The sequence below is a fragment of the Microcaecilia unicolor genome, chromosome 14 (assembly GCF_901765095.1).
Source record: "Microcaecilia unicolor chromosome 14, aMicUni1.1, whole genome shotgun sequence".
In the NCBI taxonomy this organism is placed as follows: Eukaryota; Metazoa; Chordata; class Amphibia; order Gymnophiona; family Siphonopidae; genus Microcaecilia; species Microcaecilia unicolor.
In genome coordinates this window covers 21,988,883-22,049,830 of record NC_044044.1, presented here as the reverse complement: position 1 = coordinate 22,049,830, position 60,948 = coordinate 21,988,883, and the positions used below count along the sequence as shown (strand labels likewise).

The 60,948-nt window shown below is 46.1% G+C and overlaps 1 protein-coding gene across 2 annotated transcripts; it reads left to right on the top strand.

Annotated features, from left to right (window-relative positions):
- The first annotated feature begins 17,221 nt into the window (after positions 1-17,221).
- On the top strand, positions 17,222-34,630 carry LOC115458258 (mucin-3B-like). 2 transcript variants are annotated; one of them, XM_030188122.1, is made up of 5 exons: positions 17,222-17,364; positions 17,954-18,121; positions 26,823-26,929; positions 27,700-27,770; positions 33,797-34,630. In XM_030188122.1, exons 1-5 carry the CDS (start codon positions 17,270-17,272, stop codon positions 33,842-33,844), a joined length of 489 nt encoding a protein of 162 aa, XP_030043982.1. In that variant the 5' UTR covers positions 17,222-17,269; the 3' UTR covers positions 33,845-34,630. The 2 variants fall into 2 exon arrangements, with proteins under 2 accessions (XP_030043982.1, XP_030043981.1); XM_030188121.1 differs by having other exon boundaries at positions 27,694-27,770.
- The last annotated feature ends 26,318 nt before the right edge of the window (positions 34,631-60,948 follow it).

The following is a 60,948-nucleotide window of genomic DNA, read 5'->3' as shown; positions in this document are numbered from 1 at the left end:
TTACAACCCCAACTACAACTGCCATTACAACCCCAACCACAACTCCCACTGCCATTACAACCCCAACCCCAACTACAACTGCCATTACAACCCCAACCACCACTACCACTGCCATTACAACCCCAACCACAACTCCCACTGCCATTACAACCCCAACTACAAGTACCACTGCCATTACAACCCCAACTACAACTGCCACTGCCATTACAACCCCAACCACAACTACCACTGTCATTACAACCCCAACCACAACTGCCATTACAACCCCAACCACAACTACCACTGCCATTACAACCCCAACTACAACTGCCATTACAACCCCAACCACAACTCCCACTGCCATTGCAACCCCAACTACAACTACAACTCCCACTGCCATTACAACCCCAACCCCAACTACAACTGCCATTACAACCCCAACCACCACTACCACTGCCATTACAACCCCAACCACAACTCCCACTGCCATTACAACCCCAACCACAACTACCACTGCCATTTCAACCCCAACTACAAGTACCACTGCCATTACAACCCCAACTACAACTGCCACTGCCATTACAACCCCAACCACAACTACCACTGCCATTACAACCCCAACTACAACTGCCATTACAACCCCAACTACAACTCCCACTGTCATTACAACCCCAACACCAACTACCACTGCCATTACAACCCCAACCACAACTACCACTGCCATTTCAACCCCAACTACAAGTACCACTGCCATTACAACCCCAACTACAACTCCCACTGCCATTACAACCCCAATCACAACTACCACTGCCATTTCAACCCCAACTACAAGTACCACTGCCATTACAACCCCAACTACAACTCCCACTGCCATTACAACCCCAACCGCAACTACCACTGCCATTTCAACCCCAACTACAACTACCACTGCCATTACAACCACAACCACCACTACCACTGCCATTTCAACCCCAACTGCCATTACAACCCCAACTACAACTCCCACTGCCATTACAACCCCAACCACAACTACCACTGCCATTACAACCCCAACTACAACTCCCACTGCCATTACAACCCCAACCACAACTCCCACTGCCATTACAACCCCAACCACAACTACCACTGCCATTTCAACCCCAACTACAACTCCCACTGCCATTACAACCCCAACCACAACCACCACTGCCATTACAACCCCAACCACAACCACCACTGCCATTACAACCCCAACCACAACTACCACTGCCATTACAACCCCAACCACAACTACCACTGCCATTATAACCCCAACTACAAGTACCACTGCCATTACAACCCCAACCAGAACTACCACTGCCCTTTCAACCTCAACTACAACTACGAGTGCCTTTACAACCCCAACTTCCACTGCCATTACAACCCCAACTACAAGTACCACTGCCATTACAACCCCAACCACAACTACCACTGTCATTACAACCCCAACCACAACTACCACTGCCATTACAACCCCAACTACAACTACCACTGCCATTACAACCTCAACCACAACTACCACTGCCATTACAACCCCAACCACAACTACCACTGCCATTACAACCTCAACCACAACTACCACTGCCATTACAACCCCAACCACAACTACCACTGCCATTACAACCCCAACCACAACTACAACTACCACTACAACCCCAACCACAACTACCACTACTGCTATTGTCACCACCAGCTCTCCAGAAGGTATGTCTGAAAATGTTGTGATTTTCTTCTCTTAGCCATCTTTCTGACTTGCTTGAATTAGCCTTGGCCAGTTCTGTTTAGAAAGCAATGTACCTTGATTATAATCATGTTTCTGTTCTATTTTATCCCTTTTCTCTCAAACCAAACTGTTCACTGTTAGAACCATTTCCTTCTTTCATGTACAAATGGTATTGATATCTTTCAATCTGCTTTAAGACCATTTACTCTTGTTGTTAATCATAATAAAATGCTGGCCATCGTGGTTTCATAGAAATTGGATATGTTTTAAGCCTTGTTATCCATATTCCAGGCACTGCTGAAAATCTGGTGAAGTGGCAATATTCAGATCATTAACCGATAGCTAACCAGATAAATGGCCCCTTTTTACTAATCAGTGTTATTCCCAGTACGGCTCTTTCCCATGTGCTAAGGCCACTTTTAGCACTGCTGTTAAATAGCCAATTTTGACTCTTCAGCAATAATGGCTATGCGCTAATTTTCTAATGAACTCATAGTCATTAACATCTGAGAACTTAGTGACACATAGTTTTTGTAGGTGGAAAGGCTTATCTGCTAATGTTGGGTTAATAAGTTAGCATGTGGTAATGCCTATGCACTAACAGATTAGCATAGGCACGCCCACTCTCCTCCCACAAAAGCCCCCAGCACTAAAAATGAATTTTTATGTTTTATTACATGTTTAGCGCACACACATGCAAAGACTACCATGGGATGCTTGAGTAGTGCACTTAAAGCTGTGGTAAGCTCGCATTAGTGATTTCTAGTTTAGTAAAAGGACTCCAAAGTTAGTGGACATCCTGTTTGTTGTAATATTGTTTTCTGGATAGAAAACCAGATATCCTATCTGGTTAGTGCCACTGAATATCCCTCTCACTGGCAGTTGTCCATTTCACACTTCTTAACTGGATAAGAGCCTTTCAATATCTACCCCATAACATTCAATCACCAGAGACTATTTGGGACCACTTGGAACTTTGAATGTGTAAGTGATGACATTTCTACATGTAGGTCCGACTTTACTACTTATATGTATAAGTGCCAATATTTACATACGTATATATCAGATGTCAGAAAACCAGATGTCCTGGAACAGCCAAGAAAAAAACCCCCAAAAACTTATCTTTTTGAAATTTTGAGGGGGGGGAGGGGTGGTTTTAACAACACAGAGGTAATCACAATTGCTCCTTAGTCACGGGTTCTATGGTTTACAAAACCAAAAATGTGTTTTCTGTTTCCTGGCCAAGGGAGGTTGGCACACCAAGATGAAGAGAGATCACACACAGAGATGATGACAAGCATGAGCACGTGAATAGAGGGGAAAACAGATACACATACACAGAGAGGGGGCAGAGAGTCACACACAGAGGGAAAGAAGCATGCAAACAAATACAAAAAGAGGCAGACACATTCTCAAAGACGAAGGGAGCTGTTACATGCCATTGAACTGATATCAACTCAAGGTGACTCTACCTTATTCTACTACTACTACTACTTAACTGAGCTGCATCTGGCCTTCAGTCAGGCAGCTAATTGTTGATAGAGGGCATCAATATATATAAAAGGCGAGTGTCGTACTCACTCGCAAAAGCGCAGTAGAGACCTTCTCTGCCCCGCCCCCGCGTCAATACGTCATGACGGGCAGCGGAACAGAGAGGGTCTGTACTGCGCATTTCTGAGGGAGGGACACCGCCGTCTAACGCTCCCCCCACCCAAGTCGCCGCCACCACCCACCTTCTACCCGGTCGGGCCTTCGCTCCACTATTGAAACAGCGAGGGTCCGGAAACGCAGCGCTCAGCTCTGCTGAGCTGCCAACATCGCCCTTCTTTCTTCTCTGCCTCTGTCCCCGCCCTCGACGACGTTACGTCACACGAGGGCGGGACAGGCAGAGAAGAAGAAGGAAGGCCGACGTCGGCAGCTCAGCAGAGCTCAGCGCTGCGTTCCCGGACCCTCGCTGTTTCAATAGCGGAGCGAGGGCCCGGCCGGGTGGAAGGTGGGTGGTGACGGCTCGGAGGGGGAGGGGCAGCGGTGAACTCAGCGGCGGGCCTTTCAACCCCCCCCCCCCCCTCTTATAATAGCCTGTTTTTACGGGCTCAAAGGCTAGTCAACCTATAAACTACTGCGGGTACACAGAGAACTATTGATTAGCCTAGTGGTTAGTGCAGCAGATTTTGATCCTGGGGAACTGGGTTTGATAACCACTGCAACTCCTTGTGACTCTGGGCAAATTACTTAACCCTCCATTGCCCCAGGTACCAATAAGTACCTGTGTATACTATGTAAACCACCTTGAATGTAGTTGCAAAAACCACAGAAAGGCGGTATACCAAGTCCAATTCCATTTCCATATATTTGGGAAAAAAATCTGTAACTTGTTTCTAGGCCCTGCTCAACTCTTCCTCCTTCATTGATGTGCCTTGAAAAGTGATTCTTTGCATGGCCACTTAATACCCACCCCTCAGTGCTGATTGGTTCTCAGGAACTGACTGAGCCAATCAGTGCCCAGAACCAGGAGGTACCCTGAACTGTGCTCCGGGGGGGGGGGGGGGGGGGGGTTGCTTGGCTTTTCTGCTTTTCAGCATTCCTTCTCAGGATCGGTGCACCAGCACTGATGCCTGAGAGAAGGACTCAGTGTGAGAGCCTTCAACTACATGTGCCATTGTAATAACTAAGGGGCCCTTTTACCAGGGGCGTAGCCAGACACCTACATTTGGGTGGGCCTGGGCCCAAGATGGGTGGACAGAAGAACCCCGCTCTGTCCCACAAGTGATTTGGTCTCTCACTCACTCGCCTGCATGCCACATAGTCTCTCAAACATCCCCCCTACCCCGCATACCTTTTACATAGCAGATTTTCACCGGCAGCGAGCAGCAACTAATACACACTGCTCATGTTGGCCCCATAGTCTTCCCTCTGATGCAACTTCCTGTTTCTGCATAGGCGGGAATACATCACAGGGAAGGCTGGTATGCAGGAGGGACAGTTGTTGGGAGTTTTCGGCTGGTGGGGCTTGGGGATCCCTGCCAGACCTTTTCTCTTTCGAACACGTGCAGCGGCCTCACTTATCTCCTATTTTGCTGACGTTAAATTCCCACATATTTTTTTGTTACATTTGTACCCCACGCTTTCCCACTCATGGCAGGCTCAATGCGGCTTACATATTGTATACAGGTACTTATTTGTACCTGGGGCAATGGAGGGTTAAGTGACTTGCCCAGAGTCACAAGGAGCTGCCTGTGCCTGAAGTGGAATCGAACTCAGTTCCTCAGTTCCCCAGGACCAAAGTCCACCACCCTAACCACTAGGCCACTCCTCCACTCCATAGCATCCTACAGATCAATCCAGAGTCTTGTGGGTTGTGTCCCTCCACCAGCAGGTGGAGACAGACAGAACCTCTGAGGACCTGTGCAGCCAAGCAACTTAACGCATGATTAGTGCATGCTAGGTTTTAGTAAAAGTTAGGCAAGAGTGGATACATACTGCTGCTCCTGGAAACTCATGGCCCCGTCTCCCAGTGGCGTTCCTGGGGAGGCTGGCATCCGGGGCGGATCGCCGATGCGCCCCGCCCCCCCGGGTGCAGCGCCCCCCCCCCCGATGCAGCGCGGACCCCCCCCCGGCGAAAGGACACCCCCGCGAAGGAACCCCCCCCCGCCGGGTGCATGCCGCTGGGGGGGTGCCGCGTGCGCCTGTCCTCCGTTGTTCCATGCTTCTTCTCTGCCCCGGAACAGGAAGTAACCTGTTCCGGGGCAGAGAAGAAGCATGGAAGAACGTAGGACAGGCGCGCGTGGCACCCCCCCAGCGGCGTGCACCTGGGGCGGACCGCACCCACCGCCCCCCCCCCCAGGAACGCCACTGCCATCTCCCCTCATTTTATAACAGGAATCCTAAATATTTAGTGTCCAATGTTCCCGTAATAAGCCATATGGGAACAGATTGATGGGAACATTGGACGCTAAAGGCTTATTAAGCACCATTTGCACATGTAAATGTACAGAACACTGCCACCCTCTCATGTAAGTGCACAAATGGCAGTAGTGTGCCAGCACAATTCTATAATTGCGTGCTAAAATGGTTTAGCGCATAATTGTTAGGGGGCGTTCACAGGGGAGTGGCAGGACGGGGTTGATATTTATGCGTACAACTATCAGAATACAGTAAGTTACGAGCATACCTGCTGCATTTGGGCACATCCATTTATTTCATGGTGTAAATGACCATGCCTACAGTTATGGAGCCTAGTGGTTAGTGCAGCGGCCTGAGAACCAGGGGAACCGGGTTCCATTCCCAGTGCAGCTCCTTATCACTCTAGGCAAGTCACTTAACCCTCTATTGCTCCAGGTACAAAATAAGCACCTGTAGATAATATCTAAACTGCATTGATGGTAACCACGGAAAGGCCCATCCCCTTCCCCTTTCTCTTTGTGTGTCATTACCAGTTTGTGCTAGTATTGGATAGGGACAGTTAAGAGTTCTTACAGAATAGACTCACAGCTTGCAGAAAGTAGATGCCTAAATGTTGACCCCATGTCGTAGAATCGCCTTCCATATGGTTAACACCCATTAGAACGAGAAGAAGCTGCAGGGATTGAAAAATAAAAGAGAACTACATCACTCCTCATGTTAGAACTATTAAAAATAGACCAGATATGTAGACTAGTGCTTGGGAAATGCTAAACTATTCCGTCAGTAATGAAATTGCAATGGAGGAACCTTTTTCTCTTCTAGTGAAATGCCAGAATGGAGGGACCTATGATGGCGTTAAATGCAAGTGTGAGAAAGAATTTTACGGCCCCGCCTGTGAATTTGCAATTGACGTCATCCCTGTAGGTGAGAACGTTTATCCATTCTTTCCTCGTCGTGTGAGTGTATGAGGTACATAAGTACACCCATGCTTTACTTTGAAGAGAGGTGGAGAAATGGTTTGATGCAGCCTATATTAAACCAAAGAATATAGCCGGTTAGGCACTGAATATCCACGCCTAACCGGCTATGGGGCTCACTTTCAAAGCACTTAGACTTACAAAGTTACGTAGGTTACCATGGAACTTTGGAAATCTAAGTGCTTTGAAAATATACCTCAACATCACACAATATATAGCCTGTTAGCGGCTAGCTGCTAACCATGGGTATTTATAAAGTGTTATCTTCCACTGAATATCTGTGGTTAGGTGCAGGTATGCTATTTAATCTGTCAGTGGTTGGTTAAATAGCTTTGAATACTTGGGGGGGGGGGAAGGTCTGACGAAGAAGGGCGACCTTCGAAAGCTAATCAAGAAATGTATTAAGTTATGTCCAATAAAAAAGGTATCATCTTATTTTCTTTTCCATGTTTTATTTTGTTTGATTTCTATTGATTACCTTTAAAAGTGGGCTACCACACCTCTCTACCTATTATGTAATCCATGTAAACATGTCTACTAAATAAAGCCTTTTCTCCCATTCGACAAACTCTTATTTTTTCATATATATTTTATTGATTTCTTTAAATTGGAGTATTTTGACTTTCAAAGTCTTATGCTTCTGAATTTTCTTTTGAATACCTTAATTATAAAGGAATTGATGCAGTGGTCAGCTCATGAAATACGTTTCCCCTGTTAATTTTTCAAAGCGTGTCCCAGGGATCTGTGCAGGGACCAGTGTTTGACTCATTAATGATCTGGAAAATGGAGCAAAAGAGTGAGGTGGTCAAATCTGAGGATGATATTAACTCCACAAAGTGCATTTTCTTTGAACCTACACAATTGACCTCTTTCTTAGCTGCTGATCAGCCGCTAGACTCTGTGGCTCCGGCTCTGGTGGCCGTGAATCTAGTGGTTCCTGTGTCAGCCTGATTTATTATTTTAGTTTTGCTTTATAGAGTTGGATAATTTTCTTCTTTTTACTTGCTAATCATTTGTTTTAACGTCTTCCTAATAATTGTGGACTAGAGCGCCTTGATATTATTATGGTTTTATTATTTCCAAATGTTTATGCACTTACGACCAAGCTACATGCTCGATCATATTGTTGTTACAATTTTCAATTAAAAAAATGCAGATGACACAAAAATTATGACATGTGGCCTCCATTAAAAACATGCAGACGTGTACAGCACTGAGTATATAAATCCGTGTATTTATGCAAAAGCAGGTGTAAAGTCCACTGTAGAGCTATGAAAATGAAACTTCAGCAACTGATTTCATCCCCTCACCAGGGTTTAATCAAACATATAAACGGCGAGTGACCGTACTCACTGCAAATGCGCAGTAGAGACTTCCCTCTCTGTCCCGCCCCCGCGTCAATACGTGATGACGGGGGGGGGGGGGGGCTGGACAGAGAGGGAAACTGCGCGCCGACGTTGCTACCGCTCCCCCCCCCCCCCACTCGGAGTCGCCGCCGCCACCCCTCCACCCGGCCCGGGCCCTCTCTTCCCTTCTGAACTTACAGATTCATTCGCCGAACGCAGCAACGCACATCAGCTGAGCTGCAGTGAGCCCTTCCTTCTTTGCCTGTGGCCCCGCCCTCCTGTGACGTAACGTCAGCGAGGGCGGGACACACACAGGCAGAGAAGGAAGGGGCAGCTCAGCTGATGTGCATTGCTGCGTTCGGCGAATGGATCTGTAAGTTCAGAAGTGAAGAGAGGGCCCGGACCAGGTGGAGGGGTGGCGGCGGCGACGGCGACGACTTCGAGGGGGGGGGGAGCGGTGGCGACTTCGCGGGGGGGAGGGGAGCGGTGGTGACCGCGGGGGGAGGAAAACCTCTATACCAGCCCGTTTTTACGGGCTCAACGGCTAGTTTCTAGATAAAACAGGAAGTGGAAGTCAGGGGCAGAAGCAATGGAGGAAGGGTTGGATAGGGAGCAGAGTAAATGGTCTCTGCTCTTCTCTAGGCTCACCCTTCCCCTCCACTTCCCTACAGTTTGCTTGGGAGGGAGCAGGGGCTTAGCCAGCCTTCGCCGGGAGGGGGGGGGGGCGAGAGACCAAGGTGCGGGGGCACAGTTTTGCCCCCCCCCCCGGCGGCGGGGGGGGGGGGTTGGTGGCGGCGGGCGGGGGCCAGGGCCAAATCTACGGGGGCCCATGCTCCCGTGGCCCCATGCTAGCTATGCCACTGGGAGGGAAGGAGGAACTGGAGCAGAAGGTCTGCTGCACTGTAATCTGACAAGACCAGTGGAACAGCATTCCAGGCTGTTTCCCCAGACATTAAGCATTGTCTCTGATCCAGCACCATCTAGTGGTTCGTAAAAGCAAAAGGATGCGTGCTGTTTTATTTGCATATGGGAATACTGTGGATGGGGGTGTGAGTGGAGAGGAAGAGATTTTTAAAAACACATTTCTACATGGATAAACATGAGAAATAGGATTTTTCAATATGCATTTCTGCACTGGAAAACAAGTATTTGTTCACAAAAGCTTTATGTTTTTGCTTCCTAAAAGAATTGTGCAAGGTGTCTGGAAAAGAAACGGGACCCCTTACATACTTTCAAAATACTTTGCAATTGTTTAAACATTTAGGATGACCTTTGAAAATACATTAGTCCAGCCTTTATTAGGAAACGTCCTTAGCAAACGCTTTGCACTGTATCTTAATGGTCACTTCCTGAATGACATCATTTTGAAAACAGGGATCATTGGGTTTTTACAGCGTCTTGCAGTAACACCTGTCAATAATAGTAATAATGTTTTAATAGTAGCAAATTTGTTTTTGCTTTATTTGGAAAAACATTGAGGGTCCCATTTTTTTCCTGACACCGTGTAGAATTATTTGAGTCACTTGTAAATTAGTTCATTCAATTCATAAAAATTGCATCAATTTCTAAGTAATATTTAAAAGATCTGGTCTGGCATTCATTCAAAAATATCACTTCTAGTATTGTCATGAAAAGGATGGCATGCAGTGAAATGGTAGAGACTATTATAAAGAACATTTTGGGCAGACTGGATGGACCCTTCAGGTCTTTATCTGCCATCATTTACTATGTTACTATCCACCTTATTTTTGAAAGTGATGGGCAACCATATTTCGACCCAAATCGGGAGATGGACGCCCATCTCGCAAAGGCGCCCAAATCGGTATAATCGAAAGCCGATTTTGGGCGACTTCAACTGCACTCCGTTGCAGAAACGGCCAAAGTTGACGGGGGGTGTTGGAGGCATGGTGAAGGCGGGACTGGGGCGTGGTTATCGACCAAGGAGAGATGGGCGCCTTCGGCCGATAATCGGAAAACAATGGGCATTTTTAGTGGGAATTTAGGTCACTTTTTTTGGACCTTTTTTTTCACGAACAAGTCCCAAAAAAGTGCCCTAAGTGACCAGATGACCACCGGAGGGAATCGGGGATGACCACCCCTGACTCCCCCAGTGGTCACTAACCCACTCCCAACACAAAAAAAAGACCTTTAAAAACTTTTTTCCTGACTGTATGCCAGCCTCAAATGTCATACCCAGCTCCATCCTTTTTTTTTTGTTACAAGTGCCCCTGCTAGGGTGCCCGGTTGATGTCCTGGCATGTGAGGGGGACCAGTGCACTACGAATCCTGGCCTCTCCCACGACCAAATGCCTTGGGTTTGTTCGTTTTTGAGCTAGACACCTTTGGTTTCCATTATCGCTGAAAACCGATATCGCCCATCTCAAATCCACCCAAATCCTAGGCATTTAGCCGGTTCCAACCGTATTTCCGAAAGAAAAGACGGACACCCATTTTTTTCAAAAATACAGTTCGGACCACCCCTTCTCGTAGACGTTCCCGGAGATGGGCGTGCTTAGAGATGGGTGGCCCGTTTCGATTATGCCCCTCTATATGTTACTATGGTGATGCACTCTTGTAAAGGAATTTAAATAGCATTTAGAGTGGGGTCAGGTTATGTAAAAGAAGGTCCTAGGATACCCACATTGCTTTGGACTTAGTGGTATTTGGCTTCAATCAGTATTGGGCAGCCCTGTTAGCAATTTCTTCTAGGCCTAGGGAGCCAAGTAATCTGTAAAGTATACTATCTGAATATGATCTGAGAAAACGTATCCATATAAGGGCTGCCAAAGGGGGCAGATAAAAGGTTAAACAGGGCATCAGTAGAGGGATGGACTGGGATCAGGTTTTAGGGTTGAGACTGTACTTGTCTGGGAAATGGATACAATTTTTCTGTTGTTTAACATATTTTGTGGAGGCTCTACGTCCAGTTTCTTGTAGTATTTATTTTTTGAGCGTCGTCTATACCCCTTTTCCCCCCCATATTTTCTGGTAGTCCAATAAATAGATATCACTCTACACAATTGTTTTGGTAATTGGCCTTTAATTCTGCACTTGCAAGGGGACTAATGGCAGCTACTTTGGTTTATCCATTTTAATTTTGAAACACTCTTGAATGCAAGGCACTATAACGTCAGGTATTGGTCCTGCTGATGACATAACCTTGTGAATTGATAAAAATGGAGAAAGGAAGAGCAGACGATGTTATGTTCAGCTGTGACATGCTTTGCTCCATTCCAGGAAGACTGTGTGAGGCTTTTCACCATTGCACATTGCTGCGTCCTACTGGGGGGGGGGGGGGGGGGGGGAGCATGAAAAACACAGATTCCATCTCATGGGAAAATTCTGTCTTCCCCAGATAATGCCGTAGAAACCAAAATGGAAGTCCAAGTGAGGATCACGAACCAAAATTATACTGCGGAACTGAACAACACTGAAACTCCGGAATATCAAACGTTTGCCAACAACTTCAAAGACCAGGTGAGATTTAGATCAGAATCAGAAATAAGTGCCTAATTGTTTGTGAAATGACCTGATCAAGCAGTTTCTAAACTTCATGGTAGTTTCTTTGTGATTAACATTTCTGATTTTCAGTTATAACCAATGATGGATAAAAATCCCCCAAGGAAAAATAATGGTTTTCGGTTATAACCAATACCTCCCCAAATAGGCCCATCTCTCTGGTTGCCTTTGCCGGCTGCTTTCTTTTGAGCCAAGCACTGCTACAAGCAGCCAAATTTCAGAGGCATCACCTAACCACATCGCAGGAGGAGCAGGGCCTACAGCAAGCCCTAGTGAAGTGAGCAGCTCAGCTTCCGAGATGGTGCCACGGAGCAGCAGCATGACTTCTAAGAACGCAATTCACCCTATCCCCCCCCCCCCCCTCTGCTGGCAGCAATGCAGTTGGAGGACCTCCTGCTCAGCTTAGAGGGAACAGTATCAGAGGTAACGCTGGGTTCACATCTACCTTCTATTTTGTTTCTTAGATGAGGCCGGTGTACGAGAGTATCTCTGGATTCAAAGATATAAACATCACTTCAATCACGTATGTAAAAGTTCAAGTAAAATTTCTTTTCCATATGTGAAAAGTCTATCCAACAATATTTATAAAGAAAGCATGATTGTCATAGCGGCTCAGGATGGTAACAATAACTGTGCTACAGCAGGTGTGAGACAACTGTTAAAATCTCACGAGACCCTGATGCTGAGACTGGAGCATTAGCTAGAAAGTAATTCTGAAAAGGTTGTCGAAATTTAGGTGCTAGGATACTGTGCACTAACTACTAAATTGTATATATGGCGCTCAAAATTGCACGTGCAAATTCGGGGGTGCACCCAATTTAATTGGATAACGAGCAATTAGCACCAATAATTGGGCGCTAACAATCAATGATTCGCATTAACTGGCACACGTTTGAATTTACAAGCTCATCTTCCTAGTTAGGATTCTATAAAATATGCGTATACATTTTTCTGTGTGGATCTGAAAAGGGGCGTGGCCATGGGAGAGGCAAGAGCAAGTCAGAGGTGTTGCTAGAATTTGTGCGCGGTGTTATAGAACATGGTAGATCCACACCTACTTTAGGCGAGAGGATTTGCATCAGGTTTCAGTTGGTGTAATCCTCGTGCCTGATCCCGGCACTAAGGGCATTATTCTATAAAGGTTATAGGCTTTATTCTAAAAAGGTTAAGGGTCATATTCTATAAAGGTTATGGGCCTTATTCCATAGGAGCCAACTTTTCAAAATGATTGGGGGTGCTGAAATTGTTTTTTTACAGGTCGTGCATTCCCCACCCCCTGCCCCCTCTCCCCCCTGCCTCCCCCCCCCTCCCAGTTCCAGGCTCCCTCCTCCTTCCCCTCTCCCTCCCTCCCTTCGAGTTCCAGGCCACCCTCCCTCCCTTCGAGTTCCAAGGCCCCCCCCTCTCAGCTCTGGTCCCACCCTCATTTCCTGTTTCCGTAAGGGTGGGACCAGAGCCGAGAGACAGAAGGGAAGGCTGAAGCGCCGAGCCTGCAGTGCACGCTTTTCACTGACGAGGTAAGAGGGCTTTTAAAATTCGGACTGACGGAGGGAGGGGAGCCTTGGAACTCGGAGGGAGGGAGGGACAGACGGTCCTTGAACTCGGAGGGAGGGAGGGACTTTTAAAATTCTGGCTGGGCAGGAACTTCCGGTGCGTAAAATATTGGGGGTGCTCGAGCACCCACAGCACCCACGGAGTCAGCGCCTATGTCTTATTCTATAAAGGTTATGCTTCCAAATTTACGGTATTGTGGAAAGAGACTTCTTGAAAATTGCTGCTTGGTATTTTGGACATACTATTTTTGATTAGGGGAATCGCTGTTTCTAACCCTGGTTAGTGTTTTGTTAACCTCTGATGCAGCCGTTGTGGTGAAACGTGGCCACGTCGCATCTCTTTCAATAAAGGATTGTTGTGGACTTCTGGTCTGCCCTATTTATTACTTTCCTGATCTCTGCCTAGAGGAAATCTGACACACTGAATCTGGATCTGGTCTTCTTTTCAGTCAGGGAAGCATTGTGGTTGATCACAGTGTTGTGGTGGAAATTCCTTACATACCTGATGTTGACATCAGTGAGACAATCACAACTATCGTGAATGACATGAAGGAGAAACTCGATGAGACTGCCAAAAACTGCAACCAAGGGAATAACTGTAAGTAAAGTCTAACAGCCTAACTTCAGAGGTGCACAGGAGACACTAGGTAGATTTGGGGGAGTGATGATTTACCAATTTGAATACATAAATAATAAATTAGGTACACATACAGAGTTGACTCCAGGAGTGTTCTGCAGGCGGTGAGTATAAGTGCTATATACAGGAACCTGAAAGCACGATGCAAGATGAGAGGGTTTTAGATAAAATTACACGCCATATGCTCTTCTGCGGCTGTGGGCTTCCTGTCACCTTCTTAAAAGTCTGCTGAGTTGACTTTCTTTTTTATTTATTTGGTGGAAATTTATAACCTGCCAATCTGGAGGAAAACCATAGGCGTAGACTGGGGGGGGGGGGCGAGGGGGGGCAATGCCCCCCCAAACGACGCGAGGCGCCGCCGCGCCATTAGTTAAAAAAAACAAAAAAAAAACACATGCAGGCACGCGCTCCTCTCCATCCGCTTGGCTTCCCTGCCCTCTCTGTCTGCGTCCCGCCTTCCTCTGACGTCAGAGGAAGGCGGGACGCAGACAGAGAGGGCAGGGAAGCCAAGCGGACGGAGAGGAGCTGTTGTCCGTCTACCCCTCTCTCTTCCTCCCTCCCTCCGCGGCGCAGGCAGCAGTCTTTTCCAGCGTTCCTGGCAGCGGTAGCGTTGTACACGCTGCCTTTGGCTCTGCCCCGAAGCCTTCTCTTCAAGTTCCTGTTCCCGCATAGGTGGGAACAGGAACTTGAAGAGAAGGCTTCCGGGGCAGACCGAAGGCAGCGTGTACAATGCTACCGCTGCCAGGAACGCTGGAAAAGCTGAAGACTGTTGCCTGCACCAGAGGGAGGGAGGGAGGAAGAGAGGGGGTAAACGGAGTCACCATCTTGGACCTCGCGGGGGGGGGGGGGAGCAGAGGGAAGATGGATGGGACTGGGAGGGGTGGGGAGTAGAGGGAAGGAGCAAGAGATGGATGGGACTGGGAGGGGTGGGAAGCAGAGGGAAGGAGCAGGAGATGGATGGGACTGGGTGGGGTGGGAAGCAGAGGGAAGGAGCAAGAGATGGATGGGACTGGGAGGGGTGGGAAGCAGAGGGAAGGAGCAGGAGATGGATGGGACTGGGTGGGGTGGGAAGCAGAGGGAAGGAGCAAGAGATGGATGGGACTGGGAGGGGTGGGAAGCAGAGGGAAGGAGCAAGAGATGGATGGGACTGGGAGGGTGGGGAGCAGAGGGAAGCCTACTGGAAAGAAGACACTGCATAAAACAGAAGACACTGGGGCCAAAGCGAATAGAAAAACTAAATGATCAGACAACAAAGGTAAATAAAAGTATTTTATTCATAATTTATTTATTGAAATGTGTCAGCTTTTTGAAATGTGCATCTGTGATATTTTGCCTGTAAATTTCATTTCCTTCCTCCATATTAGCATATTCATTTGCATATGTATATATGCAAATGATATGCTAATATGCTCCGCCCATTCTTTGCCCCCCCCAAATGAAACAGTCAAACTACGCCTATGAGGAAAATCCCTACCCTCAGTAGAGTACCGTATAAAATATAGTATCATGTACATGGAACAAATTAGATTACACACAGAATTAAAATGATACCCTGGTATATTTTCACATCCAGTGAGAACCTGACTACACAGTTTCCTCAGTCCTGATCCTCTCACGATCAGGTTCAGTAGATGAAGACTTTAGATTTAATGCTGAATGTTCAAGGAATACAGGGGTCGATTTTCAGGGACATCTATCCAGGTCAGATTGGTTCCATCCTACCTAGAAAACTGCTGCGCACCAGGGACACCCATAGATGTTCAGATACATTATCTCCCGAATTCTACATATGGCGCTCAAAATTGCATTTATAAATTTGGGCGTGTGCCCAATTTGTACTTACAATTTAATTATATAACAAGCCAATCAGTGCCAATAATTACGTGCTAACAATCAATTATTGGCCTTAATTGTCAATAGTTTGGATTTACGCACACATCTTGCTAAGCGCTATTCTATAAAGATGCACATGTAAATCTGTCAGTGTGCAACTGGAAAGAGGTGTGGCCAAGGGAGGAGCATGGGTGGGTCAGGGGTGTTCACTAAAGATGTGTGCAATATTGTAGAATTCAGGGGTTCTGCGTCTACTTTAGGTGCAAGGATTTACACCAGGTTAAACAACGCCTGCCTCAGGGGTCAGGGTTTGGACGTAAATTGTATGAAATGTGTATATATCCAATGCCTCCGAGATTGGACGTAGAAAATCTCTAAAACCAAGCTAGCCTGTCGTAAAGGACAGCCGGGATGTAGGAAAAAACTCCTGTGTTAACCTTTTCTTTTGCAAGAGCAAATGTGGATATTTATTTATTTATTTGCTGCATTTGTACCCCACATTTTCCCACCTATTTGCAGGCTCAATGTGGCTTACACTATGTTGCAAAAGGTATAATCTTAAACAGAGTAAGAGGTTTGGTCTAATTAACATATTACATCACGGCTGGGGGGGTCGTCGTCAGTGCCGGGGGGGGGGGCTAAAATGTGCCCCCTCACCTCGGCTCTGGACCCCCCTAACGGCGAAGTCCAGATATGCCCCTGTTACACACATTGTTAAAATACGCTTGGATTTCAGCGCCGATCTCTAGGCATGCTATATAGAATTCCCAGATACCGCTTTGTAGGATTATCCTCCATAGGGGTAACTCTCTATAGGTTGATGCACCAGAATAATGCACACTATATGGCGCCCGGAAAATCATGCAGTATAACTAACTGACTATCTGTTTCTCAGCACATTGCTAGCTAAGGTTGGCAGCCAAATTAGGCCACTGAAATAGCAGGGTCTATCTTTGGCCGGTTTAAACTTAACCGGCCAGCGCTGAGTATCGGCTTGGCTGGTCACGTTTAAACTTGCCAAAAGTAAACCGGATATTCAATACCAGTCACCGGAAATGGCCCGGCATTGAATATCCAGGCTCATTGCCAATGTTGGGAGGCAATCCAGCTAACTCCCATGGTCTGAATATCGGCCCCTTATTGATCCAAATTTGAGTTCTAAGTTTCTATCATTGATCCTCAAAAACCTTCAATTAAACCCAAATTTGGACTAAAAAGTGTTTAAAATTGTCCATGTGGTTTCCTTTTGAGTTAACAATTAGATTGTTCTAGCAGTCTCTGTATATCGCACCAAACATTGTTGGTAGCCCTTCATGTGGGAGTCATCTAGTGTTGTGTGTTTTTGTGTAATGTCTTCTGTCCATAGATGTAGGACCAGTGTGTACCTGCTTTTGCGAAACTGGATGCCAACCAGTAAACCATCCATGTTCCTTTGCTTTCAGCTTCATTCTGCTTGGACACCTCGCAAACTATAGTTAACCCAGGAACCACCCCACCCTCCATACAAGGCAAGTGGCTTTCTGTCCAAACCTTATTTATCTTCTGGTCTTGTAATTCAAAAGTACCTCCAGAGTATCATCCCGAATACAAGTCTCCCACGCCCTAGTTCTGCAGACAACCAATAGACCTGGCTGACCAAACAGCACCTTCTTAATACTTTCAGCAAAACTGGAAAGGCAGATATAGATTTAGATCACATCTATCTTCCATTTCCAGAAATATGTAGAGAAAAAACACCGGAAGGTTTCAAAGAGCACTACTTCCCAGCTCTTGTTTCAAACAACATGACCTGTGCGACCAAGTGTGTCCCTGGATTAAAACAATCGATTGACTGCAACCCTGGAAAATGTGAACTGTTAAAATCAGGGCCAAAGTGCAGGTAGGTGACAAAGCTTTCTTTTCACAGGCAATGAAAGTAACTCAGTGACTGCTATCATTAGTGAACTGTGAGATCTGAAACAGAGAGAGAAGAGAAGTAGAGAGAAAGAGGAAGTGAGTGAGTTTCTGAGGAACAGAGCAGGTATCGTCATTTGGGCTACTTCATAGTACATTCATTTGAAACGACATAGGAAATGTCAAAGACATATTCCATATTGTTTCATGCTATTGGCAAAAGAAAATGAGCAGAACCCCACCCCCTCCATTAAATTTTGTTTTCTTGTGTGCACTATTCAAGAAGTGAACACACTCTCTCGAGTGTGCACTCTTTTGGAAGAATGCACACTCTCTCAGAAGGAGTCTGCACTCTTAACAACATTGCTGCCATGTCAACAGAATGAAAAAAAAAGGAACCCCCTCAAATATTTCTAGAAATGACGTGAAACAAATATTTTATGCCTGCATACCCCTACTGCTTCATGGTCTGATCCATATCCCAAGTGTTCTCTGATGATGTTTGTCTGTCTGCCATTGGAGGATGAATCAGAGATTGCAGGTTGTGCTTTAAAGACTCAATCTTTTCTCCATAGTTGCCCTAACCAAGACACCTACTGGTACATTGGAGATCGATGTAAGTCCAAGCTCGACAAGATGGGTATAATTGCTGGCTTTTCAACAACTGTCGCGGTCCTGCTGATTGTTCTCCTTATTGTGGCTTTCCTTTGGCGAAGATCTCAGATGAAAAATGTAGATCTGAGGTAAATCAATCGATGACTCCTTCAAACATTAGGAATGATGCATTGCATGTTGTTGAGGTCCTGGAGGAATGTATTCTAAGTGAGTACAGCACATTCCCTGTAAATGCTCTGCTATTTTATGCATATTTAGAGAGATAATGAAACTCCAAGTGAACTGGGATCCATGAAGATTAGGGGTTGCTTACTCCTTTCTGAAGGATAAAAGGAAACAAATTCCTAAACCTTTGGGTTGGAGACGTCCTTCACCCAATGCTGACCAATAGTACATCACATTCGCTTGACCAAGGACGCATAGAAGGTCTACTACCAGAGAAGATTTCTCCCCATTCAATTTTCAAAGATATTTCTACACACGAACATTGCTTACTCCATTTGTTGCTGTATTTATGCATGTAGGTCCCTTGGGGCGTGATGGAGGTGGGATCACCCTTATACAAATACTTTTGCATTTCCAAAAGTCTGCTCTTAAGTTTAGGAGATAAAAGCACCTGAATAAATAGCAGGGGTAGATTTGTGATTCAGTTATCAAATTTCCTTTGAAAATCGATGCAAAATCTGCCGCTAAAAGTCCCTGTTGACGTTACAGATATGTGCAGTGGTCGAAAGCTTCTCTCTTGGAGGGTAATTCTGTAACATAGGGGCTAACATTTACATGCCAATTACCAGTGCATTTTTTCTAGCAACGAAGGTGCTGGTACTCAAATGTTAGGCCAGCCCACAATATCCAGGACCCTGCAACCAGTAACAGAATCTATGACAAGGCAGAATTGTTGTGTAGAGCCTGAGCTCTTTCATTAAAACTTTGGGTCCATGGTTCAATTTTAGCAGACAATGGAAAAGGTGCCGGGTACTCAGTACCCCCAAGGACCCCCTCAAAAAAAGCCCTGCCAATTACACAGTAAGGAGCTTATAGTGCGCCTAGAGATGCGTGCCAAAATTCAGGCGCATTCTATAACTATGTACGTAACTTAATTGGCTTAACAAGACAATCAGCAGTTTTAACAGCACTTGACAAGCAATAACGAGCACTAATTGGCAATAATTGCAAGTTATGCGGACAACTCACTAAGCGCATTCTGTAATGAACTGTGCCTAAATTGTGAAGCACGCAGTTCAAAATAAATGTGCACAGTTGAAAAGGGGCATGTTTATGGATGTGTTTATGGGCATTTCATGGGCAATCCAAAATTTACGCGTATAGTTATAGAATATGGCCCAGTGCACCTAAATCTATGTGCCAGGATTTTGTTGGTGTAAATGGGCACATGTAGATTTAGGCACTATGATATCAACTAAGGGAAAGGGAAATGGGACTTGATATACCGCCTTTCTAAGGTTTTTGCAACTACATTCAAAGCGGTTTACTTATATTCAGGTACTTATTTTGTACCAGGGGCAATGGAGGGTTAAGTGACTTGCCCAGAGTCACAAGGAGCTGTAGTGAGAATTGAACCCAGTTCTCCAGGAGCAAAGTCCACTGCACTAACCACTAGGCTACTCCTCCACTCATTCCACCAATAAGAGCCAACCTCATCAGTGATGTCACAATGGCTTGATTGCCTGATACTCGGCTCACTTCTGATACTGTGATGTCATAAGGGAAAGGGGGAAGGGAAATGGGACTTGCTATACCGCCTTTCTGAGGTTTTTGCAACTACATTCAAAGCGGTTTACTTATATACAGGTACTTATTTGTATCTGGGGGGGCAATGGAGGGTTAAGTGACTTGCCCAGAGTCACAAGGAGCTGCAATGGGAATTGAACCCAGTTCCCTAGGATCAAGGTCTGCTGCACTAAGCACTAGGCTACTCTTCCACTAGCAACATTCCATGTAGAATCTCAAATAGGGAAAGGGAATTGGGACTTGATATACTGCCTGAGTTTTTTTGCAACTACATTCAAAGCGGTTTACATATATTCAGGTACTTATTTTGTACCTGGGGCAATGGAGGGTTAAGTGACTTGTCCAGAGTCACAAGGAGCTGCAGTGGGAATTGAATCCAGTACCCCAGGATCAAAGTCCACTGCACTAACCACTAGGCTACTCCTGCACTAAGCATATTCTATATACCGTGTCCAAATGTTATAGAATATGCTTAGTCGAAAATGTGTCCTGCGTGGATTCTTTAGGCGCCATATATAGAATCTAGCCCATAACCTTTACAGAATATGGCCCCTACCCCCAAATTCTATATATGGTGCCCATCCTAGATGGGCTTGCAACTAAATTGGCTAACGAGCCAATTCAGGCCAATAATTGGATGCAGATTGGCACTAATTTAGATTTGTATCCACATCTTATTGCATGTTATTCTGTAACAATTCGAACCCAAATCCCACAGTGTGCAATCTAAAAGGGGGTGTGGCCATGGGAGGTGCATAGGCGGGTCAGGGGCAATCCTAGAACTTGTGCGTAGTGTTATACAATACTGGGGATGAGCGCGCATGAAATCAGTACTCAATGCTATTCTGTAATGAACGCTCATCTTTTTTCAGCGCCATATACTGAATCTAGCTCTTACCGTATTTTTCGGACTATAAGACGCACCGGACCATAAGACGCACCTAGGTTTTAGAGGAGGGAAATAGGAAAAAAAAATTTTTTTCCTTTTTCCCTCCTCTAAAACCTAGGTGCTCCGGTGCGTCTTGTCCGAGTTCGGGATCGCCCTCCCCTACTCACGTCACGCGATGTTCTCTGGTGGTCTAGTGACGTCGGGGCAGGAAAGAGCCCCCTCTTTCCTGCCCAGTGCGCTGCTCTCCGTCCTCCTGTATGCTGCCTGACGGTCTCGGCGAGATTCAAAATGGCCACCGAGACTTCAATTCTCAGCGGCCATTTTGAATCTCGCCGAGACTGTCAGGCAGCATACAGGAGGACGGAGAGCAGCGCGCTGGGCAGGAAAGAGGGGGCTCTTTCCTGCCCCGACGTCACTAGACCACCAGGGAACATCGCGTGACGTGAGTAGGGGAGGGCGATCCTGAACTCGGGGGGAGGGCGATCCCGAACTCGGGGGGAGGGCGATCCCGAAATCGGACCTCGCTACCTTCGGACTATAAGACGCACCCCCCATTTTCCTCCCAAATTTTGGGGGAAAAAAGTGCGTCTTATAGTCCGAAAAATACGGTAATTAAATTTTGAGTAAAAGTGTGTACATTCAGCTCTAGTAAATTTTCACAGGGCAATTTATGAGCGTAACTTTCAAAGTTAAGAGCATAAATCCTTTAAATATCAGGCTCGTAACTTATAGAATTCTATAAGTTACATGCGTATGTGCCAGTGTACGTGCAGGACGTCAGCATGCAAGGAAGAAGACTTTTCTCTGCCAGACAGTGCCGCTGCCGCTACGTTCTACGGGAGAGGACGTCAGCTGGCGGGGGAGGGTTCGCGGGTGGGAGGGGGTCGGCAGAGACGGGGGGGGGCGACAATGGCGGCGGGAGGGGGGCGGCGGCATGGAGGGGGCTAAAATGTGCGCCCTCCCCTCGAGCTGTGGACCCCCCTCCCACGCAAGTCTGGCTACGCCCCTGGTATGTGCTACAAAAAACAGAAGAAACCAGTCTTCGCAAAAAAAAAAACACCAAAAAAGTAAAACAGCGAAGATGACTAACAAAAACAAAAATAATCCAAAATTTAAAAAAAGATCAAATTTGTATACAAATACATAAAAGAATTAAAACACTTCTCTCTATATAAAAGGCAACACACACTCCCACATGCACACAGAAGAAAACATTGCTAGCCCCAGAGGGGGGAGGGGAGAGAGGGCAGGGACACACACACTCCCACATGCACACAGAAGAAAACATTGCTAGCCCCAGAGGGGGGAGGGGAGAGAGGCCAGAAGGCAGGGACACACACACTCCCACATGCACACAGAAGAAAACATTGCTAGCCCCAGAGGGGGGAGGGGAGAGAGGCCAGAAGGCAGGGACACACACACTCCCACATGCACACAGAAGAAAACATTGCTAGCCCCAGAGGGGGGAGGGGAGAGAGGGCAGGGACACACACACTCCCACATGCACACAGAAGAAAACATTGCTAGCCCCAGAGGGGGGAGGGGAGAGAGGGCAGGGACACACACACTCCCACATGCACACAGAAGAAAACATTGCTAGCCCCAGAGGGGGGAGGGGAGAGAGGGCAGGGACACACACACTCCCACATGCACACAGAAGAAAACATTGCTAGCCCCAGAGGGGGGAGGGGAGAGAGGGCAGGGACACACACACTCCCACATGCACACAGAAGAAAACATTGCTAGCCCCAGAGGGGGGAGGGGAGAGAGGGCAGGGACACACACACTCCCACATGCACACAGAAGAAAACATTGCTAGCCCCCCGTTTCATTTGCATCAGAAACGGGGCTTTTTTACTAGTTATTAATTAAAGGATATCAGGGAGAAAGGCCTGCGTACAGGCCTGCGTACGGCCGAAACACAGCTGTGTCGAGTCCCTTTCTCCCTGCTATCCTTTAATTAATAACTAGTAAAAAAGCCCCGTTTCTGATGCAAATGAAACGGGGGGCTAGCAATGTTTTCTTCTGTGTGCATGTGGGAGTGTGTGTGTCCCTGCCCTCTCTCCCCTCCCCCCTCTGGGGCTAGCAATGTTTTCTTCTGTGTGCATGTGGGAGTGTGTGTGTCCCTGCCTTCTGGCCTCTCTCCCCTCCCCCCTCTGGGGCTAGCAATGTTTTCTTCTGTGTGCATGTGGGAGTGTGTGTGTCCCTGCCCTCTCTCCCCTCCCCCCTCTGGGGCTAGCAATGTTTTCTTCTGTGTGCATGTGGGAGTGTGTGTGTCCCTGCCTTCTGGCCTCTCTCCCCTCCCCCCTCTGAGTCCTTCACTGTTACAGAGCCAGCAATTTGATTTCCTGCTCTGCTGTTTTCCTTCAGTGACTGTGTTACAGAGAGGGCGGGGCTGACACTCATAGGGAAACCGGATATCTCGCCTCCTTCACACTTCCGGCTAGTAAAAAAGGCCCGTTTCTGATGCAAATGAAACGGGGGGCTAGCAATGTTTTCTTCTGTGTGCACGTGGGAGTGTGTGTGTCCCTGCCCTCTGGCCTCTCTCCCCTCCCCCCTCTGAGTCCTTCACTGTTACAGAGCGAGCGATTTGATTTCGTGCTCTAAAAAGCCCCGTTTCTGATGCAAATGAAACGGGGGGCTAGCAATGTTTTCTTCTGTGTGCATGTGGGAGTGTGTGTGTCCCTGCCTTCTGGCCTCTCTCCCCTCCCCCCTCTGAGTCCTTCACTGTTACAGAGCCAGCGATTTGATTTCCTGCTCTGCTGTTTTCCTTCACTGACTGTGTTACAGAGAGGGCGGGGCAGACACTCATAGGGAAACCGGATATCTCGCCTCCTTTACACTTCCGGCTAGTAAAAAAGGCCCGTTTCTGATGCAAATGAAACGGGGGCTAGCAATGTTTTCTTCTGTGTGCATGTGGGAGTGTGTGTGTCCCTGCCTTCTGGCCTCTCTCCCCTCCCCCCTCTGAGTCCTTCACTGTTACAGAGCGAGCGATTTGATTTCGTGCTCTAAAAAGCCCCGTTTCTGATGCAAATGAAACGGGGGGCTAGCAATGTTTTCTTCTGTGTGCATGTGGGAGTGTGTGTGTCCCTGCCTTCTGGCCTCTCTCCCCTCCCCCCTCTGAGTCCTTCACTGTTACAGAGCCAGCGATTTGATTTCCTGCTCTGCTGTTTTCCTTCACTGACTGTGTTACAGAGAGGGCGGGGCAGACACTCATAGGGAAACCGGATATCTCGCCTCCTTTACACTTCCGGCTAGTAAAAAAGGCCCGTTTCTGATGCAAATGAAACGGGGGCTAGCAATGTTTTCTTCTGTGTGCATGTGGGAGTGTGTGTGTCCCTGCCCTCTGGCCTCTCTCCCCTCCCCCCTCTGAGTCCTTCACTGTTACAGAGCGAGCGATTTGATTTCGTGCTCTAAAAAGCCCCGTTTCTGATGCAAATGAAACGGGGGGCTAGCAATGTTTTCTTCTGTGTGCATGTGGGAGTGTGTGTGTCCCTGCCTTCTGGCCTCTCTCCCCTCCCCCCCTCTGAGTCCTTCACTGTTACAGAGCCAGCGATTTGATTTCCTGCTCTGCTGTTTTCCTTCACTGACTGTGTTACAGAGAGGGCGGGGCAGACACTCATAGGGAAACCGGATATCTCGCCTCCTTTACACTTCCGGCTAGTAAAAAAGGCCCGTTTCTGATGCAAATGAAACGGGGGCTAGCAATGTTTTCTTCTGTGTGCATGTGGGAGTGTGTGTGTCCCTGCCCTCTGGCCTCTCTCCCCTCCCCCCTCTGAGTCCTTCACTGTTACAGAGCGAGCGATTTGATTTCGTGCTCTAAAAAGCCCCGTTTCTGATGCAAATGAAACGGGGGGCTAGCAATGTTTTCTTCTGTGTGCATGTGGGAGTGTGTGTGTCCCTGCCTTCTGGCCTCTCTCCCCTCCCCCCTCTGAGTCCTTCACTGTTACAGAGCCAGCGATTTGATTTCCTGCTCTGCTGTTTTCCTTCACTGACTGTGTTACAGAGAGGGCGGGGCAGACACTCATAGGGAAACCGGATATCTCGCCTCCTTTACACTTCCGGCTAGTAAAAAAGGCCCGTTTCTGATGCAAATGAAACGGGGGCTAGCAATGTTTTCTTCTGTGTGCATGTGGGAGTGTGTGTGTCCCTGCCTTCTGGCCTCTCTCCCCTCCCCCCTCTGAGTCCTTCACTGTTACAGAGCGAGCGATTTGATTTCATGCTCTAAAAAGCCCCGTTTCTGATGCAAATGAAACGGGGGGCTAGCAATGTTTTCTTCTGTGTGCATGTGGGAGTGTGTGTGTCCCTGCCTTCTGGCCTCTCTCCCCTCCCCCCTCTGAGTCCTTCACTGTTACAGAGCCAGCGATTTGATTTCCTGCTCTGCTGTTTTCCTTCACTGACTGTGTTACAGAGAGGGCGGGGCAGACACTCATAGGGAAACCGGATATCTCGCCTCCTTTACACTTCCGGCTAATAAAAAAGGCCCGTTTCTGATGCAAATGAAACGGGGGCTAGCAATGTTTTCTTCTGTGTGCACGTGGGAGTGTGTGTGTCCCTGCCCTCTGGCCTCTCTCCCCTCCCCCCTCTGAGTCCTTCACTGTTACAGAGCGAGCGATTTGATTTCGTGCTCTAAAAAGCCCCGTTTCTGATGCAAATGAAACGGGGGGCTAGCAATGTTTTCTTCTGTGTGCATGTGGGAGTGTGTGTGTCCCTGCCTTCTGGCCTCTCTCCCCTCCCCCCTCTGAGTCCTTCACTGTTACAGAGCCAGCGATTTGATTTCCTGCTCTGCTGTTTTCCTTCACTGACTGTGTTACAGAGAGGGCGGGGCAGACACTCATAGGGAAACCGGATATCTCGCCTCCTTTACACTTCCGGCTAGTAAAAAAGGCCCGTTTCTGATGCAAATGAAACGGGGGCTAGCAATGTTTTCTTCTGTGTGCACGTGGGAGTGTGTGTGTCCCTGCCCTCTGGCCTCTCTCCCCTCCCCCCTCTGAGTCCTTCACTGTTACAGAGCGAGCGATTTGATTTCGTGCTCTAAAAAGCCCCGTTTCTGATGCAAATGAAACGGGGGGCTAGCAATGTTTTCTTCTGTGTGCATGTGGGAGTGTGTGTGTCCCTGCCCTCTGGCCTCTCTCCCCTCCCCCCTCTGAGTCCTTCACTGTTACAAAGCCAGCGATTTGATTCCGTGCTCTGCTGTTTTCCTTCACTGACTGTGTTACAGAGAGGGCGGGGCAGACACTCATAGGGAAACCGGATATCTCGCCCCCTTCACACTTCCGGCTGGAGGCTTCATAGAACGTTGGTGTTGCCTTTTATATAGAGAGAAGTGTTTTAATTCTTTTATGTATTTGTATACAAATTTGATCTTTTTTTAAATTTTGGATTATTTTTGTTTTTGTTAGTCATCTTCGCTGTTTTGCTTTTTTACATGCGTATGTGCAGCATTTTAGCTCTGTAGCTGGTGTAAGTGCTTGCATCTGACGTAGGTATATATTTAGGTGGTTATGCTGGCATTCTATAAGGAATGGGAGTGCCTATGCTCCTTTATATAATAGACTCCTCCCAAGTGTTCTCAAATTCTAGACAATGTGATAGAAATGCCCTCACGTGCTCTCCCCTTCTACATCAGACACAGAGCTGAATACGTTGGTAGAAAAACAAGTCTCCAATATTCATGTTAATTCGTTCACACAAGTACAGAGATCTACACCTCCTCTGAAATTCAGAGATGAAGGGGTTAAAGGGTGCTCCTTGAACCTGAGTGACCTTTGTTGGCACACAGGGCCACCAAGAGGGTTGGGGGGCGGAAGGCAAAATTCCCTGAGCCTGGCCTCCAAAGGGGAGCCCATTGCCAGCAATCTTCTTCCTGGTCTATCTCTCTCCTGCTCATGCGTGCCAGCCGGAACCCGGATGATTGCATTAACATGATAGCCCGGCATTAATGCAATCATCCAAGTCCTGGACACAGGAGCAGGCAGCCCAAGTGTGGGTGTGTGTGTATGTGGATGGGGGGGCGGTGCAAGTGTGTCTGTGTGTGTAATGGGGGCAGCACTGTGGCAGCCCAGGTGGGGGGGGGGGGGGGGGAGGCGGTCTTTCCCCGGGCCTGGCTGTGCCTCTCTGTGGCCCTGTAGGCACATCAAGCTTTTCTCTCTACAAGTTGCATGTACTGTTGGTTTTAACCTATGCAGGATGAAAAGCGACTCTGAAGAGTATGGAAAATGGTATGAGGATGCTTGGGAATCGGACAGTGCAGAGGGCTTCGTAGTCAGAAACCCAGAAGTTCTGCAGTGGGAAGGTAAGGAATAGACCTTCTGCTTTTACCCTCAGGACTGACCAAAGGGCATCTGATGCCCTAAGCAAGCTTCTTTTTTTTTTTTTTCATATTTGGGGCAAAGGAGGGTTAATTGACTTGCCCAGGGTCACAAAGAGCTGCAGTGGGAAATGAACCTAGTTCCCCAGGTTCTCAGCCCACTGCACTAACCATTAGGCTCCATTCCAGGCAGTCAGCTTACTCAGAGCTGTGGGCAGATGTGGTTTCAAAATACCTGGAAATGCTAATGAGAAGATGTCGTTGCTGCCCCACATCTGCCTGAACTTGTCCTCCAGACTCAATTCCAAACCTTTCTTAAATCCTGCTACGCTATTTAGAAAAAAAATCAACATCTATTTCTCACACTGTGTGGAGAACAGGCGCTATTAGCAAAATTTAATATCAAACAGGACAAAACACATGAGTAGTGAAGCCCTAAAGATACTGTCCTATTTCATTGACCCCAGGATACTAACCCCTCTAGTGCTCTCATGAACTAACCCATTTCTTATCTTTACCTCACCACCCCACTTATCCCTCTCAATTTATTGTACTCGCCACTTTGTTATTTAACTGTTGTGTAAGCCACAATGAGCCTGCCAGCGGTGGGAAATTGTGGGGTATAAATGCTGTAAAATAAATCAAATAAATAAGCCCCAGAGATTAGTTACTCCATAGCAAAGCATAAAATACATTTATACAACACTGTTAAGATTTCTCTCTCCCCCCCACCCCCCTCCCGCATGCAGGTGCAGAAGACACAAATTCCTCTTTCAGCAAGGGGAATTTCAGGCCATCACTGGAGAAAGTGGATACCACCATGAAGGTAGGTGCAGGATGGCTGCTGGGTTTATCTCCTTAAACAAGGCAATCAAGCTACTGAATTCTTCATCTTTCAAAGAATACAAGCAATAGAAGCATTGATGAAGGGAAGCTATGTGCACTCAAAGGATCTCTAAGACACTCAGGCTCATTTTCAAAAGAGATAGATGTCCAAAAAGTGACATTGGACGTCTATCTCACAGACACATGAGGTGGGAATTGACCCTACTTCCCCAGGATCAAGGTCTGCTGCACTAACCACTAGGCTACTCCTCTACTCCACACAAGAGGTGCCCCAAATGACCAGATGACCACTGGAGGGACTTGGGGAACACCTCCCCTTACCAAATCACAAAACATTTTTCCAAACAGCACTTTCAAAAGGAAAAGATAGACTTTTTTTTGTAGAACATGACCTTTCCTGTTCTGATTTTGGACGTTTTACAAAAAACATCCAAATTCAGACTTAGATGTCATATCCAAAAATGACCCTTGTGCATTTGACTTGCCCAAAGTCACAAGGAGCAGCAGTGGGAATTAAACCCATGTTGCCAGGATCAAAGCCCACTACATTAACCATTAAGCCACTCCTCCTCTGTTTTGAATGTCTTGCATTTGGACATCTTTTGTTCAAAAAATGGACCAAAAAGAAAGAAAGTCCAAATCCCAAAATGTCCAAATCACAGGACATCCATAGTATTTTCAAACACAAAAGATAGACGTCCATCTTTTTTGAAGATGACCTTCTTTCCTGTTCGGAACTTGGACGTCTTTGTAAAACGTCCAAATTCTGATTTAGACATTTCTTTTGAAAATGCCCCTCAATATGACCCCAAAGCTCATAAAAGTGCAGACACATTCCCTTACAAATGTCTACACTCTTTTCATGAGAAAGCCATCAAGAAAAGTGTATCTAAAGAAAGGAAAAATTTGTTTATTGAATTTTAATAATAAAGAGGGGCATTTTCCATATGACGTCTAAGTCCGACTTTGGACGTTTTGCAAAAAAATGTAAAAAATCTGAATAGGAAAGAAGGTCATTTTTAAAAAAACAAAAATGTCTATCTTTTTTTTCCAGAAATACTGTTTAGGCCAAGATTTTGTGATTTGGATGTTTTGGTTTTGGTCCATTTTCGAAAAAAAAAATAAATTCTCAAAGTGCAAAACACACAAAATCAAGCCACTGGGATGTTGGAGGGGTCAGCATTTTTAGTGGACTGGTCCGTCAGACATTCCAGGAAAGCAAGAGGGCACCCTAGGGGGCACTGCAGTGGACTTCATAAAATGCAGCCAGGTACACATCTCACCATTGCTCCCTTATCATGTTTGCTGAGCCCCCCCAAAACCCACTACCCCCAATTGTACACACTACAATAGCCCTTACGGGTGAAGGGGGCACCTATGTGTGGGTACAGTGGGTTTCTGGTGAGTTTTAGAGGGCTCACAGTTTCCTCCACAAGTGTAACAGATAGGGGGGAGGTATGGGCCTGGGACCACCTGTCTGCAGTGCACTGCACCCACCACTACACTACCCCAGAGACCAAAATACCACTCTAATGGACCTGACTATTACATCTGAGGCTGGCATAGAGTCTGGCAAATAATGTTTAAAAATCACATTTTTGTGGAGTGGGAGGGGGTCAGTGACTACTGGGGGAGTAAGGAGAGGTCATCCTTGATTTCCTCCAGTGGTCATCTGGCCATTCAGGGTACCTTTCTGTGCCTTATTCATTATAAAAACAGGTCTAGCTCAAAATGTCTTAGTTTTAGTCCTGGGCGATTTTGTTCCATTATGGCTGAAAAATATCCAAGTGTTAGGAATCAGGGCCGTGCCGATGCGGTAAGCGAGGTAAGCGCCGCAGGGGGGCGCCCACCTCTGGAGGGCGCCGCTGCGGTGCTTACCCTCGCCCCGCCGAGGCCTTTAAATCTTTTGGTCGCCCCGGGTGTCACCAGAAAGGGGGGTGCCGCCGCTCCCGCTGCTCTTCATCCTGGCACCCCCCGCGCACCAGCCCTTTAAATTTATTTGCCGACGCGATAGTGAGCGCAGCACCTCGTGTGGAAGTAAAGGAAGCGGATCCGATCATCTCATTGGGCCTTCCCTCACTGTCCCGCCCTCCTCTGACGCAACTTCCTATTTCCTCTAGGGCGGGACAGTGAAGGAAGGCCCAATGAGATGATCGGATTCGCTTCCTTTACTTCCACACGAGGTGCTGCGCTCGCTATCGCGTCGGCAAACAATTTCTTTTTAAAGACGGGTGGCAGGGAGAAGACGAGGCAGGGTGAGGGTGGGGGACAGATGGGGTGACCGTGAAGGTGGGGGAGGACTCGGATAGCAGAAGGGACTGGGTGGGAGGCAGATGGGGTGAGAGGGACTCGGATGGGCAGAAGGGACTGGGTGGGAGACAGATGGGGTGAGGGTGGGGGGCACTTGGATAGCAGAAGGGACTGGGTGGGAGACAGATGGGGTGAGGGGGACTCGGATGGGCAGAAGGGACTGGGTGGGAGCCAGATGGGGTGAGGGGGACTCGGATGGGCAGAAGGGACTGGGTGGGAGACAGCTGGGGTGAGGGTGGGGGGCACTTGGATAGCAGAAGGTACTGGGTGGGAGACAGATGGGGTGAGGGGGACTCAGATGGGCAGAAGGGACTGGGTGGGAGACAGATGGGGTGAGGGTGGGGGGCACTTGGATAGCAGAAGGGACTGGGTGGGAGGCAGATGGGGTGAGGGGGACTCGGATGGGCAGAAGGGACTGGGTGGGAGACAGATGGGGTGAGGGGGACTCGGATGGGCAGAAGGGACTGGGTGGGAGACAGATGGGGAGAGGGTGGGGGGCACTTGGATAGCAGAAGGGACTGGGTGGGAGACAGATGGGGTGAGGGGGACTCGGATGGGCAGAAGGGACTGGGTGGGAGACAGATGGGGTGAGGGTGGGGGGCACTTGGATAGCAGAAGGGACTGGGTGGGAGGCAGATGGGGTGAGGGGGACTCGGATGGGCAGAAGGGACTGGGTGGGAGACAGATGGGGTGAGGGTGGGGGCACTTGGATAGCAGAAGGGACTGGGTGGGAGCCAAATGGGGTGAGGGGGACTCGGATGGGCAGAAGGGACTGGGTGGGAGATAGATGGGGTGAGGGTGGGGGGCACTTGGATAGCAGAAGGGACTGGGAGGGAGTCAGATGGGGTGAGGGGGACTCAGATGGGCAGAAGGGACTGGGTGGGAGACAGATGGGAGAAGGGGCATGGAGCTGGAACTGGGGTCTGAAAAGTGAGCAGGAGGGAGAATGGGGTCATGCCTGGGGCAGGGGTGGATGGGAGAATCAATGGATCTGGAACTAGGGGCAGCCGCAGGTGGGAACTGGGAGCCGAAAAGAGGGGGCAGTGAGAGAGGGGGGATAGATCCTGGATGGAATGGGGAGTGAGAGGGAGGGCAGACCCTGAATGGATGGGAGGGGGAAAGAGAGAGGGCAAATGGTGAATCGAAGGAGCAGAGAGAAAGGGCAGACAGTGGATAGAAGGGAGTGAAAGAGCAGACAGTGGATGGAAGGGGGCAGAGATAGAGGGCAAATGCTAGAGGGAAAGGAGAGAGAGAGGGCAGATGGTGGATGGAAGGGGGAGAGAGAGATGGCAGACTGGGGCAGATGGTGGATGGAAGGAGCAGAAATAGAGGGCAGATGTGGATGGAAGGAACATTAGAGAGGGCAGACACTGGAGAGCAGAGAGAGAGCGAAGACAGATGCTGGATGGAAGGAAGACGGTGAAAAGAAGATAAGGAAAGCAGAAACCAAAGACAACAAACTGTAAATATATATTTTTATTATTTTGCTTTAGGATATAGTATTTTAGCTGTGTTAATAAATGTTTATAAATAGAACATGTAAATAAGGTAATCTTTTATTGGACTAATTTTAATACATTTTGACAACTTTCAGAGAACAAAACCCCCTTCCTCAGATCAGGATAGGATACTGTAACAGCACTATACTGTATTGACCTGAGGAAGGAGATTTTGGCCTCTGGAAGCTAAATGTATTAGTCCAATAAAATGGTATTATTTTATTTTCTGTATATGTTTTATTTCTATTTGTTAATTTGTAAAGTGGTGATTGGTATTTGTTAGTTTTTTCAAATTTACATCTGCTGTCTTTATATTTTGCACAGTACTAGGGGACATTTTCTGTTTCTGTGGTGTTGCATTGTATGCAGAGTCTGGCATCGGGGGTTCAGTTTAATTTTTGTCTAAATAGAAAGTTTATGATTACTTATCCTATAGTGGATTAGGGTGTATCTGTGTTTGAAAAAGACATGGCTTTCAGTTGGCATTGACTGTGCAGGATCTACGATCTGTACTATTCTGTCTGGTTTCGTTTTACAATAGGTGAATTGATGTTCTAGTGCTCACTGTAGTGTTTAAGATGCTTTCCTTTTCCTTGTGTGACTCGTAGAAACGACTGCTTATGGTATGGTAAAATTGCTCTATAGGTCGTGAGTGTTTTGTATTCTCGGTATGCCTAGTACTGGATTTGGGGGGGGGGTGTTAAACAATGACCGGCCCCGGGTGTCAACTACCCTAGCTACGCCACTGCTGCCGACGTCTCCCTTCCCTTGCACTCGTTGGTTCCCTCAGTGTCCCGCCTTCTTCTGACGTCAGAAGAAGGCGGACACTGAGGGAACCAAGAGCGCAAAGGGAAGGGAGACGTCGGCAGCGCTCCGCTTTCACTGACGCTGCTGCGACCGGAAGTAAAAGATTTAAAGGCCCCAGGGTGCGGAGGGAAGGGCAGAGAGGCATGGATGGGAGGGCAGGGCCCAGGGAGAGGACAATTGCTGGAAGGGAAGGGGAGGGGAGAGAGGATTGCTGGCTATGGATGGAGGAGGGAAGGGCAGAGAGGGACAAGGATGGACATGGGGGCCCAGGGAGAGGACAAATTGCTGGAAATGGAGGGGAGGGGATAGAGGAGGCAAGGATTGCTGGCTATGGATGGAGGAGGGAAGGGCAGAGAGGGACAAGGATGGACATGGGGGCCCAGGGAGAGGACAAATTGCTGGAAGGGAAGGGGAGGGGAGAGGATTGCTGGCTATGGATGGAGGAGGGAAGGGCAGAGAGGGACAAGGATGGACATGGGGGCCCAGGGAGAGGACAAATTGCTGGAAATGGAGGGGAGGGGAGAGAGGAGGCAAGGATTGCTGGCTATGGATGGAGGAGGGAAGGGCAGAGAGGGACAAGGATGGACATGGGGGCCCAGGGAGAGGACAAATTGCTGGAAATGGAGGGGAGGGGAGAGAGGAGGCTTGCTGGCTATGGATGGAGGAGGGAAGGGCAGAGAGGGACAAGGATGGACATGGGGGCCCAGGGAGAGGACAAATTGCTGGAAATGGAGGGGAGGGGAGAGAGGAGGCTTGCTGGCTATGGATGGAGGAGGGAAGGGCAGAGAGGGACAAGAATGGACATGGATGGGAGGGCAGGACCCAGGGAGAGAGGAGAAATTGCTGGAAATGGATATAGAGCAAGAAATGAAGAAGAAAGGAGAAAAGTAAAGAAATAAATGGAAAGGAAGCCCTGGAAATGGAGTTAAGAGGACATATAGCAGCAGAATCAGATACTGGACCAGCATGATTGAAAAAAGAAAGTCACCAGACAACAAAGGTAGAAAAAAATTATTTTATTTTCATTTTAGCATTTGGAATATGTCCACTTTGAGAATTTACATCTGCTATCTTATTTTGCAATGTATAGCAATTTGTTTCTAAGAATATTGCTGACAATTCCTTTCAGTGTGGCAAGTGGTGAGCGATCATTTTCATGGGGGGGGGCGTGATCATTTTCACGGGGGGGGGGGGGGGGGGGGGGGGCGCCAACTGATAGTCTGCAGGGGGGCGCCAGAGACCCTAGGCACGGCCCTGTTAGGAATGCCCAGATCCCGCCCTTAACACGCCCCTGACATGCCCCCTTGTAATTTGAACGCACTTCTGATGGACTTTGTAGAAAAATGTCTGCCCGTGATTTCCTGCACTCACTCTTATGTTCTTTCCACAGGTGACAATCCGGAGACCAGCAATTGCAGAATCTCCTTCCGTAGCCTGAGACAGTCCATTGTGCGGGGGACCGGCCTTAAACCAATTTATAATCAGAGGCCGACTGAAACAGCTTTTTTCAGTTTCGGCCAAAACTGAAACTGCTACTGAAACTGTTTAACCACTTTCAGCAAAAAACAGATCTGCAGCTGAAAATTATCGTCTGGTTTTGGCTGAAACTGAAACCGAAAATTAAAAGTTTGGTTGTGTGAATGTGAACCGATGAGGCCCACTGGGGATTGGCAGTCCGCTGCTAAACTCACAGGAGATTACTACCCTCAAGTCCCAGGAATTACAAGCACAGGCTGACAACTGGGAGAGCCGTTTTAACAAAGACTTCTCAATGCAGATGTAGCTAAATATCCTCTGAGACAGGAACTTTGTGAGAATGTGTGAAATAAAAATCACGATTACCAGCTTTTTTTATGCTTACCCAAACTGTGCACAAGTATCAAGATAAAGTAGCATTTTGAGATGTTTCCCGTTTTGTATAAAGAACAAGCATGATGTAGATTCTTACTAAAATAGGGTAAAGGAGTCCAGGCATTGGTTTACACTGTGGACATTATACTACCCTGATGCACAATCCAGAATAAAAAAGCACATTGATATTACTGTATGCAAGGATTATATGCTCTGAAAAATTACAATCAAGAGCGATACATTTCTTAAATTATTTTCTAATATATAAACTTAATTTCACTGTAATATCATTTCCCTCCTAATACTATAAGCTGACCGGTACTTGTGCTTAAAAAAAATCACTGCAGGTTCCTCTCTCATAGAATCTAGCTTCTATAAGTAACTGTATATGTAAGCCGCATTGAGCCTGCCATGAGTGGGAAAGCGCGGGGTATAAATGTAACAAAAAAAAAAAGATCTAGCTTCTGATGCCACAAGTTTGATTAAAACGCTGCATCTTCGTCAAACCCAACAGAGCCTGAAAATTCTTTAGAATCACCCAAACAGTATCCAAGCCAGAACATTTCACATATACATATCCATTATACCTATATCTATATCAATATAGATAGATATATATAACTAGTAAAAAAGGCCCGTTTCTGAGAGCAATGAAACGGGCGCTAGCAAGGTTTTCATCGTAGTGTGTATGTTTGAGAGTGAGTGTGTGTGAGAGAGAGAGAGAGAGAGAAAGAGTGAATGTGCGAGTGTGTGTGTGAGAGAGTGTGTTTGAGAATGAGAGTGTGCTGCAGGGGCCCCCCCTCCGTCTGTTGGCGTCCTTCCCGGTCCCCCCTGTGTTTCGTTTTCCCGTTTCCTTCTCCTCCCCCTCCCATGTGTCCTCCCCACAGTGCCTCAGGATCGTGGCCCCTCCGTCTGGGGCCTTTTTTCTGCATTGTAGTGTGTATGTTTGAGAGTAAGTGTGTGAGAGAGACAGAGTGAATGCGCGAGTGTGTGTGCGAGAAAGAGAGTGTGTGTGTGAGAGAGAATCCCAGCTTCAGGGAGTTCCCCCCCCCACCTCCCCTGTGCCTTTCAGGATGGTGGTCCCCCCTGTGTTCCCTCCCCCCTTCCCCCCTCGCAGCTCCAGGGTTGCCCCCCCCGGGCCTTTCAGGATGGTGGTCCCTCTTTCTTCCGCCCTTTGTCCCTCTCCCCCCTGTCTTCCCTCCTCCCCTTCCTGGCCTCCCCGTTTCCCCCTCGCAGCTTCAGGGTCGAGTACCCCCCTCGCTCCGCCTTTCAGGGGGAAACTGTGACGGTGACGCTGGTTCCCTTCTTTGCAGGTTCAGGGAGGCAGGCTGTCTCCGTCTGCTGAAGGTGGTTCCCTTCCTCGCCCGTTCAGGGAGGCAGGCAGGCTGGCTGGCTCCGTCCGTGAGTCCAAGTCCTGCGGATGCGGAAATTGGCCGCCGAGGGGCAGGGGGAGATCGCGTGTCGCCGCTGCCCGCGTCCCCGCCTCCTTCCGTCCACCGTTGTTCGGGCGATGTTAGTCCTCCGGAGGTGGGAAATGGTCGCCGAGGGGCAGGGGGAGATGACGTTTCACCGAGTGTGAATGCTCCGCCCTGGAGAGGGCGGGCCAGACACTCATTGCCAAACCGGATATCTCTGGCGCCTCAAGTTTCCGGCTTGAGGCTTCAGAACGTTGAAGGTGCTTTTTATATATATAGATGGTTAATGAAAGACCATATTTTACCTCAAAGCATAATAGCCTCCGAACACATGGACCTCAGCCAATGAAAACTGAAACCGAAAACCACAGTGCTTTTACAATGTCTGTGCCACATTTGGAGTGTCAATTAATTCCGAAGGAGGTTATCAGCCCAAGTTTACAGACTTAAATTCCTGATAAACCTTTGTATCAACAGCATTTATTTGGAGCACTCTATTTACCATATAAATTACTATACAAGATCATAACTGCATTACTTGCAATGGCATTACATGCACACACACATATATACACAAAAGAATGTGAAGAGTAGCCTCCCTTGTGGTCTGCTGATGTAGTCAGGGCAGGACTAATCCCGTGCTCTTGCCCGCGTCAGCTCTACTCTCAAAATACTTGTTGTAACCTCTTGTGGCAGTCTCCGAGATTGCCACTAGAGATCATGGCAGACATTTTGAGAGCAGAGCCAGCATGGGCAAGAGCGACTGGGGATCCCTCCTGCCCTGACTATACCCCTACTACTACTACTACTACTTAGCGTTTCTATAGTGCTACAAAGCGTACGCAGCGCTGCACAAACATAGAAGAAAGACAGTCCCTGCTCAAAGAGCTTACAATCTAATAGACAAAAATAAAGCAAGCAAATCAATTAATGTGGGGGAGTGGTTACAAGTCAAAAGCAATGTTAAAGAGATGGGCTTTCAATCTAGATTTAAAGATGGTCAAGGATGGGGCAGTAATATTTCAGTAAGATGTGTAAATAAAAAAACTTAAAGCAAGACGGTCAATATATTGTATATGGATTTTCAGAATACCAGGGATTGTAAGATAGGCCCGAGGGGGGCCCCTACTGGTGGGCAAGTGGGAAGGTAACTCCTGTCTGGGGAGGGAGGGAGGGAGATAAACAGGACAAAGTACAAATTTTTGACTTCCACCGAAAACACGCAGTCAGTTTTTGTTGAAATCGAAAGCATGGCCGTAGCCTTTGGCCGAAACCATGGCAGTAGCCTTTGGCCAAAATCGAAAACCATGGCTGTAGCCTTTTGGCTAAAACCGAAACCAAGAAGAAAAAGAATTTAGGGCCAGTTTCGGCACCATAACCGAAACTGAAATTCGGCCGACCTCTACTTATCATGTTTTACAGTCATAGGGAAGGGGGCTGGAAGTTATTAGAAAAATACAACTGCTTATATGAATTGCTTTGCGATTCTTTTCTTACTTGTTATCCTTTATTAGAGGGATGAATTTTGGGCTCTGTATTTGTCGAGCAATTTACCTGCATAACCTATGCTTTGGATTAAATAATATATTGGTGGTACATTTATGTATTAAAGTATTTATTTTGTACGGAAACCACTGTTTGTCTGTTCATCAAGGATATGCTACCTACCAGTGCTACCTTACTTATTTAAAGTGGCTTTTCTCTTTATAAAAGCAGTAAACGATAAACAAGAATTATTTCAAATGATTTAGGGGCCCTTTTACTAAGCTGTGGTAAGTACTAATGTATGCTTACTGCAGCAGAAAAGTGCTTACCGCAGGGGTGCTCAGATGTCACAGTACGTTTTCCATGTACGTGCGCTAGCCACATGCTAAAAAAAATACATTTTGTTTATTAGCACTGGGGGGTGAGTCTGGGGGGTGGAGAGTAGGCATGCTCTGCGCTGACTGGTTAGTGCCGCTATAGTGCCATGCGCTACACAAAATAGGTGCATTTAACGGCTCATGCACTAATGGCTATGTACGAATGGGAAAATTTGTGCATGGCCATTTTACCTATGAGGTAGAGGAGTGTGGTAGCCCTGTTAGTCCACTCTTAAGGTTATCAATAGAAATCAAACAAAATAAAACATGGAAAAGAAAATAAGATGATACCTTTTTTATTGGACATAACTTAATACATTTCTTGATTAGCTTTCGAAGGTTGCCCTTCTTCGTCAGATCGGAAATAAGCAAATGTGCTAGCTGACAGTGTATATAAGTGAAAACATTCAAGCACTACTATGACAGTCTGACAGGGTGGGAGGATGGGGGTGGGTAGGAGGTATGCAGGGGGACATCAAAGCATATCATTGAAAGGTAACTTTAAAACCATACAAGAACGTAAGACCTTTGAAGTCAGACTGATTGAATATTTTAACACCCAACAGAAAGGACTTAACAAGGATCTGGGGTTCCTAGCCCATTATAAACCATAAAGCTGTATGTCTCTGTTGATCACCCCACCCCTCACCTATCCACACCCATCCTGTTAGAATATCAATGATATGCTTTGATGTCCCCAAGCATACCTACTACCCACCCCCATCCTCCCACCCTGTCAGACTGTCATAGTAATGCTTGAATGTTTTCACTTATATACACTGTCAGCTAGCACATTTGCTTATTTCCGATCTGACGAAGAAGGGCAACCTTCGAAAGCTAATCAAGAAATGTATTAAGTTATGTCCAATAAAAAAGGTATCATCTTATTTTCTTTTCCATGTTTTATTTTGTTTGATTTCTATTGATAACCTATGAGGTAAAAATGACCTTAGTGCACAGGATTGACCCATGTAAGCACACGCTAAGGCCACTTTTTTTTTAACTGCATCTTAGTAAAACAGCTCCTTAGGCAGAAGAGACTCCCTCTTAATTAAATCACACTGACTGTATGATCCATGTTTTTCAGATGCACATAACCAGATAATGCCACTGAAAAACCAGGGAGACCTCAGCGGTACTATCTGGTTAGTGCCAGGGCAATTCAGGGGTGGAGTCTGGGTGGAGCTGGGAGTTAACTAGTTTGTGGTGGTTTTCAGTTTGCTAACCAGGGCCCTGGAAAGGAAACATTCAGACTGGTACCCAGGTAAGTGTCCAGATTAAATTACAATAGCCTTTTTGCGGTCTAACTTTATCTGGACACTTACCTGGTTAGCAGACTGAATATCTAGGCCACTGCTTCCCAAACCTGATCCTGGAGGCACCCCAGCCAGTCAGGTTTCCAGGATATCCACAATGAATATTCATTCACGAGACAGATTTGCATGAACTGACTCCACTGCAGGCAAATCTCTCTCATGAACATTCATTGTGGATATCCTGAAATCCTGACTGGCTGGGGTGCCTCCAGAACCAGGTTTGGGAACCACTGATCTAGGCTAACTGGGTGAAATCCTGGTGCCTGGTCATACTAGATTTTCAGCAGCACTGTGTTACTGAAAATCCAGGTATGGCCCTCTCACTGTGATTTAACTGGGTAGGAGTGAGCACAACCATTGCACAAGTGGTGCACCTGTTAGGGTACAAGAGTAGGAGATCGTGGGATCAGACACTGAATTGAAAAAATAAAACAGAAAGAAAGGAGGTGAATGGGCAGGATAAAATCTTAGGGAAGCAAAAGGTAGATATGCATAAGTATTACTATCTTCTCAGACTCTACAGATTCAGAGCGAAGTTTCTTCATCATGCACAGAACAAGCCATCACAGCAATAAATCCCCTTACTGCATTCAAAGCTGGAATAAGTCAAAGTAGCTTACCTGTAATAGGTGTTCTCAGAGGACAACAGGGCATAGGTCCTCATGTGTGTGTGTGTGTATATATGGGGGGGGGGGGGGGGGCTGCCATCCAACTAAGTCCTGGATGAAGAAATACAAAGCTTTAGAGCTTTCTACAGTGGTCTAGGGGAACGTGCAGGGCATCTTGTGTCAGCAGCATCTCGTGGGGCCACCTCAATCCTGAATAAGTCTATTAGTAGAAGAAGCCAATATTGAGGGGAGGTAGGTGGGTTTTGTGAAGACTCACATCTCACAGTGTCAAGCGGTAAACAAGCTTTTGATAGCAACAGGCCATTTTTCATTTTTTTTTTAATAATAAAGTGTTCTAAAAATCATAAAAAAGCAAGTAGAAGGGGGAGACAAAGTTGAAATCTAAGGGAAACTGCATTCCTCAAGAGATTCCATAGGACAACATGGACAAACTTATAGTCACTTTGGAAATTCCTCTCCAAAGAGTAAGGAATGTGTAGACGGAAGTCCGTGTTGTAGACTCGCAGATCTCTTCTATAGAGTCTATTCTCAGGTGGGCAATCAACATTGCCGTGGCTCTGATACTGTGATCCCTGGCATGCTCCTCAAGAGTCAAACCTATTTGAGCATAAACAAAACAGGTTCAACCTGCTGTCCTATATAAAGGGCACTAAAAGTTAGGAGCCAAAAATTTGAAGGCTAAGCTAGTATTCTATAACGGCAAATTTGTGTGCCAAATCCATTATACACAGTTTCCAGAAAAACCCTTACATAGTTTCAAAATACTTTGCAATTGTTTAAACATTTAGTTTGACCTTTGAAAATACATTAGTATAATGTTTTTTTTCCCCTTAATTAATTCATAGTTTGTGTTCAAAGTGAACTCCTTCAATCTTGACATATTCACAAAGTCTTCGATGTCACTGGCATTTGATATTTGTTGGCGAAGGTCTGAGACATCTGTTACTTTTGTACTGTAAATTTTCTCTACCATTGCACACCAGATTTGTAGTCAGAGGATTTAGATCTGGACTGTTTGGCGGCCATATTGTTGGCTCAATGAATTCTGGGGTTTCATCAATTAAGAGCTCAACTGTTTTGCGAGCTCGATGCGCTGGAGCTCCATTCAGTTGAAGAAGAAAGTACTCAGATATTTCTCGAATTTCAGGTAGAAGCTTCTGCTGCAGTAGGACATCTCTGTAACAATTGCCATTGATTTTAACACCTGGTTCCATGAACTGACTGCTTGTCCATCCTAGAACAGAGATATCGACAGACATCATTAAATATCTGCTGAATATTGCTTGAGTGTTCAACAAATGACTAGCCATTATTATTTCTTATTTTTTGTGCCAGTTGGAGCATAAACATGATCATTTTGACAATTCCCGGTGAAGCTCCAGTAAAGACTTTTTCATCAGTGAACCAAATGAAATTCACCAAACTTGATGGATAACATTTCAATAACAGTAGCAGTAGAAATTAAATTTGTCTCAACCAATAAGGAGTTATATTAGTTTCTTGGTCCACAAAACATAACTACCTGATTGTCTGGATTAGGATAATCATGTTATTCCATTGATTTCCAAAAAGCCTTTTGTGAATTCCAGATTTTCTAAGCCTTGAGGAAGTTTAGCTGATGTAAGGTTTACTAAGCAGACCAGATCTGATTGATTTAGTCTCTGACTTGCTGGGTGATTTCAATGATATCTCACAGACTCCAAATGGCCTGACACCACTGATTGCACATGGTCCATTGGGCTCATAATCAGAAATGCAGAATTACTGACCTGGGAGGGTAAGAAATAGACTTCTGCTCTCTCCCAGTGAGATGTTATACCCTGCCCAACTTCTTTGCAGCAATAGGAACTGCACAGTGAATAACTGTTGCTGAAAGAGTCATGTGGAAGATGAGGGCTAACACTAGCCAACTTTACTTTTGTTATGAGTCCTTGTTCAGCAGCTCTGTCTGCACACTTGTACAATCATAATTAACATCACTAACTACAAAACATGTTTTGTTGCCATGACAAAGATATCACAATTTCACCAGCAACCTGCAGGTATATGCTTCTCTGTAAAAAGACCAAACCACAGAACATTCTACACTGATATTCCAGAAGCAAAGGTCAAAGATTTCTCTTTCTGTAAGAGATATAGAAATAAATTTCATCATATGAATGGTGGGTGATTCCTTTTTATTGGATTAACTTAATATATTTATGACTATCGCTCCAGTTACACTTTCATCAGTAGGTCAGATCTAAATGAGCAGGCTGATAGCTCGCCAAATGGGCAAGTTGCCCTTCCTTCTTTCTGTAAGGAAAGTGAGAGGATTCAAGTTACACAGTGGCACAGCTGATGGGAGAGTGGAAAAGGCTGGAAGGTTCAGGGCTGATGCCAGGATATTAGACACCTCTAGGTAAACCCTTGGTCTCCCCAAGATTTTTTTATTTATGATCCAACTACTGGAGTTGCCGTCGAAGCCTATCCAAATTCGTCTTGTCATTTGTGGGTCACAGACCGTAAAAGTCTGTCTGGCACTGTCCTCATGTTCCAAATTACTGTAGTTTCCGTCGAAGCTCTCTCCAGCCCATCCTACAACCAGATTGCTATATGCGGCTCTCAGACTGTACAAGCCATCTCAGCAATGGCCATAGTTGATACAGCCAGAGTTGCCATCTAAGCACCACTTGACATGCAAACACACATGCAACTTGTTTGCGTCTGTTCTTGCGGCCGGCAATACTACGCAGACAAACCCTCTCAACTGTACCTTAAGAAACTCTCACAGTTCATGATTAGAAGGAAAGAAACCTTCATTTCTCTCTGTCCAACATATGAGACATTAATTTCTATACATTAAATAATTGGAGGCCTTCCACCTCCTACAACAAACTCTTTAAGTTCAGTTTTTTTATACTATTCATTTTCTAATTAGAGATCCTCTGTGTCGGGTCCTTTAATAAACTTAAGATGCCATCCCATCCTCGGAGGCCTACTGTGCTTTTTTCACTTAACATTAGCGCATGCCCACTCTTACAAAAAAAATGGAAAATCACCCATTTTAGTGCTGCGGTGTAAATGGCCCTAGTCAGAGGGAAAAACCTGTGCAAGGGCGTGCTTAGGCCAGTTTTCGCTACAGCTTACTAAAAGGACATATAAATGTGTAATGTTTATATTGTAATAGGAGAATCAAGTATATGAAAGGAAAGGGGAGGGCAAGATGATGGTCCTGTGTTATTGTACAAACGTTGCATTATGACTGTTGTAACCAGGCGCCTCTCTTGTGTAGCCAGGGATAGAACAATCTCCTCTAACTACAGGCTCCCGGTACAATGAAAGAAATAGATGTCCACCAGTAACTTCCAACTTAAGGACTTTATTCCATGCAGGTTTCTAGTACACAGTTCCAACAGCAGCATAGCACATACCAGGATTCAATACAGCCTTACAGTCAGCTCCAGTCTGGGCTCTTTATCCAGTGCACAATAAACAGTAATTCAATTCCCCAGACAACAGTTCTTTCAGTTCATCATCACAGTTCAGTCACCCAGCAGCATTTTCTACCTTCTATCCTCTTTACCTTCAGGAGAGTTCAATATTTTAGGGACTCCTTCTACCCAAGGGTTCTCCCCTGCATCAGCTTCACTAGTAAGGTCACTACTTTAGGGACTTCTTCTTACCCCAAGGATTTTCAGCCTGCAAATACTTCCAAGATTTCAGTACTTTAGGGACATCCCTGCCCAAGGGTTTTCAGCCTGCAACTGCCTCTCAGACTTCAGTACTTTAGGGACCTCCCTGCCCAAGGGTTTTCAGCCTGCCACTGCTTCTCCCCTTCCTTGCTGCTCTCCCTGAACTGAACTGCCGAGACTCCTTCCCACCTGCCTAATTAATCCCTGGCTTCTGCCTTCACAACCAATCATTCTCCACTCATTAGCTTCTCTACACACCCATACCAGCTGAGTTGAGCATGAGCCTAATGAGGAGCTCCTGCACACAGGGTTTCCTATCTCTCTTTCCCCCTAGTGGCAGCCAATCTACACCTCCTATTAGCTTACACCCATGTCCTCCCTTCTTGCAGCTAGGAGTCAAGTCTGGGTTTTCCATCTCACCTCCTGGCTCCTTGCCTGCAATGCCTTCTGGGACTTGTAGTTCAGACTGAAGCTGCCTTAACCCAACTATCCTGGAGGTAACTTTATCACACTGTCGGTCTTCTTGTCTCATGCTTAGGGGAGCTCCTGTAACATGAACTATAAAATGTTGGATGCAATCACATGACCTTATCTCTCAGAGTTTACATGGAAAACAATTAAAAACGTAAATACAAATGTTGCATAGCAGTAATAAAAGGAATATGATAAAAAGGAAGGACGGGGAGGCATAACCCCCCAGATTTTAAAAATGGTGCACAAATCTCTGTGTGCAAACTTGCTCGCTATGCTGAGATGTAGGCGCAACTAAATTGGCCAATGAGCCGATTAGCGCCAATAATTGGCGTGCTAACAAAACAACTGTTGGCGTTAATTGGCAACATTTTGGATTTGCGCATGCATCTTGCTATATGCTACTCTATAAAGATGCAACTTAATAGGGGGTGTGGCCATGGGAGGGGCATGAGCAGGCCATAGGCATGCACTAAAGATGTGTGCAGTATTACTGGATACCGGGGATCTGTGCCTAACTTAAGCGCCAAGATTTACACAAGATTTCAGTTGGTTTAAAATATTTGCGCCCAAATTTTGACGCAGAAATTGTCTCTAAGCTCTTTTCTATGATTGGCACACAAATCAGAGTGCCATTTATAGAATAGCTCTCCGAGTGTTGGTTTTTTTTGTGCCATTCTTTTCTGCAACACAGTCTAGTTATAATCACCAAATCAAAGTAGAAAACAGTTAGATGAAAGGAAAAGTTATGTAAGTTATAATATGATTTTTTGTGTTTATGCCGTGTGCAAGAATTTCATTACATTTTTTTTTTTTTTTGTTACATTTGTACCCCGCGCTTTCCCACTCATGGCAGGCTCAATGCGGCTTACATGGGGCAATGGAGGGTTAAGTGACTTGCCCAGAGTCACAAGGAGCTGCCTGTGCCTGCAGTGGGAAGTGAACCCAGTTCCCCAGGACCAAAGTCCACTACCCTAACCAGTAGGCCACTCCTCCACTGTTGCTACTATTTGAGATTCTACATGAAATGTTGCTATTCCACTAGCAACATTCCATGTAGAAGTCGGCCCTTGCAGATCACCAATGTGGCGGCGCAGGCTTCTGCTTCTGTGAGTCTGACGTCCTGCACGTGCAGGACGTCAGACTCACAGAAACAGAAGCTTGCGCAGCCTTCTACATGTAGAATCTCCAATAGTAGCAACATTCCATGTGGAATGTCCAACAGTAGCAACATTCCATGTAGAATCTCCAACAGTAGCAACATTCCATGTAGAATCTCCAATAGTAGCAACATTCCATGTAGAATGTCCAATAGTATCTATTTTATTTTTGTTACATTTGTACCCCACGCTTTCCCACTCATGGCAGGCTCAATGCGGCTTACATGGGGCAATGGAGGGTTAAGTGACTTGCCCAGAGTCACAAGGAGCTGCCTGTGCCAGGAATCGAACTCAGTTCCTCAGTTCCCCAGGACCAAAGTCCACCACCCTAACCACTAGGCCACTCCTCCACTCAAATTCAAATTCATTTTACACGAATAATGCCAAAGGTTTCATGATGTCGCCGGGGGTTCATTTTTCAAAGAGAAAAACATTTAAAAAGTGGCATAAATCAGCATTTGGACATTTTGCCTCTAGGACCAGGCTTGAGAACCATTAGCCTGATCCATGAAAGTTTATTTCCCATTCTGGGTCCATGGGGAAAAAAAAACCCTAGCTGAATCAGGCCCTAATTTAGGGAAGTGGTTGCATCCTTAAGGTAAGTGTGTGACAGGCATAGGAGCCAACTTTTCAAAATTATTGGGGGTGCTAAGCCCAGTGGAAATAACCCTTCCTTGGACACATACAAGGAATTTTCTCAATATTGGGGGTGCTCAAGCACCCACAGCACCCACAGAGTCGGCTCCTATGGTGACAGGGACTTCCAAAACAAGTTAATTGAGGACTTTACTTATATCAGATGATCTACTGATGACGCCATTTTGAATTGTTTGGTGCTCGGTTTAGCTGTAAGCGGATCCAAGTGTGACTGTGTCTGTGCGTATTTTTTGATTCTTTTCTGCTTAAGTTTAATTTTTAACTTGATTATTTTTCAGATTTTTCAGCATCATGTATTAGCGATCTGTTCCTGATGAAGCCTTGATGTTGGGGTGAAACGGAGGTGGCCCCCGTCGAACACAAAGATAAGAGTGCTTTATTCACATTATCAAGTCAAGTGATGCCGTAAATTTAATAGTTTAGCAATTAAGAATCACATTTCTAGTTAAAGCAAAATAATTATGCTAACACATAAGGCAGCTTAATGTTTGAAAAAAATCTTTAAAAATTATTTTGTGGAGTTTTTTTTTTATACCCAGTGATAGAATCTGGGCGTGTGTTACTTTTGCTATCAGTAACCTTGCTCTAAACCTGCGACAGTTTGTCCCGGGTTTCTGAGAGTTTTTCTCCACTCTCGTGCACTTTCTTTGAAGTTTTGCTTCCTGGAGTCACTGTATTCTTTGTATCACACTTCCAAAAGTGTGCAGCTGGGTTCCCCTGACAGATGACAGTCTCCAATTGACAGCTCTGGGAACAAGTCGGTTCTCTCTCTCTCTAGAGGTAATCAATTACATCTTTATTCAGTACCACACCTGTCCTTTGTCCTTTGGACATCAGACCTGAAATAGCAACTCAATATTCCGCCTTTTAGTGTTATCAGGGGAGTAAAGATCAACTTGTGAATATTTGAATTCATTCCTTATTTACACCTTTCACTCTGAGGACAGCCGTCCTCGCTGTAGCTGTCATTTGCTCAGTACTCATGGATAATACCTGGTAACAGCATGGGGAGAACGGGGAGTTCTCTGATGTCTGTCCTTCTGTTGTGTCTTCTCATCCTCACAGTTCATGGTGAGTATCTCAAAATCCAGAATGGACACTTTCATGTTTAATCTTAATCAAAATGGGAAAGTGATTGAGAGGAATAGGAACAGGACACTTAGCTATTGCTTTTGTGCTATGTAGGGAATGGTTTGTTGTACTGTCTATAAAAAACTAGGGTGCACTGGGAGGTGATGATGTCTCTGTCTCAGTCCCTAGTGAGACCTTGCTTGAAATACTGCAGCCATTTAGGAGCTCAGCGTTTTGGGTTTTTTTTTTAAGTATCGGGCCCTCTGAAATTAGTCTTACTAAGCTGTGTTTAGCCCGTTATAACTACTTCCACAACCACTAGTCTCTGTTTCAATGCCTGCTAAGTGTTTAGTAAATCTGGCATTAAAACCGGGTTTAAAAAGGGTTACGTTACAGGTAACATTTATAGGCCACACATACCAAAAACTTTAGATCAGAGCGGCTTATAACCAAGAGTATGGCAAGCAAACCCTAGATCAAATAACAGGCCAGAACTTCAACAAAAATTAAACAATTCTAAACCAACAACATAAATTTGCGAAACAAAGATTTTAGCAATTTACGGAAACACAAATAATTAATTTCAGATCATATAGTCAAAGGTAATAAGAATCTAGCTCCATCTCTGGCCATCTTCAAATCTAGGCTAAAAGCCCACCTTTATGAAGCTGCTTTGATTTATTTTATTTATTTATGACATTTGTATCCTACATGATCCCGAACAAACTCAGGTTCAACGTGGCTTATGTTTATTTATTTATTGCATTTGTATCCCACATTTTCCCACCTTTTTGCAGGCTCAATGTGGCTTACAATGTATCGTTCTTAGTAGATAATAGATTGGACGATAACAATTAGTGTAACATAAAGGCCGTGAATGACATAGTAGAAAATTGAACAAGCAGATATAAGAAAAAAACAGTTCTGATTATAGGTAAGGTGGAGATGTGTTATATTTACAATTGCTGATCTTTGTGGTATGCCTTGTTGAAGAGGTGGGTCTTCAGAGATTTGCGAAAGTTAGTTAGTTCATAAATAGCTTTTAAGTTGTGTGGCAGTGCGTTCCATAACTGTGTACTCAGGTAAGAAAAGTTTGACGCATGCGTTAGTTTGTATTTTAGACTTCTACAATTGGGGAAGTGAAGATTGAGGAATGTGCGGGATGATCTTTTAGCGTTCCTGGGTGGCAAGTCTACCAGGTCTGACATGTAGGCTGGGGCATCTCCGTGAATGATTTTACGAACTAGAGAACATACCTTGAACGCGATACGTTCTTTGAGAGGAAGCCAGTGTAACTTTTCCCTTAGGGGTTTAGCACTTTCATATTTTGTTTTTCCGAATATGAGTCTAGCTGCGGTGTTCTGGGCGGTTTGAAGTTTCTTGATGATTTGCTCTTTATAGCCAGCGTAGAGTGCATTGCAGTAATCTAGGTGACTAAGCACTATTGACTGTATCAGGTTGCGAAAGATGGTCCTTGGGAAGAAAGGTCTTACTCTTTTTAATTTCCACATTGAATGTTCAAGAAAAACATCAAAAATATGATACAGTCAGATAATTAATTACAACATTTTATAACATATTAGGAATAATTGTGTGTTTGTCATGAAGCTAGGCAAGAGTATTGGTTATGTTGAAACATATGTTTAATTCCTAATCCCTATTCTGTTGTATCATTCCCACCTTAAGTAATTCCCTTATCCTTTATTTGTTCTATTTCTCTGTCCTATTAGATTGTAAGCTCTGTCAAGCAGGAACTGTCTCTTACTTGTTCAAGTGTACAGCACTGTGTATGTCTAGTAGCGCTATAGAAATTATAAATAGTAGTAACAGTAAGCATAAAAGAATCCTGTGCAGAAGGAAGGGATCCTCAGGAGCTTAGCCTAGAATGGGTGGCAGAGCTGGTGGTTGGGAGGCGGGGCTAGTGCTGGGCAGAGTTATACGGTGTGTGCCAGGGCTGGTGGTTGGGAGGCGGGGATAGTGCTGGGCAGACTTATACGGTCTGTGCCAGAGCCGGTGGTGGGAGGCAGGGATAGTGCTGGGCAGACTTATACGGTCTGTGCCAGAGCTGGTGGTTGGAGGCAGGACTGGTAGTTGGGAGGCGACGATAGTGCTGGGCAGACTTATACAGTCTGTGCCAGAGCTGGTGGTGGGAGGCAGGGTTGGGGGTTGGGAGGCGGGATAGGACTGGCCAGACTTATACGGTCTGTGCCCTGAAGAGGACAGTGCAAATAAAAAAGTAGCACATATGAATTTATCTTCTTGGGCAGACTGGATGGACCATGCAGGTCTTCTTCTGCCGTCATCTACTATGTTACTATGTAACATAGTAGATGACGGCAGATAAAGACCTGTACGATCCATCCAGTTAGCCCAACAAGATAAACTCATTTTATGTATACCTGTTCTTGATTTGTCCTTGCCATTGTCAAGGCACAGACCCTAGAAGCCTGCCCAGCACTGGTTTTGCACCAGGGTTGCTACCCAATCTCCACTAAGCTTCTCTGGGTCCGTTCCTTTTAAACAGGATTCCTTTGTGTTTATCCCACGCGTGTTTGAATTCCTTTACCGTGTTCATCTCCACCACCTCCTGTGGGAGGGCATTCCAGATATTTACCACCCTCTCTATGAACAAAGTACTTCCTGATATTATTCCTGATTTGGCCCCCCTGCAAGCTAAATTCACGTCCTACTGCCTTCCCGTCTCTGGAAAAGGTTTGCTTGCAGATTAATACCTTTCAAATATTTGAACATCTGTATCATATCACCCCTGTTTCTCCTTTTCTCCAGGGTATACATGTTCAGGTCAGTAAGTCTCTCCTCGTACGTCTTGAAATGCAAATCCCATGAAAGTTTTGTAGCTTTTCTTTGCACTGCTTCTTTTTAACATCCTTAGCAAGATACGGCCTCCAAAACTGAACACAATTCTCCAAGTGGGGCCTCACTAACGATGTGTAGAAGGGTATCAACACCTCCTTTCTTCTGCTGGTTATACCCTTCTTTATGTAGCCTAGCATCCTTCTGGTCACAGCCACTGCATTGTCGAATTGTTTCTTCACCTCCAGATCCTCAGACACCATTACCCCAAGGTCCTTCTCCTGAGTGGAGTTTACTAATCTCTCCCCTCCTATCCAGTATATCGCATCACTCTGCACTTCTTGCCACTAAATTTTAACTAGAAAATATGAACCAGAAAGCTAAATGTTCAACATGTGGATTAACACTGGAAAGGGAACCACTTGACCTGCACACATCAAAAAAGTGGAGAAAAAAAGACCTCAGCATTGAGTGGTAATGCTGAGGTCTTTTTTTTTTCTCCACTTTTTTGATATGCTAAGTAAGTTTGGGTGGTTTTCTATATTTGGATGACCTTTCCCTCTGCCATCATGTTTATTCTGGGGGTGACTTTCTGAATTCTCTCATATCCTTTTCTCACCCCCAACCCTCTAGTTTAAATGTCTAGAAACATACCTTCTGAATTTGTCCCCAAGGATCCTTTTCCCTGTCACAGAAAGATGTAGCCCATCATTACAGATACTGTCACTCACGTTAATTTCCACCGATTAAAGAATTATAGGTATACAACCATAGCACTGTTCTGTGATTGCGAAGGAAAAAAAGGCCTCACAGAGCTCCTAGATTGTAGTCATCTATCAGAGCTAAAACGGATCTATGCCGACCCTCTGTTCATCATTGGCCAAAAACCTTCAAAAGTGTGTGGTGTTTTAATATCCTTCACACAATTTTCTAGATATAAATTGTCAGGCCCTTGCCGATGCGGTAAGCGGGGTAAGCACCGCAGGAGGGCGCCCACCTCTGGAGGGCGCCGCCGCAGTGCTTACCCTCGCCCCGCGACGCCGAGGCCTTTAAATCTTTTACTTGCAGTCGCAGCAGCGTCTGTGAAAACGGAGCGCTGCCGACGTCTCCCTTCCCTTCGCGCTCTTGGTTCCCTCAGTGTCCCGCCTTCTTCTGACGTCAGAAGAAGGCGGGACACTGAGGGAACCAACGAGTGCAAGGGAAGGGAGACGTCGGCAGCGCTCCGTTTTCACAGACGCTGCTGCGACTGCAAGTAAAAGATTTAAAGGCCCCCAGGGCGCGCAGCGATCATCTTCACGGGGGGAAGGGGGGGAGAGGGGCGCGCGCGCGCCAACTGTTCTTCTGCAGGGGGGGGGGGGCAACATTTCGTCTGCGGGGGGGGGGGCGGCATAGACCCTTGGCACAGGCCTGTAAATTGTTACAAATTTCTGTCTCACTGTCGTGCTTCAACAAGCTACTCAACACGGTGATATGGTAAACATGTGTAGTTCAAAAGAACACTTATCTTTTAAACTGCTTGCACTAGGAAATTCAATAATTCCAAGCTCGGGGCCTCTGATAATGGAGTCTTCTAGTAGTAAGAATTTTCTGCTTTGCACCAATCTGTCATTGTTTGGGGGGATGTTTCTTGGATTGTGCTACCTTCCTTGCTTCTGGCTCCACGTCAGCACTTCTTTTCTCAGCATCATAATGATCCAGTGCAGCAAAGGAATTATACAAGGGCAAAGGTTGGGAGGGTGAATGCTTCAGTGTCACAGGTCTTAGGGCCAGATGCACTAAACCCAACGAGCCATTAACGAGCAAGTAGTAAACCCTGGCATGCACTAAAAGCCATTTTACGATGACAGCAGCTAACGAAAACGGAATGCAGATGAGCAAATTGTGTAGAAACCGTACTGTAATGAGATGCACTAAGCTTTTCCGATTGCCTTAACGCTGGAAAGTCTAACGAGAAGTCTGTACCTCTTGTTGGGGCTGCGCGGGATTGAAAATGGATGAAAACCCACTATAAAAATCATCCCCCCCTGCCGCAATAATAAAAACAAAAGTGCAGTTGAGGCTGGCCATCAAAAACAGCCGTCCGTTTTCACCGTCATTCACCTCCGCAATAATAAAAACGTCTTTTTTAGCCGTGCTTCACTCAGCTGAGAGACCAGGAAGTCTCTGAGCCAATCATAGTGCGTTTAGCTTGGCAAAATGCGTTGTGATTGGCTCAGGGACTTCCTGGTCTCTCAGCTGAGTGAAGCACGGCTAAAAAAGACGTTTTTATTATTGCAAGGGGGGAATGACGGCCAAAATTGACTTTTTTTGGATGGGCGTCCATTCTGGCTAAACGCGCTGTGATTGGCTCAGAGACTTCCGGGTCTCTCTGTTGAGAGCCTGCAGCATCAGAGCCAGGGTTACCTCGCAGGAGGGGGAAAAGATGGACATTTGACCGTGGTAGCAGCAATGAACGGATGGGTTTGCTGTGCTTCTCACCATGGGGGTCTCTCAGCCTGCAGCATCAGAGCCTGTGATTTTTTTTTATAATACAGAACGTCCATAAAGGACGCTCCTGACGAGCACTTGGCACTTGAGGCGTATTTGGCATGAGCAGAGCAGCCAGCATAACGCTTTGCTGCTCTGCGCATGCTTGACCGGCGGATTGGCCGACAGTTTTACGATGGAATAGAGAATGCAAGTGAGCTACAACGAGTTTATGCGTGGGTTTTGGGTGCGCGCTGATCCATTTTTTGGCGCAGCTGTAAAAAAAGGCCTTTTTAAAATTTTTGCCGAAAATGGACGTGCGGCAAAATGAAAAATGCCGCGCGTCCATTTTGGGTCTGAGACCTTACCACCAGCCATTGACCTAGCAGTAAAGATTCACGCGGTAACCGGGCGGTAATGAATATGCGCATCAAATGCCACTCGGCGCACGTCCATTACGCGCACCTGAAATTAAAAAAAATATTTTTCAGACACACGTATCGGACGCATGCCAAAAAAGAAATTACCGCAAGAGCCATGCAGTAACTCCATTTTGGCGCACATTGGGCATGCATAAATGCTTACGCGGCTTAGTAAAAGGACCCCTGAGACACGAAAGACTTGCCATATCCTAAATGTCTACCAGGGCCTGGCACCCTTTGGGGATGTGTAAGTCTGTTTATTTATTTATTTGTTGCATTTGTATCCCACATTTTCCCACCTATTTGCAGGCTCAATGTGGCTTACAATTTTCTGTCATGACTTATGCCATTTCAGAGTAAAGATACAATTGGTAATGGTAATTAGTTTAATGTCTACAATTGTGCTGACTGTTACATGAAATTGAAGAGGAGAAGAAGTTTTAGAAAGACACAGAGAGGACTCTTCACAGAGCCTCAACTAATGGGAAACACTGGACACGAAGCAGAAGTGTAAATATTCTCCAAAGCCTCTACATTGTAATGGCCTCTGCTTAAAGTCCCAAGGATTCTTCTATTATCAAGTTTTCAATAAATACATTTTATGGTTCACAGTACATCCGATGGTATGGCCTGAGCTTTTTCAGTGTGGAACGAGTGTGCAGTGAGTGCACGGAATAAGTCATATTCAATCTCAAGGGAAAATATCCATTCCCAGCCTATTACCTTAAATATATATATATATATATATATATTGAGGGGCATTTTCGAACGGGGACGCCCATCTCCGAGGACGGTGCCATGAACGGGCGGGGCCAACCGTATTTTCGAATGAGATAGGCGTCCATTTTTCGTTTCGATAATACGGTTGGGGCCGGCCAAATGTCAGAGATGGCCGGGTTTGAGATGGCCGGCATTGGTTTTCTCCGATAATGGAAACCGAGGCCGGTGATCTGAAACTCGGCCAAATCCAAGGCATTTGGTCGTGGGAGGAGCCAACATGTGTAGTGCACTGGTCCCCCTGACATGCCAGGACACCAACCGGGCACCCTAGGGGGCACTTCTAAAAATTAAAAAAATAAACCTACTACCCACAACTGTACAACACTACCATAGTCCTAAGGGGTGAAGGGGGGCACCTACACATGGGTTTCGGGTGGGTTTTGAAGGGCTCCCATTTTCCACCACAAGCGTAACAGGTAGGGGGGTTGGGCCTGGGTTCGCCTGCCTGAAGTACACTGCACCCACTAAAAACTGTTCCAGGGACCTGCATACTGCTGTGATGGAGCTGGGTATGACATTTGAGGCTGGCATAGAAGCTGGCAAAAAATGTTTTAAAATTTTTTGGGGGGTGGGAGGGGGTTGGTGACCACTGGGGGAGTAAGGGGAGGTCATCCCTGATTCCCTCCACTGGTCATCTGGTCAGTTCAGGCACTGTTTTGGGACTTGGACCTGAAAAAAAAGGGACAAATAAAGTGGACCAAATTCTCGCCAGGGACGCCCTTCTTTTTTCCATTATCGGCCGAGGGCGCCCATCTCTTAAGCACGCCCCAGCACGCCCCTGTTCCACCTTCGCTACCCTTCCAACATGCCCCCAGTAACTTTCGCCGGCTCTGAAACGGAAAGCTGTTGGAGCCGGCCAAAATCGGCTTTCCATTATACCGATGTGGCCTGCTTCAGGAGATGGCCGGCCATCTCCCGATTTGTGTCGGAAGATGGCCGGCGATCTCTTTCGAAAATAAGCTGGATTGTGAGCCAACCATGCTCCAGAGCACCCACTAGTCAGCTGCCTAGGGTGACTCCAAAGGTCAGGGCTTACATTAGCATGTTCAATATAATGCAATTGCTGGTTAAGGCCCACTTACCAGTCAAGTAAGACACCTATTACAAGAGTGAAATGGATCTACAGTTAGAGACTGAAGACAAATCTAAGCTGATTTTTTTCAGAATAGCAAAGACAACGGTTTGCATTCAAAGGTCAGTAATAATGCCATTAGGCAAACTGGGGCCATTTTACAAAGCCACGTAGGCGCCTACACGCGCCCAACGCACGTCCATTTGGAGTCACTGCTCGGGTACCGCAAGGCCCAGACGGTAATTTCATTTTTTACGCACATCCACTACATGCGCTGGAAAATAATTTTTATTTTCCTGCGCAATGGAAACAGGGCGGTAATCATCAGGCTACATGCAGAGACGATTACCGCACGGTTACTGCGTGACACTTTACAGCTAAGTCAATGGCTGGCAGTAAGGTCTCAGACCCAAAACGGGCGTGTGCCAAATATGATTATGCCGCATGTCCATTTTCGGCAAAAATTTTAAAGAGGCCTTTTTTTGAGGCGCGCCCCAAAATGGATCTGTGTGCGCCCAACACATGCGCCTACACTAGCGCGGCCCATTTTACTTCTCCATTTAGGTGGAATTAGCTTGAGGAGCGGTAGGTCTAGTAGAATTAATGATTATGGAGAGAGAATATTTCTGGTGTCCTTAAAATAGTATATATAAATGAAAAATGTCAAGTACATGTAACTTTTATTCCTATGAGCTAAACATAGTTCTGGGAGAGCCTCCTATTAATCTAGATATCAGTACAAACATATATTTTAGTGATTCAGATGAGGAAAAGTGTCAGCAAGACTAATTTACCTAGCTTTTAAACAATAATTACCTGGAGAACAAGCATTTAAAATTGTCTTCAATACTGGTTGAGAAGAAACAAAGAAAAAGCTGGATATTAGCATTCCACCATAGATACTGTTCAAAAAGTCTCACACTGCTTATCTGCTTTCATATTTCCTTCTCTGTTCTAAAGGAAGAAACACAGCAGATGAACCAAACACAGATGTGATGACAGCTATAATGTCCACAGAAAATGGAGATCTATTCTGGTCTAGTGAGACAAGAAACACTCCATCCACAACTTTAACTGAAACTACCACTGACACCTCAACAACAAAGCCTACTACACATTCTCCTATCCCTACTACAACCATCAGCACCAAACCTATCACTCATTCCATAAGCCCCAGTGCTACCCCAACTACTACAGTTAGCTCAAAACCATCGGCTCCATCCACAGCCCAAGTAACAACTTCTAACACCGGCAGCACTGAATTAATAACTGGCTTCTCAACCTTTACTGGAAGTAATGCTGCCACCACTTCCGATCCATGTGCTCCTGTCACAATCTATTCTACAACTACCACTGGCATATCTACTAGCAATCCTACAACTCCATCCACAACCATCAGCACAAGTGCTTCTACCAGCAGCACCAATCGCACCACAATCTCTACAACCCTTGAAAAAACTAACACTGCCACAGCCTCAATAAAACCTTCCACACCTTTTATAACCCCCAGTACATTTACCACTGCTACAATCAAACCAACTACTCCCTCCTCTTTCTCAACAAAAGCTACTGCTCCCACATCCACGAATTCTACATTTCCCCCCTCAATACCAATAGGAACTGAGACTTCCAATTCTATGAGTATTTCTTCCACTCAGTCTACCTCTTCATCTACAATTTCCAACATTACCAATCCTATGTTTTCCTTAAGTACCACTCCTGAAACAATATCTAGGACACAAACCCTCACATCTAGCATTCCCTCTACAACCCTTATTCTAACAAACACTACCAAAACAACCATCAAATCTACTCCTTTCTCCACAACTTTCATTATAACTACCACCTCACTGAAACCTGCAACTCCATCCACAACTTCCACTATAACTACCACTACCACCGACATGCCTACCACTATTTCTGAAAACCCCACTACAAGCTCTTCAAGCCTCAACACCAAACATATCACTTTTTCAGTAACCTGCAGTTCAACTCCCACCATAATCAGTCCGGAACCCTCCACTCCCTCTGAAACCCCAGTAACAAGTAATTCCACCAGCAGCACTGAATCTATAACACACTCATCAACCTTCATGGAAACTAGCAATATTATAGCCACAACCAATCCTAGCACTCCCTCCACAACCTCCTTAACAAATACTACTAGCATTTCTACCACCAATCCTACTACTCCCTCCAAATCCACCAGATCAACTGCTTTTACAAGCAGCACCTATCCTAATACCCTTTCCACAACACTTACTATATTTAACAATATCACAGCTACCACAAGACCTTCCAAACCTTCTTTAAGCTCCAGTGCAATTACTACCACTGCTACAATAAAACCTACTAGTCCCTCCACTTTCTCCACCAAAGCTACTGCTCCCATAGCCACATATTCAACCCTTCCTCCCTCAATACCAATTGGAACTGCCACTACCACTACTATAAGCATTCCTTCCACTCAGTCTACCTCTCCAACTACAATTTCCAGCAACACTACCAATCCTATTTTTACCTTAAGCACTATTCCTCACACAATATCTAGCACACTAACTCTCAAATCTACAGTTCCCTCTACAACCATCAAACCTACTCCTCTCTCCACAACTCTCATATTAACTACCACAACCACCATGTCCAAATCTGCCACTCCATCCACAACTTTCACTGAAACTACCACTACCACCTCAACAACAAAGCCTACCACACTTTCTCCTATCCCTACTACAACTGCTACAACCATCAGCACCAAACCTATCACTCATTCCATAAGCCCCAGTGCTACCCCAACTACTACAGTTAGCTCAAAACCATCGGCTCCATCCACAGCCCAAGTAACAACTTCTAACACCAGCAGCACTGAATTAATAACTGCCTCCTCAACCTTTACTGGAAGTAATGCTGCTACCACTACCAATCCTAGTACTCCCGCCACAACCTATTTTACAACTACCACTGGCATGTCTACTAGCAATGCTGCCACAACCATAAGCAAAAGTGCTTCTACCACCATAAAACCTGCCACACCTTCTATAATCCCCAGTACCTTTACCACTGCTACAAGCAATCCTGCCACAACCATAAGCACAAGTGCTTCTACCACCATAAAACCTGCCACACCTTCTATAACCCCCAGTACCTTTACCACTGCTACAAGCAATCCTGCCACAACCATAAGCACAAGTGCTTCTACCACCATAAAACCTGCCACACCTTCTATAACCCCCAGTACCTTTACCACTGCTACAAGCAATGCTGCCACAACCATAAGCACAAGTGCTTCTACCACCATAAAACCTGCCACACCTTCTATAATCCCCAGTACCTTTACCACTGCTACAAGCAATCCTGCCACAACCATAAGCACAAGTGCTTCTACCACCATAAAACCTGCCACACCTTCTATAACCCCCAGTACCTTTACCACTGCTACAAGCAATCCTGCCACAACCATAAGCACAAGTGCTTCTACCACCTTAAAACCTTCCACACCTTCTATAACCCCCAGTACAGTTACCACTGCTACAATTAAACCTACTAGTCCCTCCACTTTCTCCACCAAAGCTACTGCTCCCATAGCCACAAATTCAACCCTTCCTCCCTCAATACCAATTGGAACTGCCACTACCACTACTATAAGCATTCCTTCCACTCAGTCTACCTCTCCAACTTCAATTAACAGCAACACTACCAATCCTATTTTTACCTTAAGCACTATTCCTCACACAATATCTAGCACACTAACTCTGAAATCTACCGTTCCCTCTACAACCATCAAACCTACTCCTCTCTCCACAACTCTCATATTAACTACCACAACCACCATGTCCAAATCTGCCACTCCATCCACAACTTTCACTGAAACTACCACTATCACCTCAACAACAAAGCCTACCACACTTTCTCCTATCCCTACTACAACTGCTACAACCATCAGCACCAAACCTATCACTCATTCCATAAGCCCCAGTGCTACCCCAACTACTACAGTTAGCTCAAAACCATCGGCTCCATCCACAGCCCAAGTAACAACTTCTAACACCGGCAGCACTGAATTAATAACTGCCTCCTCAACCTTTACTGGAAGTAATGCTGCTACCACTACCAATCCTAGTACTCCCGCCACAACCTATTTTACAACTACCACTGGCATGTCTACTAGCAATGCTGCCACAACCATAAGCAAAAGTGCTTCTACCACCATAAAACCTGCCACACCTTCTATAACCCCCAGTACCTTTACCACTGCTACAAGCAATCCTGCCACAACCATAAGCACAAGTGCTTCTACCACCATAAAACCTGCCACACCTTCTATAACCCCCAGTACCTTTACCACTGCTACAAGCAATGCTGCCACAACCATAAGCACAAGTGCTTCTACCACCTTAAAACCTTCCACACCTTCTATAACCCCCAGTAAAGTTACCACTGCTACAAATAAACCTACTAGTCCCTCCACTTTCTCCACCAAAGCTACTGCTCCCATAGCCACAAATTCAACCCTTCCTCCCTCAATACCAATTGGAACTGCCACTACCACTACTATAAGCATTCCTTCCACTCAGTCTACCTCTCCAACTTCAATTAACAGCAACACTACCAATCCTATTTTTACCTTAAGCACTATTCCTCACACAATATCTAGCACACTAACTCTGAAATCTACCGTTCCCGCTACAACCATCAAACCTACTCCTCTCTCCACAACTCTCATATTAACTACCACAACCACCATGTCCAAATCTGCCACTCCATCCACAACTTTCACTGAAACTACCACTACCACCTCAACAACAAAGCCTACCACACTTTCTCCTATCCCTACTACAACTGCTACAACCATCAGCACCAAACCTATCACTCATTCCATAAGCCCCAGTGCTACCCCAACTACTACAGTTAGCTCAAAACCATCGGCTCCATCCACAGCCCAAGTAACAACTTCTAACACCAGCAGCACTGAATTAATAACTGCCTCCTCAACCTTTACTGGAAGTAATGCTGCTACCACTACCAATCCTAGTACTCCCGCCACAACCTATTTTACAACTACCACTGGCATGTCTACTAGCAATGCTGCCACAACCATAAGCAAAAGTGCTTCTACCACCATAAAACCTGCCACACCTTCTATAACCCCCAGTACCTTTACCACTGCTACAAGCAATCCTGCCACAACCATAAGCACAAGTGCTTCTACCACCATAAAACCTGCCACACCTTCTATAACCCCCAGTACCTTTATCACTGCTACAAGCAATCCTGCCACAACCATAAGCACAAGTGGTTCTACCACCTTAAAACCTTCCACACCTTCTATAACCCCCAGTACAGTTACCACTGCTACAATCAAACCTACTAGTCCCTCCACTTTCTCCACCAAAGCTACTGCTCCCATAGCCACAAATTCAACCCTTCCTCCCTCACTACCAATTGGAACTGCCACTACCACTACTATAAGCATTCCTTCCACTCAGTCTACTTCTCCAACTTCAATTTCCAGCAACACTACCAATCCTATTTTTACCTTAAGCACTATTCCTCACACAATATCTAGCACACTAACTCTGAAATCTACCGTTCCCTCTACAACCATCAAACCTACTCATCCTTCCACAACTCTCATATTAACTACCACAACCACCATGTCCAAATCTGCCACTCCATCCACAACTTTCACTGAAACTATCACTACCACCTCAACAACAAAGCCTACCACACTTTCTCCTATCCCTACTACAACTGCTACAACCATCAGCACCAAACCTATCACTCATTCCATAAGCCCCAGTGCTACCCCAACTACTACAGTTAGCTCAAAACCATCGGCTCCATCCACAGCCCAAGTAACAACTTCTAACACCGGCAGCACTGAATTAATAACTGCCTCCTCAACCTTTACTGGAAGTAATGCTGCTACCACTACCAATCCTAGTACTCTCGCCACAACCTATTTTACAACTACTACTGGAATGTCTACTAGCAATGCTGCCACACCCATAAGCACAAGTGCTTCTACCACCATAAAACCTGCCACACCTTCTATAATCCCCAGTACCTTTACCACTGCTACAAGCAATCCTGCCACAACCATAAGCACAAGTGCTTCTACCACCATAAAACCTGCCACACCTTCTATAACCCCCAGTACCTTTACCACTGCTACAAGCAATCCTGCCACAACCATAAGCACAAGTGCTTCTACCACCATAAAACCTGCCACACCTTCTATAACCCCCAGTACCTTTACCACTGCTACAAGCAATCCTGCCACAACCATAAGCACAAGTGCTTCTACCACCTTAAAACCATCCACACCTTCTATAACCCCCAGTACAGTTACCACTGCTACAATCAAACCTACTAGTCCCTCCACTTTCTCCACCAAAGCTACTGCTCCCATAGCCACAAATTCAACCCTTCCTCCCTCAATACCAATTGGAACTGCCACTACCACTACTATAAGCATTCCTTCCACTCAGTCTACATCTCCAACTTCAATTTCCAGCAACACTACCAATCCTATTTTTACCTTAAGCACTATTCCTCACACAATATCTAGCACACTAACTCTCAAATCTACCGTTCCCTCTACAACCATCAAACCTACTCCTCTCTCCACAACTCTCATATTAACTACCACAACCACCATGTCCAAATCTGCCACTCCATCCACAACTTTCACTGAAACTACCACTATCACCTCAACAACAAAGCCTACCACACTTTCTCCTATCGCTACTACAACTGCTACAACCATCAGCACCAAACCTATCACTCATTCCATAAGCCCCAGTGCTACCCCAACTACTACAGTTAGCTCAAAACCATCGGCTCCATCCACAGCCCAAGTAACAACTTCTAACACCGGCA

Bases quoted from the DNA above. Each gene is read 5' to 3' on its own strand.
- LOC115458258 (XM_030188121.1), top strand. From the start codon at position 17,270: ATGACCTGTGCGACCAAGTGTGTCCCTGGATTAAAACAATCGATTGAC. The intron at 17,365-17,953 runs GTAGGTGACAAA...TTTTCTCCATAG, and splicing joins AAATCAGGGCCAAAGTGCAG to TTGCCCTAACCAAGACACCT. The intron at 18,122-26,822 runs GTAAATCAATCG...TAACCTATGCAG, and splicing joins ATGAAAAATGTAGATCTGAG to GATGAAAAGCGACTCTGAAG.